The sequence below is a fragment of the Triturus cristatus genome, chromosome 7 (assembly GCF_964204655.1).
Source record: "Triturus cristatus chromosome 7, aTriCri1.1, whole genome shotgun sequence".
NCBI lineage: Eukaryota > Metazoa > Chordata > Amphibia > Caudata > Salamandridae > Triturus > Triturus cristatus.
This window is the reverse complement of record NC_140590.1, coordinates 1,431,886,064-1,431,958,152: the sequence shown is the minus strand read 5'-3', so window position 1 is coordinate 1,431,958,152 and position 72,089 is coordinate 1,431,886,064. Positions and strand designations below refer to the sequence as shown.

Below are 72,089 nucleotides of genomic sequence, written 5' to 3'. Positions count from 1 at the left end.
AAAGCCACTGTGGCCATGAAACGGCATGCCTGGCAAGTTACTAACTCATACAGAGTTAAAAAAAATAAAAACCTCAGTCCCACTTCGACCAAGGACACCCATTTCATCTGAAGTTAGCATTCATGCGCCTGGGTTTTGGTGACCAGGCCACTCGGGATCAGATCCCTGGTTGGTCCAGGATAGACAAAGGGGATGACTTAGAGCCAGAAAAGAGTCCATGGTTCACATTTTAACTGTTACGTACCGAAAGGAATAAACTATTAAGAGGGTCTTTTAACCAAGCCGGAGTTAGAACTTGTAGACAAGCACTCATTCGGGGCCTCAACCCCCGAAAATACCCGGTTGACTTGTTATATGTGCACAGCTGTTTCTAGTGAAGGTAAAGGCCTAGTCGGTGAGTGTAAAACAACTACAGGTGCAAGCAACACAGGATATGAAGTGGCTACCCCACTGGAGACACTTTTCTTATGGATCTGTCATGTAACATCTTTGTTCTTAAAGCATTTATCAGCATGTAAATATCCTATCTCACTGCAATCTTTTTCAAATGCATTTCGGGGAGATGGTTTTAATTGACTATGCACTTTATTAATAAAATCTGAAGATCACATGGTGTAACTGTACTACTCCATTGAACAAAACATTGGGGGCCTCATTTATGAAAAGTGACGCATCGCTGCGTGAAAACAGGGATGCATCACTTTTCATTCCGCCCTCCTTGCGACATGCTGGATGCGTCATATTTACAGTATGACACATCATGTCGCAAGGAGTTACAGATCCGTCAGTATTTCTGACGTATCTGTAGGCACAAAAATGACGCATTGCTGTAGTGTGTCACAAAAGTGACGCACCTTCAGCAATGGATCATTTCACATGGGCAAGTCCCAGTTCAAATGTGCCTGCATCAGTTTTACGCCTGCTGTAAAGCAGGCATAAGATATTGATGCATTTGAGTCCTAGAAGTGGCGAAGTGAAATCTCATAAATTTCACAGCGTCACTTCTACGAGGCTTACTTGCTTCGAAATGCCCACCCTGCATACGTTATAACCTGGCGCAGGTATAATGTGGGGCAGGGGTTTACAAAGTGACGCATCAACCTAGATACGTCACTTTGTAAATATAACGCAACATGGCGCATTTTTTACGCCGCTGGTGCGTCACAAACGCACCGGCGGCGGAAATGTGACGCAAGGGCTCATAAATAAGCCTGTATAGGTAATAAATACATTTAATTCAAGCAAGTACCTCCCATTGGTGTTACAATCACACCCCTTCTTAACAGCATAAGCAAAACATTGCACTCTTTCCATAATAAATGCTCTTCTAGACCTAAAGGGAACAATTCAAAACACTGGCTAATTTGTGAGTGAAAAAGTGATGTGTAAGTTATCAGCACTTAAACCAACAGGTAAGTGAAAAAAATGTGGACACCTGAAATCGTAGCCTCTCTGTTATAAGGTCTGTACATGACTTTTTTTCGTTACATATTGTAAGGAAATCTTTGCTGTGCATATACTCGGGATTAATGTAAAAGGTTTTAAAAACTGGCCCAAGCAGAGCTGGTCTACCGGCCGAATAGGTGACTTGGAACCCCAGAAACTTGGATTTTTTTCACTGCTTTGTTACTTCACCGCTGAATCCTGTGATTATTAATACTTTATTTTATTTAGCAATACCTTTATATTAATTGTGCAATTGTAATCAAAATGTGCAGTGTTTTGTAATGAATGCATTTCCCGCTAACCGGTCAGGATCAGACTGGGACATAAAGCAGCCCTGGTACCAAAATAAAAGTGGCCCTCATCATTGAAATAAAAGTGGCCCATATTTGCAGATCTGGGCAGTTTTGACCTTATAAAGGCATGCTATATAAGTGTATTACAAGGTATGGAAACCTGCATGGATTTTAGCTTGCTACAGGCAATGCTTATTTTAATATCCGGGAGGGCAAACGTAAAAACGGTACCAGCAGGCCATAAAACAGGCTCACACACAGCTAAAAACATGGCCCACACCCTGATATTCCTGACCAGCCCATCAAGCACTGCCTGATTGCCCTATAGGCAAGGCCACTGGAAATATGAGGCAGGGGAGGGCCAAATTATGCGACAGAGTTGAGGAAGTTATGCGGCAAGAAACTGCAAATTGTGCGGCATAATGTGGCATATTTTGTAGTAGTATCACTTCATTACTTCACCATTTTTACACTTGATAACACTGTCAGGGCATTGGTTGCACCTCATTAGTAGTACTTTAACACCCAAATATAGAAATAAGCAACAGAAAGATGACCAGCCCAGCTCTGCAAAGGGCCAGTCCTTGCGCGGCAACACCTGTTGCTGCATCTTTAGTAAAATTCGAACAGTTTGAGGTAGAAGCACATTTCTTTTGTTAAAAGCTGCAGATTATGCAGCAGATGATGGCTTGCTTATGTGGCAAATTCGGCAAATCTATAATTATGCAAAAATCGGCACAGACACATCATCGCATAATTACAGTGGCACCGCCTATAGGCCAGTCTGATCTTCTAACAAGTCTCAACTGGATCTCCCATCCCAGACGCTCAAATGGTACATCAAATACCTAAAATACATTAAAATGAATTTTGGAGAATCAAGATGAGAACGTAAACAGGCACAGACAGGATTGCTGAGCCACGAGGGAATCACTTCAAAGTAGATGGGGTGGTCTGGCTTAAAAATAGGGCGTGTCTGGATCATGAATGTCTGCTCTGCAGAGCAGTGGCAAAATGCAAAATGATGCCCCCCGGGAATGTGATGAGGGGCCCCTGAGACTCTCATATCCTTCATTGACCTTGGCCTGAATCAGGCCCCCTGAATGGCTGAGGAGCCCCAGAAGGGGTGGGATCACTGTGTGCCACTGGGACTGCAGGGCTTGTGTTACGCCCCTGCTGCAGAGTAGCAAGAGTTTCTTGGGGTCAATGCAGCCTTGGCCAACCCAATCGCAGATAGGAGAGCGCAAGCAAAACACAATTAAATAAAAAACCACTTACCTTGCGCTCGCAGTGTCACTGAGTTGTCGATGGGGCAAGGTACGTGGTTTTATTTATTTTTTATTTAAATTTTACCTATCCCATCGTCTGTCGACTTTCCCCGGCCCACCACTCTTACCTGTGCGGGCCACGCCTGTTGAGCACACAATACTTATGGCTTCCAATCCAGATCACGTAAATATACACTCACCCAACCATACACATATGACAGGTAGTTTCTTGCCTGTGTGCCCTGGAGTGGACTTTGGGACAACAATGGTGGTACACAGCAATGTCCAAACACACCAATACAAAAAGTGCTTTTAATGGTCCCACATACTACTAACATCCCCAAAACATCAATACGAGAGTTAGAAGAGAACCCACAAATTTACGTTTAGTGTGGTATTACGCTGTATCCAACCCTGCTTAAGTTCACTGCCTCAATGTTTTAAAATGCTTCATTTGCCACATATTTTCCAGAAAGGTTCTCAGTGATGAGAAGCTGCAAGCGGTGACCTTAAATAATTTTAAAATCTGAACCATTTTTCGCTAATATTAGGAGCCTAGTGTGCTTTAAAATACTCAATTTCTCAGAATATTTCAAAAATAAATCATTCCCAGACACGCCCTATAAAAATTGCTGTTAGATTCCAACCTGTTTCAGCACATGCTACTCGACTATTTTCAATAAATTGTTTCCCAATGTACCTTGTGGAATAACCACTAAACCATTCGTAAAGGTCTCTTTAAACTGTGCTCATTTTTGTCAAATGGCATGAGCCTCCAACCTACACCCACAGCAAAGTTGGCCCCGGGCTCCTATTTCTCAGGACAAATGAACAACACCATCTTTGATAAAATGATTTAGCTTGAAGTGTCATATGCTTCGTGCATGATGTCGCAGCGGGTGGTGCTGGAATATTCCATTGGATTGCAAGCTGAGTGAGTAGTCCACTGACATGACATTCCGCATAACATCACTCTACTCTCCCAGTTGAAACATGACAGAGCTGCCTACAATGAAGGAGTACAAGGCATATAGATCCAATCCCGTTTGAGTAAACAATCTGTAAATATTTACATGATGGCATCTGAGGACACTATATAGGTATTCCTCCGTATTATCTTGGTGTCATATGACCTTATATACCTCAGGTCAGACGCTGTTTACTTAACACCAAGGAGGCACTTAGAACTAGTAATACAAATAGCTCTACCCTTGTGGCATCTCAGGACTTTGAATCTGTACATTCTTATTGCACAGTGTATATAAACAATTTCGGTATTATACTTATTATGTATCATTTTGTGATTTAAAAAACCTCTCTTAGCGGTGACGGAAGATATCCTAGTGGGATTAGGGCAGGGCTAGAGTGGTTGGGTCTGCGATCTGGGGGGGGGGGGGCACTGGGGGTGTGGGTGTGCTTCGAGTGAGATGGTCCTCTACTAGAGCGAGTAGGCCGTCATTCTTATTCCTCACAGTGGGCCTTGGGCGTGGGCGGGTGAGAGCGGTTCTCAGTGGGAAGAGCGCAGCTTGAGGGGGGTGTTCTAGGCAGAGATCCGAGATTATACTTCAGATCAAAGAATGTGTTTGTTCTGTTTTTTTTTTTTTTTCTTAAAAATGAAAATGTCCTCTGCGGTCTTATTACTGTGTAACTTGATGCTGCAGTGGCCTCTGGGGTACAGAGCCCTGTGTATATTGTGCAAATGACAAATAAAAATCTGTTGTTAAAAAAAAAAAACCTCTCTTGATTTTTTTAAGCCCATTAAGCAACTGACAATTCAAATTATTTATATTTCAGGCACAAATCTTTGAAAAAGTCAGACAGGGCTCAGCGCCAATCCTGACTTGAAACTAATGATTCAATAGGGGATTGGGAATTTGGATTTCGATTTTGTAGGTGACCCAGTATCCTTGATACCCTCGAGGAATTGATAGTCATTCACAATCCCAGTGGAACTCTCCTATTGGTACATTAAGTGGTCTTGCTTGACTTCGACAGAGTAGAGCGGTGGTCCTTAAACTGTGGTCTGGGGACTCCTGGTGGTTTGCGAAGCTTTCTCAGAGGGTCTGCGAGTGCTTAGAAAATTCAATATTATTACTATATTAGTACAGTATATATATAAATAAAGACGTATAATATACAATCAATAATTTTAAAACATTCTGTATATGTGAAATTGGAAGTTAAAAATTAAGTTAGTATCCTCAGATTGTGGAAGCAGCGCAAAGGCATCAAACAGAATATGTGATGGATGATGAGTGGCATCAATTGAATTTAGAAAAGCTCCAACCTTTCCATTAAAAATCAAATTTAGATTTTTTTATATTTGTGAATTGAATAAAATATTAACAATTTGTGTATTTGTTTGATTAATAATTAATTTTGCATTTCTTGAGTATTGTATGGTGGTTCAAATCATGAAAAATTCTCCCTGGCATCCAAAAATGATTCAGTGGGGGTCCCCCAGGTTCCAGTAATAATTAAGTGGGTTCCACTGAACTCAAAAGATTAGGAACCGCTGCACTAGAGCACCAAAAATTGGTGGTATGTCAGAAAATTGACTACAAAAATATTGTATTACAATAATTGCACTGTGGCCGTAAGCAGATGTTGTAAGTGTAACTTAATTTTCTTAACTCCATATCTACATACCTGGAAATATAAATGTATATATATTTATACACATCAGCCTAATGCCCCCAAAAAAGATTAAAGAAAGAAAAGGGGCCAGGGTAGGAATACCCAGACCCTTAGCCACGGTGCTAGGGTCCCCCTGGGCCCCCATCAGGGCGAAAAAGCATTCTTTTTCAAAGATTTTGCCATGAAATTGCTTCAGAATCACAATTCTGCAGCAATAATTCCTTAAAAACAAGCGTAGTCTCCTGTGCTTGTTTTCCTTTTAGCCCCTTGGATGACCAGGTCCCGGGGACAATTTGGCATATTAAAATAAGGAGGGGAGTGCATGGGGCCACCCTCCTACGACTCATTTGAGCCCTGGGAGCCACCACCTCTCCGGGTCATTATTTAATTATTTAAATATAAGATGAGGGCCGCATGGAAACCCCTTCCATTGGGCTCGTTGAGCCCCAGGGACCACCACATCTGCTGGGCTTAACAAAGCTAGTTGAGGGAGGCCGCACATACCCCCCTCCTGGGTCTTTTAAATATTCCATGGACCACCATCTTCTTGAAGCAGCATAAATAAATGATGCAAGGGGGCAGCCACCAACTACCCAGGGCCAATTACACATTTAAAACTGCAAAGGGGTCTGCACACCTCCCAGATCATATACTGCCCCGGCGACTGCCACCTCCACGTGTCCGTCCTGTACAAAGCCAGATATAGCCCTGGGGACCATCACCCCCAGGGCCGTCTCCCCGTGTCCTGAGGGTGCTCACCCCAGGACATAGCAGTTTGCTCTCATCTTCTGAAAGCTGTGACAGCTCTGGCCAAACAAAAGCAGAGAGTAACTCAGCTCCCAGCAAGCGGAAGCTGTCAAACATCTCCCACTTGCCGGGAGCTGAGTTTTCATTTGTATTGCTGCCTCCTATCATGCCAGCAGGAAAACCGATGACAGAATTGCTCCCACAGGTAGGGAGCAGCATTTCTGGCTGCTCCTACTGTGTGGGAGCAATGCTGGTTCCCACTGAAGGCAGGGAGCCAGCAGGGACCATGAGAGATTGATGCTCCCCCGCTGTCCCCAACTGTGGTCACTGGGTGCCCCGGATGGGCTCCAGGGCACTTAGGAGCCTGAGGCCGAGACCCGGGTTATTGGGTCCCCAGATCGATACTGGCCCAGTGATGTCACTAACCATGTCATGAGTGATGTAATATGTGACATCATAAGCAGTGCATTGTAGGGATGTAAGTGACAGTTAGCTCAAGTAAATATAACTGCTGAATTTGTATTGTTGTGTACAAGTAAAATCTGAGCCTAACTATACCGTCCATGTAACCTTTGGTTTTTGTAGGGAATATATGTCTCCACCAGCTATATTTATTCCAAGTAACTATAACTTGCATCCCCACCAGGCACAATGTTGCCATAAATGATGTAATTTCAGATGTCATCAGTGATGTTATCAATCATGTCATAAGTTATGTAACAGCAGTGCATGGAGAGGACATGAGTCACAGTCACTTGAAATAACTACATCTAGAAATTTCAGTGTGTTTTTTAGTTTACAATGTTACATTCAAACTCAAATGTTCACTTGACTATAAGGTCACTGTAACCATTGATTTTTTAAGTGAATTACTAGGGTTTTTATTAACGTAAATTCAGAGCCATTGGAATTATGCGGCAGGGTTGACTAAATTATACAGCAAGAAAAGGTAAATTATGCAGAGTAATGCGGCACAGTTTGTGATGGCATTACTTCATTATTTTGTCATCTCAAGACTTGTTAACCCTGTTTAGGCATAGGTTTCAGCTCATTGGTGCCAGTTTAACCCCCAAATATAGCAATAATCAACATAAAAGTGACCAGTCAGCCATTGCAAAGGGCCTTCTGCTGCGCAGCAACACATGTTGCAGCGCTTTTAGTAACTTTTAAACCGATTGAGCTCAAAACTATTTTTTTGTGTAAAATCTACAGATTGTGCAGTAGATGATGTATTTTGAGCAAAATGCAGCAAATCCCTAGTTATGCAAAAAACCTCACAACTGCATAATCACAGAGATCCAGTGGCCCCGAGTATAATAATATTTAAGTACCATTCATTACATTTTCATCTCCCGCCTAAGTGGGGTTGGCTGCAGGGCCTGGCAAATAGGCGGCAACCCCCACCGCCTATGCCCTTTAGCAATGCACATTGTGGATTAGCTGCAGTGCCAACCACCTGTATCTGGTCAACCCACCACAGAGACTCATGTCCGCCCTTTGTATTAAAATGGTTTTGCGATCCTGCAGGACCCTTGTGGCAGCCAGCACAGCCCCTGTCTCAGGAGCAGAGGAGTCCTGCTGGCTCTCTTGCAAGTCCAGCGAGATTGTGTCAACCCCACAATTTACCCCCCACATAGTCCAACGTAGAGCTAACTATAACTTGTGCCCCAGCAATGCACTGCTGATGACGTCACATATTACATCACTCATGACATGGTCAGTGACATCACTGATGACATTTCAAATGACATCACTGATGATATTACTGATGACATCATCCATGTGATAATCTGATGCACCTCCTCACAGCCTAATAAAACCTCTTATACATCCACTCTAAAATACAGACTACCAATATTGAAAGCATAGACAGACCAATAGCAGTTAGTACATACCCACTCAGTGATTCATAGGTCTACACACCAACATCCACTCATTCACCCATACAGTAACTCGTACATGCAGTCACTCATCAATACAGCACTATCATATGCACTCATACACCTATACATACACTCACACACTGCCACTCATCCATAGACTTACTCACACACCTACTCAATCATGCAAAGAATCAATCACACCCATTTACTCACCTATACAGTTACACACAGACCACCTCACTTATTTATACAAATACTAACACATACTTACTCTCTTATACAATCACTGATACAAGCACACACTCATCCATACAGCCACTCTCACAATCTCTCACTCTCACGTATAGTCATTTATATACTCCAACACTCACATATACTGCCAATCACATATGTAGTTACTCACATATATATCACGGAGACATCCATTCACTCACCAGCACATCCATACACACACTCACCCACCCATATAGCCCTTCACAGATGCACTCTTGATCCCATACACCCAGTGAATCACCCTCTCACACATCTATGCACAGAGTCGCCCACCCACTCACAAAGACACTCAGGCACCCATTCAGATACTCAGACAACTAATCAATAACCCAAATAGACAGTCATGTAGCTACTCACCAACCCATGCAGCCTCTTATACACCAACTGACAGACTGATACAGACATTTACGCAGCTTACTCAATAACCCATGCATTCACTAAGATACGCTTAATCAGTCATGTATACAATCAGTCACACACCTATTAAATCATCCATTCAGACAGTTATACACCCACTCTTTCTTCAAAACACGTTAATAACCTATATAGACACTCGTGTAGCTACTCACCAACCCATGCAGCCACTTATACACAAAGTGAGAGACTGATACAGATATTTACATATTTAAACATTACTCACTAACCCATGTATTCACTAAGATACACTTAATCAGTCAGTTATACAATCGATTTTACAAAACAAATCATCCATTTAGACACTTTTATATCCATTTATTCTTCCATCGACTTTGAGATATACATATATAAAACATATTTAATTTTCAGAAAAACACACGTTCACTGGATGATGTCATCAGTAATGTCATTTGAGATGTCATCAGTGATGTCATACGTGATGTCAAAGACCATGTCATGAGTGATGTAATGTGTGACGTCATCAGCAGTGCATTGCGTGCGCGCTAGTTATAGTTAGCTGAACTAACTATAACTGGGGAATTTCACGGGTTTTGTACGAGTCCAACTAACTATAACGCCCCTGAAACCTATGGTTTTTTCAGTGAATATATATATATATATATATATATATCAATAGTGCAGTTATAATTACGTCATGAGTTTTTATCGACTTTGACACCAGTTGACAAAATTTCACAAAACACACTAAAAGAAAAAATCTCATTCACCGGGACATGCAGCTAGATTGTGGGCAGGGAACACTGGATTGCTCCACTGTCGTGTGCAAGCAGATATAAAAACTGCTCTTGCCAGGTGAGAGCTGGATTGGTGATGGCTGGTGGAGTCAGAGGGGCCTGAGGGCCTTCAGGTCCCTCCCTGGGAAATCCAACACTAATACCACCAGTGGGTGTCCCAGGTGAGAAAGCGGTACCTAAAAACAAATTAACTAAAGTGTTGCGAGGAAGCAATAAATTATAATAAATGAGCTGCCAGAGCAGCCAGAGCAGCTAATTTATTATTCACAGCTCCCGGCAAGGAATTCCCCAGAATGTTCTTCCTGGTCTAATTTGCATACGTTTCCTGCTTTGTGATGCCCCAACTTGGGCAGGGGCATCACCAACTTATCCCAAAAGTGTTGTGGGAGGCTACAGGGAAAGCAGCACCCCCCAGAAATCATTTATTAAAAATAAAACTATGTTTCTTGGGGTGTATACAACTTGGCCACAGGAAACGTTTATGATGTTTTTAAGCATTCTCAGATATAGAACTTTTGTTCTTCATATGAGAGTTGGAATGACCTTTTGTGATTGATCTTAAGGCTGCATTATGTGCCTGGGCACTGTAAGAAAGGCTCTGAAGTGTTTCATGTTGTTTTGAATACAGAAGTTTTATTTAAAGGTTCATTGACAAACATTGCAATGGCTATGGTTTTGGATTTTATTGGTTGATGTTTTATCATAACATGATTGTTGGTGTATTATTGGATTTGGTCCCATTGACAAAACCAATAGGCTTGCTTTTAAATATTGATGTGGTCACCCCTTGACAAAGCCAATAGAACTTTCTTTTATATCTGATGTGGTCACCCCTTGACAAAATCAGTATACCTGCCTTCCTTAAAATTACACCCCTTTATATTGTGATGAGCGTTCTCATTGGCTGTGCATGCACCGGTGGTTGGCCACCCCAGGTGGATTCGGGTGCAGGGCTTGTCTGCTACAGACCCGTGATATTGTAGTTAGTTGGGACCAAAATTAGGTATGGTGGTATGATCAAAATGAACAGATTTACACCAAATCACAAAAAGCATGCTCTGTGGGCCAAGATCTAACTCTCTGACAATTTGGTGTAATTATGTTCAGATATTTTGGCTGCAGCACTGTCTAAAATTCCTGTTAAAAATTCAACTCACAAAATAGTAAAGTTTGATTTTATTAGCCAAACAAGGGGAATTGCCTTAGGGTACATAGAAATCAAAAATTGGATTATACTAACTTCATTGTTAGTATAAAAACATATTTAGAGGACAAGAGAAAATGATGGCTGTGGTAGCCCCATTTCATCTCAATCACTGAGTAATTCATTGCACAGGTAAAGTGGGTTGAAAAGTTTTAAACTTCCCCTAAGAGTAGGAAATATTATTATGCACATTGGCCCTCAAGAGGCTATAAAAGTTGCTCCAAGAATTACATTTAAGATGCTTACCTTTATAGTCCATGGTCATTTCTCATTCCATTTAAAGATAATAACTTAATGCTAACAACCTAAAACCTACTCTGGGTGATTCCAGCTGCTTACTTCTTCGCTTACACTTGAACTTTGTGTATTTTGCTGTAACCCTCCATTCTCAATATTTCTTACATAAGAATTGTAAGAGTAATATGTGAGACCAGAAGGCCAAATTGATGTCACATTTCTGTTGGCTACTTGTGCCAACGATAATTTATAAAGGGTATATACTGCAATTATTTAATTTATATTACAAAGTTATTTCTTGTTCTCCATCTTTTTAACACTTCTCATTTCTGTCATTAAAGTTTCATCACTGTTTGTCCTCACTCTCTATCCCCCAGGTCATATTCTGGCCCTTTTTTCATATTTGCATTTTCACCTCTCCATGTACTTTGTATCATGTTCCTTCATTGTGTTCTCAATCAAATCTCGGGTCAGTATTCTTTATTTTTGTTTCTATTTTGTATTCTTTCTGGTTCTTTTTGTAGTCATTTGAATATTTTCTCTCTTCGCTAATTTCTGTCATTTGTATGCACTTCCAGGGAATTTTCAGTCAAGCAAATGTTTAAATCACATTTTTTGGGAAATATTTTATTCAAAGTTTTTTTATTTGTGGCAACTTACAATTCTACTAGAACATTCATGAAACAATTCCTTAAACTTTGAGGGGCAGATTTACAAAGACTGGCGCATCCGTGCATATTAGCAGGGATGCGCCAGTAAAGATGCGACACGCAGGAATACCCTTGCGCCACCACGGATGCGTTGCATTTACAATGCAGCGCACCATGGCGCAAGGATAGTCAGATGCCTTTCGCATCTTTTGTCGTAAGGGCAGCGCATTGCTGGAGTCATGTCGCAAGTGCGACGCAACTCCAGCACTGCTCAGGAGCGCCCTATATCTAACATGCTGCGTCACTCCTTATGCCTGCTTCAAGCAGGCGTAAGGTTTTGACGCAGCATGGATGTAAAAGTGACTCTGTGAAATCTTATAGATTTCATTGCATCACTTTTACGGGGCTTCTTTGCAACGGAACGCCCACCCAGCATTCATTATACCTGACGCAGGTATAATGTAGTGCAGGGCTTTACAACGTGGTGCATCTCACTAGATGCGTCACGTTGTAAATCTGTCACATGGTGGCGCATTGTTTACAACGCCACTGCATCACAAAAGTGACGCAACGGTGTCGTAAACATGTTGCAAGGGGCTTGCAAATCTGCCCCTGAGTGTCGGATGCCTCTATTTAAGATCAGGAGGGTTCGCTGTAGCTCAAACTTCAGCGGTATATTCCTTAAACACCCTCTCAAGAACACTATATGAAATTATGAATTTCTCACACCAATACAGATGATTGTTTCAGATGGCTCTTCCATATATATATTTAGTTATAAAAAGTTCACTTAAATTGTTTTTGGGCTTGCTTAATATTTAATTACGGAGTCTTCCGGGCTTTTGAAATAAATCACTGCAACGTCAGATATATCTATGTAGATATTCGGAAAACAAATAATTAAATACCAAGATCAAAAAGAAAACATACTACTCTGAGGATGCTATGATCACACACTGTCCACTTTAATTACACTTAAACTATATAATGATATGCAATCATTATGATGATATGTACATTCGCATGAGTAATTTGCAAATTACTTTTAGCAGCTAAACATCGCACATGTTAACAGGGACAGACATTTGCAGTGTGGCTTGTGTGACTCTGGGGCTTGGAAGGCATTAGAGCAGCCAGGTGTGAGTACATGGTGAACACTAATGACAAAGTACATCTGCTGTGTCCTTCATGTAAGAGTCAACTCATTTTAGAGTGCCTCTTTCTACATTCTATGCATTCTCACATCTCATGTCAAAATTACTGCCTCTAAAAGTAGTTTAAATCTTCCTGCTTTTGGTATCACCCACATTTTATGGGTAAAAGTCTTCTGTTCACTTTTGGGAGGGGCACGATTCTCACTTGATGCATGCCACTGTTGTCTAGGCATCATTCTGCAAGAGTTAAAAAATGTTGCCATATTTCTGCAAACTTTTGATTACCAACAAAAATGTTCAACTCAGTTGACAGATACATTTCCTTCAGAAGAATAAAATTAAAGAAGTTATTGTGCAAATCAATGACAAAACAATCATGTAAAATTAGTGCAAGGGCAGGTAAGCAAGGTAGTTTGCGTTACTACACTTCATCATTGAATGAGATGTGATCCTTGAGCATTAGAACCCAACACACACTCCGGTTGTAGCATAAGATCCCATAAGGAAATGGGATGTTGTGTTCATTCCTGCACCACGTGGCAGGCACCTCAGAGTAGGTGCCACACAGTGCATGGATCAACAAGGGGGAACCATAGGTGCCCCCTTGGGCCTCAACGGGAGGCCGCAAACAGAAGGGAGCCCTGCTAGGGGCCCCCAAACTTGCTTTCAGACAGGCTTTCCATGTCAGAAAGTCTGGCATGGAAAGCCTGCCGGAAACCGAGCATCGTAATCCAGACGGCATAAAACGTCATCCATATGGATTATGTGCTAGTTCCGACTGGCCGACGGCCTCCTTGAGCCTGTCGGAATTCAGCAGTAATGAACATCCGGTTTCACTTCCGACCACCTAAATTGTAATAAGGAGGTCAGAAGTGAAACCGACGATGTCGGTCGGAAAGCCTCCAACCTAGATCGTGATCGGTCCCAAAATGTTTTAGAACTAATGTGACTATTCTGCCTCATGTTGCAGTAAAGGAGATCCTGAGATGCTCAATAATGTGCTTCTTATGTACTGCTCTGAATCTGAGAGCACCTTTGATAGAATGTGTTAGAACTTGACTTGATATTACAAAAACATTCACCTGCACTCCTAAACTCGCTCTAAAAACCACATAAATACCAAAAATGGAAAGCAAACACACTTGTTTGCCAGAAATACACTGTGAAACCATAATAGCACATTTCATAACAACCAGGATATACCCATGGTTGCATCAATAGAAAGGCAGTGTTTGTATAGAAACAAGAATTACATGTTTAACGTTAAGGCTGTGCTGGACTTTTCAGCCTTCTTTAACATGATTCACATGAAGTTCGTTTGGCAACCAAAACCAATGATATGAGAAACGAGTCTTAATAGGGTCCCATCCCTTCAACCAGACATACACTGTTTGTTAAAAATGACATTTCCATATCCATAATAATAACAATAATAAAAACAACAAGAACAGTGTTTCATACCATTAATGAATAGTAAAGATTGCATAAACTGCAGGTCTACAACTACATAGACTGCTTGTTAAATTGAATATATATTTATTCATTGATGCCATCACTCGAAAATAAATAAAAACTGAAGTGAAAACCCGTGGAGTGCCGGTTTCATCTCCAGTGTCAATGGATGCCGTTTGGAATATATTTAATCATATGCAAGGTGTGGTAATCGATCAGTATAACACAAAATGTTCGCACTCCAGGATGTGTTTATAGCTGAAATTTCATTTCGCACTGCGTTTCGACCAGCAAGGTCTTCGTCACAGGCCAAATTACAAATTAGTGCACTATCACCCTTAAAAACAATTGTGAAACCGTAAACATGAAAGAGATACTGTTAAAACAACGTCAGGTCAATTGCAATAATAGTTAGTAATACAAGTCAAATTACGTGTAAACAAAAAGGTGTCCAGGGGTTTCACATTTGATCTTTTTTTCAGATTATCTGACAATAATTTACGTGTCATGAGTCAAGAGGTGAGCGTAACTAACCAAACTTCCGGATGGACTCTCGGAAGACAATCATAGAAGCAAATTTCAATGCTTTACATTTTATACATTGTTCAAATTTTCACCAAATTTAAAAGCTTTACATTTGATACATTGTTCAAATTATCACCCCAGTCAGAATCAACCATCCTGCCAATCATTATGTAAGTGTTTTATATAGTGTCACAATTTGCCAAGACCACTTGAAAATGCTCAAAAGGAAATGCAAGCAGGGTAGAAACAACTGAAATATTTTCTTTTTGAATTATAAAGGTGGTCACATTATTACCACAGATAACACTAGGTGCTTCAAAATGGAAATCGCACCTATTGCATTTATTTAACCCCTTCGCCGCGGCAGGAATTCCGCCGTGGCGCTGGGGGGGTTTGGGGGCAGTTGCGGTGCCGCTGTGCTCGTGACGGAACCACTCCGTCACGAGTCACGGGTGAGCTATGCTCATGACGGAGTGGTTCCGTCACGTCTCCGCCCACTGCGCTAATCGCCCGCACAGGCGGGGAATTAGCGCCGCGTGGGCGGAGCGGCCGCAGCATGACGGAACCACTCCGTCATGAGCACAGCGCACCCGTGGCTCATGACGGAGTGGTTCCGTCATGAGCACGGAAAGGGTTAAAAGTAATGTATCCACTCTTCAAAGTCTGGTTTTATTAGTCCTGCCTACAACATGTTTCACATCTTTTAGATTCTTTCTCAAGGCTATATAAGTTCAAACATAAAACAGGTATTCATATAAAATTTTCTGAAAATTAACTATGCAATTCTAATTTAAGATAGATTTCTAAATTCGAGGTGTGTACACTTTATTAAAAATACTCAAACTTTTATTTTAAGTCTCTGTTATTCGTACATATATTAACCAGCTTTAATATTTACTCTTGGGGCAATAGAAAGTGACTTAAATGTATTTTGTTACAATTCATTTAATTTCAAAAGCGCACAGCCACCTTGCAAAAGCGTCCCAGTGCTAACGGAAAAGATCACCCACAACGACATAATGGAAAACCATGATTTAGGAAATGTTATGTAGCAAAATCAAACAGAAGCATGTTTAAGCCTTTTATAAATGTCGTTTCTGAAAGGCTGCAAATTGGACAACATTCCACAACCTGGCACCCAGATACGTAAAGGATCTGCCTCCTCTTCTGCTCTTAAATATACAGGGAGTTTGAAACAATTTGAGATTGTCCGACTACAATGGAAGACACCTTGAAGCGGCAGAGACATCCCCTTTGGTTAAATATCCTGAAGGCAAGGGTGAGGGCCTTAAACTGGATTCTTCCATTGACCAGAAGCCAGTTTAGATGACTTGATACCGAGACTCAGGAAGGGATTTTTAAAATCAGTGGGGCAGCAGAGTTCTGAATACTTTGGAGATGCTGGATGAGAAAGGCCGGGAGACCTAGGTACAAACTGTCATATTAATCCAATTTTGAAGTGACCAAAGCAAGAATAGTTGTTTTCGGTGCTTCACCGGAATGAGGTGAAGCATTTTTGCTCAAAGACCTCAGAGTCAAAAAACAGGAGGCAGACAATGCTTTAATCTGAGTCTCAAAGGTGAGCTTGAAATCGAATTTAACCTGAGGCTTCTTACCACCAGGGAGGGGCGGGGGGGGGGGGCAACACTGACGGCCACCAGAGGCTGGAATCAGGCATAGACTTAACACCAAAGAGAAGAATCTCATTTTTGTCTGAGTTAAACTTTAAAAAGCTAGCATTCATCCAGTCCACAACAGATTTAAGACAAGACTTAAAAGAGCTCAAAGAAGAAGGAACTTTTTCATGAAAGGCCAAAAGGAGTTGAGTATCAGTGGTATGGGATAAAACTCTCACTCCCCAGTACTCAACAATTTTAGCCAAGGGTGACAGGTAAATATTAAAAAGGGTAGGACTAAGAGTCAAACCGTGAGGGACTTCTGGAGTTTTGCTGCAGAGGTGAAAGGAGGAAGGAAAACAGCCTGAGTATGGTTACTAATGAAAGATTTGAAGCACAGCAGTGTGAGGTCTTTAATGGTCTTTAATGGTATTTATTTCCAGGCTCTCAAGCAAAATAGCATGAGAGACCATATCAAACACCGCTGAAAGATCCAAAAGCATTACCATGACCAGGGTGTTTAAATTAAGGTTTACTTTGATGTATTCAGAGACCTCAAGAAGGGAGGTCTCTGTACTATATCCAGAGCGAAATCCTCATTGTGAGTCATAGAATAGGTTGTTTTCCTCCAAAATGTGTGGGAGCTGCCTATTCATATTTTTCCCCAAGAGATGTGCAACAGTGGGGAGAAAAGAATTAGGCTTAAATTTTCTGAGAGTCTTAAGATCGGCTGAGGGCTTCTGAGGTAGGGGAAGTAAAAGGACCTGTTTTTAAGTAGACTGTTCAAAGTGGTATTTACCACTGAGATAGCCAGTTTGAGAATGGGAAGGGTTGAGCGGAGAACCTGACTTGTACTTGAAAAGTTCTATGGTAGATTCCTCAAGGGATATAGAGAAAAAACTGGATAGTAAAGGTAGAGGAAGAAACACTACAGGAAGTGCAAGTAGACATCGGAAATTGGATATAAATTGCTTTATTTTGGTATGAAAAAATCCGATAGGCCTTCGTAAAGCTCCATAAATGGGATGAGAGTATTTTTTTGTAGCCAATGGGGAGAGAAAGGTGCTGACCGCCTTGAACAACTTCCGAGGTGAATTATCGAAATCAGAAATAGACATGGCAACGAATGTTTTTTGAGCCATCCAAATTGCTGCATGGTATTTCTTAAGAGTGGACCGATAAATTACTTTTTCATCCTTATTATATTTGGTCCTCCATTGCCGTTCTAACTTTTTGCATTGAGATTCATCTGATTTTAGACCATCCGAGAAATAATGTGCCGAAGGCTTAAGTCTCTTGGATGAGTAAGATTTCATAGGTGCAATGGTGTTGATACCCATCAATCAATCAAACACTATTTTTATTGTGCTGCACTGTCACTCCTAGGGGTATCTGGTAGCTGGTCCATCACAACCCAGTCATTAAAAAGCACAGTGTCTTGTTCTAAAACTCCAGTCTCATCCATAGTGATGGGCTGGAGGGTCTAATTTATAATTCCAAAAGGAATTAGGACATGTACAGACAAATTAAGATTAATCACCGGTTGTACCATGACCAGCAGAGGACTGGCCAGGATAAGATCATGAGTGTGACCAGCTCTGTGAGTAGGCACCTTAACGAGCTGCACAAGGTTAAAACCCTCGAAGGTGCTCACGAATTGCTGCACAGATTAAATGTCGGAGTCGTCTACATTGAGATTAAAATCTCCTAAACCACAAAATTGGCATGCAGAGGAAAAGTTGACCCAGAGTGTCAGGCAGAAATTGAAGAGAAACGGCTGTACCATGGGGGTGGGCAATAGATAGGTGCACCAGATACAGCGAAGGTGGGAGCTAGACTTATAGTAAACAACATGCCCTCAGTATTGTCAATGTTGTAAGTGTAGGAACAGTGCAGGGGAGAGCAGAGCAATGTATGATCGCGACTCTACTCCCATTTTTATTATGTCTATCAAAATGTTTGATAGAGGAATTTTGGTGGGTTGCTAAAGCAATGATGGTGGCAGAGCTGGCTTTGAGTCAGGGTTTTGTAAGTAACAATACACTCCAGTTCTGATCAATCAATACATTGAAAATGTACAGTGCACGTTTAGGTAAATAACAACAGGTTAAACAGGCCTGAAGGGAAAGATACTGCAGTGGAAGGTCATCATGCCCTAGCTAAACCATCTTGAGTTGGAGGTCCATAGACCTTGTTAGAGCGTTCAGGAGGCTAAAAAAAAAGCTGCACCTAGGGCAGTCAAAGCCTGATCCAAGGTAAACAGAGTTGGGAACTCCAACATGCACACATGGAGCGGAGTGTAATGCAAACAGCTCAGTCCTACTGTACTTAGTAAAGGGAACTGAAAGTGAGAGCTTACCAGCAGAATGGCTGGCGCTGACTGTGATCCGGACGGGGATGGGCACAGAGGGGCTTGCATTAGGTGCCCATTCAGTGCACCAGTGGCACTTCCACTGCATCAGATGACTAAAATAGCATGAAACCACTAAACGACTAGAGCTCAACCGACCAGAAAATGTCAGCTTTATGTCAGTTCAATGGAGATCAGGAAGTAAAAAATGTTAAAGTGCCAAATGCAATATACACAAATTGGGGGCTGGTAATTTAAGGAATTCAGGTAGCCACAGTCCCTATTCAGACAATTTCCCCCCAAAAGTGCGAGAAAGCAAACGCTCTTAAACATGAGCGATCAGTAAAAACCTCAACAGTGCCCCATTACCAAAAAGGAGTAGGTGGTAAATGGAGGAAAACCCGAAGAAAGTAACATTGAGGCCAAAGTAAACTCACAATAATAGCCTATAAACACAGTAAAGGATAAGAACACAATATTGAGCTAGAAGCAGTTACGAAAAATTCTAGCATATTGCGGGCGAACTGACCGCTGCGCGTCCGCTGCATCGGGTTATTAAAATAGTGTGAAGTCACTGAACAACTAGAGCGCAACCGAACAAACATGGCATGCCAAGTGCAATATACACAATCTGAGGGCCAATTGTTGAGGAATAACATAATAAAGGCTCTGACAGTAATATAGACATCAAGTTTTGTTAATGGGTCTTGTTTTTGTGGGTAAAGAAAACAATTAAATCATAGGTTATTGTATATTGCCTATTATCTTCAGGCAAATTTCAAGAAGGAATTTTACAGTTTATTTGGTTCATCTATAACTGTAACTATGAAGACTGTGGCAGTTAAATAAAATGTTCCCTCTATATATCTCACATCCTAGACATTTGTGGAAGATCGCTTTCATCACAGAGAATGATGACCCATTCTAGGGATCTCCTAGTTCTCCATCCCACTGAGGCATGGGTTTTGTGTATATTCCTGAATGTCCTGTGGCCTGTTTCCACCTGAGACAACTTTGAAATGATGCAAAGCCAGCACATTCATTTTTTTTTGTTTCTAGAGTCAGAATGTCTTTACTAATGTTCAGTATGATTAAGCTCTGTTTATCTTGGATCATTTGGCTGAGGTTATAGTTCTCTGGCCTGTGAATGATTGATTTTAATTGCACTTAGGCATCCCAAGACATGATGTTTAATGTCTTTTGTTTCAGTGCCTCCCCTTCTGCTTTTTTAGCCTTTGTTGTGCTCCAAGGAGATTGATTTTCCCAAGTGATTTCTCATGGTAGTATGTATAGCCTGAGATTGTCTCAGTACACATGGGCCTGGAATCCTTTTGAGTATCACCATTTATCAATGAGAAGATTTTATGTTATGACATTTCCAAACGTATAATTTCAATGTTATTTTGTCCTTATCAAGTTGCCATGGCTTTACCTCTTGTTTAGGCCACAATCATTCATCATGAGCATAATGTTTATCACCTGCAACAATGGAGTAGGTTGAATTATTCTGGCCATTTAAGAGTTTATATCAAGTTTGTTTGGGTCAAACCATGACCTCGAGGATTCCTAATTCATCCAAAAGTACCCGAACCCTCCAGGAAGAGACCAGTGACTTCCTTAGGGGACTTTACCCAATCCCTTCATTTTCAAATTCTCTCCTCTTGTTAATCCTCCTCTCCCTCCATACACTGCTGTTTGCTTGTATAATGATAGTAACACTTTGAGGAACCAAAGTATGAGGCTCAGGTTACCGTGACCAGCATGGTGGCCCATATCAGCCCCTCATCCTCGGTCCAAAAGCCATGGGGCATCCTGGACCACCTCCATCACTAAAAAAGATCCAGAGAGCATGGTGACAGCAAAGTCGGGATAATGCTGTTGGTGGTCGTGGCTGCCACTTGCACAGCCTGCATCGGTTAAGCAGCTCAGATAGATATAGAAGGAATGCTTTTCTACATTCAGGTAATTGGGCCTGTTGGTATGATCTTGGAGCAAGCAAATTCATCCCCCAGTTGACTTGAGCTGATATGTGGTATGATATAAAAGCATTAGGGATGTCAAAGGCAGAGTGAAGTGAATCTTTGATAAACTTCCCTAATTCCTTTCTGCCCTGTACCACCTGATCTTTGTTTCTTTTGTGTAGCTACACCACCATACATTTCTAGCTTTCACTACCAGACTCTCATGCTGCCAAATTCCCTGATGCCTCCTCCGACCATGTAGGATCCAGACTTGGCAGCAATTCCCCGGGGGACACTCTGGAGAGACACCAAAAGGCAAAAAGGCAGTATTAAGCAGTGAGATCTTTCAGGCAGCTACTCGCCACACCTATGGGCCATCTACCTTGCAGAGACATAGCCTCTGAATGTGAGTGGAAGAACTCAGCATCTAATGGTATGAGATGGTATGGTTCCATGTCAGACAGCTCCTGCCAAGCCAAATCACTGGTGTACATGTGTCCATTGAGCATGCGCATACGTGGTGATGCTTCTGCCAGAGTCTGAATATCCTCGGCCTAAGTTTGCCTCAAGACGTATTCCACTTAGTTGTAACTCCAATAATTCCTCGTTCTTTGTGTATACTGTCTGCCATGCACTTGTAATCACATCAAATAATGTATGCAGCCCAAAGTGCCCTCTTCTCATCTAGCCACCTGACCAAGTAGCAAATCCTCTTCTCATAGACGTCCGTCTTCGCTTAAGTACACAATCCCAGGTCATCTCAACTGCCAAAATGCAGCCTCCAATCGGAAGCACTCTGCTGCTTCTTGAAGGTAGGCCCACCCTCCACGTATACACAAAATAAAAATATAGAAATAATTTTAAAAAACACAGAAACATTTGAAACCATGTATGATAAAACTCCAATCTAATTTGACTTCTAAATATCCAGCTCTTTGCGAACACTGATCCTCACACATGTGTCTGCCCCATCTATTTTAGAATTCAGATATCTATTATGCTTTCCCCAGTGATCCACTTTCATTGATTAAATCTTCAGGACCTTCCCCTTCAATTATATGTTGTGCTATCTACTTCTACGATCATTCTTCCGCTGAAACATACCTGACTACGTTGATGCAAGTCATCCTTGGAGGACTGAGAAGGTATTTAATTGGTTCTACCTATTGGCCACAACAAAATCAAAACAAAGAAAAATAACCTGACAAACTTAGACTCACGAAACTCCAAATTGTTGCATTTCCAAACTTAGGGAAAGCCTTTTCAGTGCAAGATTTGAAGAACTTTGACAAAAAAACAGAAGATGAAGTAAAGGAAAGTGAAAGGTCTAGCATAAAAGTCAGCTTCAATAGAGATGAGAGGTGAAAAAGGTAATTTAGTATATGTCAGTTACTGGCACTAAGTTATTTGTAATGGGAGAGGTACTGAAGTATAGATAGGGTAGAGATACTCTAATATGGACATTTGCACATTTGCTAAGGGCTAGGCGGGGCAAGATATACTAGAGAATATACAGGGGAAGATGTACTATTATTAGGCAGCAGTATAGTTACTAAAGGCCTTATTACGAGTACAGTGGTCCACAGGACCGCCATACTCTCGTTGACGGTCCGATCACCGCCACCACTGCGGGTCCGCATGCAGTATTCAAAGTATTGGAGTCAGGCCACCACAAGACAGCCGCATCTGCCATGGTTCCAGGATCCCTCTGTTTAATGGGCAGAAATATGCTGGCGGTGCCACTGCGGCACAGCCATGTATATTATGAGTTGTCTGTCTACCGCCCCTTTCATGGTGGTGAGCCCGCCATGGTGAAGAGGCAACTAAGGGGGTTTTAACAGGGCTCCCTGCCGCTCCTAGGCCTGAGGGTGCATAAGGGAGGGGCCCATGTTGTGCCCCCCTGGAATTACACCCCAGTTCCTGCATGGTGTGACATGCATGTCACACCATGTAGATACGTGCTGCAGGCACTGTCACAATGGCATCTGCAGTTAAGGCTCACCTATGAGCCTTATTCAACCACCGCCATGAGACCATCACAGCACTGCCCGCCATGGATTACATTTATAATCCGGCAGGCTCTCGATGAGTTTGTCGGTCCTCCTGTTGGCGCAGCAGTGGCAGGTAGATAGGAGGTCCACCAAATTTGTAATATGGCCCTAAGTTATATGAAGTGGAATAGGTGCTAAGATTTATGAGAAGTATATGTGCAGGGTAAAGGCAGGGATAAAGGCACAAGAGCTGCCATTCAATAGGCAGGGGTAAGGGTGCTATGGTTTAGGTGGGAATACCGGCACTAGGGTAAGGCTATGTTTCCTAGTGTATAGGCAGTCGTAGAGATACTAGAGTACAGTGAGGAGAAGAGGTACTAGGGGATAAGCAGGGGGTAGACGTAAAGGCCAAGATAGGTGGAATTGGGTATTGACTTACAAGAGAGCTACTAGAGTATAGGCCAGTGTAATAGTATGAATTAAAGTTGGAATTTTGGTAGGGATACAGGTACTAGGGCATAAGCAGGTATAGAGATTCTAGAATACAGGCGGGGCAGATGTACTATTGTATAGACAGGAGTAAGGAAGTATGGTATTTCCAGGGTAGATGAATCAGGATATAGGTAGGGATAGAATTATACTAGGGTAGAGGCAGGGGGTAGAAGTGCTAGGGTACAGATAGGATGAATGTGCTCTATGCATGTGTAGGTGTATACATTGTGATAGAGGTGAAAAGTTATGAGCTGTAAAAGAGGTACTAGTGTATAGGTAACGTCATGGTGTTAGGATAGAGGACTCTGATAAAAAAAAACACATAGTTGATGGAGCTAGGGAAGAAGGAAGGACGTAACCGTGACAGGGAGCTGGCGTTTCCCTCACTAAATAATAAAAAAGAAAGGAGTTAAAAGGGATGTGTGGTGATTTCCGTGTGGCCCAGAAACATAGGATGAAATGTTTTTTTTTACATAAAGGGTGCTCACAAGAATGGATTAGACACTTTAGGAATCCCATTCACCTAGAAGCAATCAAGGTAACATGTTGGTGGAGAGAGAGCTCCTTAAATACGTTTTTCTCCAGAATCACATACAATCCTTTTACTGCTTCCCCCTTTCACTTTCCCCTTTGAATTTTACACAGTTTGCTGTTTAGAGGTCAGAGTTGAAAAAAAATATTAATTGATGCCTAGGAGTCTTAATCACTCAGCATCATGAAGGTCCCTCCAACCTGTTTTGAAGTCTCAATTTCTGAAACTAATGCACGGGGTATAGATTGAACCTGATACATATTTAATGCCTTCCTTTTACCATCCTATCATTACTGCACAGCGCCACCTGCAATTGTATGACAGCAGCAGATGGAGGAATGCTTGAGGCATTGCTGCACCTGATGTCTGGCATGCCATGAATAACCCGCCTATGGTGCTATTTACATAACATTCAGGTAACGCTCTGAATACAGGATGCCTACTTAAATATATGTCTATCCACTTCTCATCCTGAGGAATGCACAGCTTGTGAAGAAAGAGTTTCCCTTTAACTGGTAAACACTTCACGCCCCATGTTCTTCCTTTAATCCCAAGCTCAATTATACCCACCTAATTATTTGTGGTTAACCACAAAAATGTATAATCTAGTGTGCTGTGCCAACCAACGCCGTATTCATGCGGCGAGAGGGATCTCATTAAAATCTAATGGTGTTTTTATTGAAAATGCACGAGGCTTCTTCTACATGGTTAATGAACATTTATTGAGTGACGAGTAAACTCTGTAATTACCTGTCAAGCCCATAGTATCGGTTCATGAAAAAAGATTTTCCCGATTCCTGGGAGCTTAAAGCTGAAATTTACCACCTCCTCCACACAGGGGTAAACAGTGTTACATGTTTGCGCGGGCGGGTGGAAGTTTGAGTTAGAGCATTATTTATTCCCCCTGTGATGTTGGAGGGTGGTGGGCAGGGACCTGGATGTGCTACGGCTTGCAGCTAATACCCTTCTTAACCTGTGGTTTTACCAGCTGAGGATGAGCACCTGGTAAAACCGTATAAATTGTTTCAGATCTGGTAATTTGGGGTCTGGAAACACTGTCGGCATAATTACAAGGAAATGACGGAGCGCGGAGCTGTGGCAAATTTTGCAGAGCCACGCTCCACCAATTCCAAAATGCAGGGATGCGCCGTATTTACAACACTACAGAGCACCCCAGTGTTTTCCCTAGCGGAGGTGCTAAAAATAGCTACCTAGCGCCAACACAGACACCCTTGAGCCATAGTGCAAGTGTGCCTGAGTTGCAGGGAATGATTGCTTATGTGAAGGAAATGACATCTTCCTGCACATAAACAATCATTAAAAGCGTTTTGCTCTTTCTACGTGTGCTGCAGAATGAAGTACACATAGAAAAATCAAAAACAAGGAAAAGTATTTCTCCATTGTAACGCCTGCTATTGCATGGTGTTAGCTTTTGGCGCTGCCTCAGATTTACAGATCCTTGTAAATCTTGGGCAGCGTCAAAAAGCAATGGATGTTGCAGTAGAACGCCAGAAGCAAAACCCATTGCACGCCCCTTTCAAGCAGATACTTGCGTGAAAAGGTAGCAGATTTCACTGCTGTTCCCTACCTATTACCACTTTGGCAAAGTGGTAATAGGTATAGAAATGCATTTATATTTTTCTATACATTTTTACAGCACTTTACAGAGAACCGTGTGTATATAAAAAAATTTTAAGTAGTTTTTAATTTTTGAACACTTTTTTAAGTAGACATAGAAACTTATAACTAATTTTCTCTATCTATTACCGCTTGAAAAGAAAGTGGTAATAGGTAGGGAAAATATATATATATATCCTAATACATATCTATATCTAAGGGTGTAACTCAGAACTCCGCCAAACTGTACTTAAAACAATATGGCTGTCATTACCTTTTAAAAAGGCAGTCGTTAGCCAATCACATAATGCCTTGCCTTGCCATCGCTATGTACTGCGGTAGTTTAGTGAAATACCGCACATTTTCACAAAACTACAGAGACAACAGATATTTCTAAGTTAAAATGCCTTGCCTTATAACTTATAAAATATTTACCTTACATGCCTGTAGTACACAAAAGGATCATCTGCACCATAATGTATAAAACTGCCAAGTTTTTTGTAAATCATGAGCACAAAGTCTAAGGAAAATGCATCGGGCCAAAACACATTTGGAACACCCCTTTTTTATTTGCACACCCTTGTCAAATCTCAGATAAACTTTCCGTCATCCACTAATGTAGAAAGAGGAATAGGTCTGGAAAGTTTTGTGGAGATTACTCAAAAGGATGAAAGTTATTAGCAAGCAAAATTACGAGGAATATATTTATATTTTTTTTGTGATCAATGCTCTGCTGAGCCGAAACGTTACGACGGCAAACCCCACGAAATAAATATGCACTGCAACGAAGGTCCGTGTCTGCTTGTGATTTTGGAACGTTGACGCCCATCGTCTTCCTTGTGCACCAGCGGTAATTGGATATATATATATATATATATATATATATATATATATATATATATACATATATGGAGAGAGAGATTAAACCAAAATGCAATTATGTAATTTAATAATATCAAACAAATATTTTAGAATGTAACAATAAACTTAAATTTAAACAAATACATCAATATTTAAAAAATTTCAATGTTTTTAAATAATTCTACACATAAGGTCTAAAAATGTAATACACAATAAATAAAAATATTGTTACTGTGGATGAGATGTTTTTCTACTTTAAGAAAAAAATTATTTAGAAATTAAATATATTTTAAATAACTGATTATTCACAACATATTTTATGTAATGAATGAATGTGCTTCAGCATTTTATTTTATCAGTGCTAGGTTTATAATGAATATGTTAATGTATTTTATATATATATAGATCATATTACAAATTTTGAATTCTTTTTAAAAGAAGATTAAACTTTAATACTTTTTGCTAGACTTTCCCATAGGGAGATCTCCACCACGGAGATGGCTATCATCAATTACGTGTGAAAAGTTACCAGTAGTGGAGAAATGTAAGACTTCACTTACATGTAAATCGACATTTGTAAAGGGTGACTAGCAAAAAAGTGTAGATTTACATCTAGGTGCAGTAGTAGATTTGCACATGAGTACATTTACACATGTAAATGTATCTTTCTTAATAAGCCCCTTTATGTATTAATTTGACTAATCTGTATATTCAAGGTTTAATGAATTAAGGCAGAATCTCTGCTCATATACATTAAAATATTAACTCAAAGAAATAGGGCCAATAATGAAAATGAGTAAGCAGATCAGGTCAGCAAAATGTAATCATAAGTACTGGGTGTATCTGAGGACTGAAAAAGTCATCAATTATTTGCACATATGTGTACGCAGAGCTATTTTTATCTAAGAGATTAAATTGCACATGAAGAAACTCCATCTTTGCAAATTTCACACTGGAAGAAAAACTTCTATTCAATGCTACACATATTTACCTCAGTCATTATCATGAAGTATTTGCTGTGTTTTTTAATTTCACCCAAGATTATTAGGCATCTAATGCTTGCATTTTCTTTTTACATAAACTGTATTCATTTAGGACAAGTCACTAACATTTCAACCAGTACTAATAAATTGCATCTATTAATCCGGTATAACCTACTTTCTCAACTATGAACATTTCTGGAAAAGCACAACGTTAATTTCATAAGGTCTTGAACAACGGGTGTTTGGCTTTCCCAAGAAGAACTTTATCCAGCTTATTTTAATGATATCAGAAATTTCAATCTGGTTTCCAGAAACTGGTTTGTCGACAATCTAGGAAAATGTCTTCTTGTATTTTTTAATGAGATTAGCGCATCATCTTCGAAGGCTGAGAAGAACAAAGTATAATTATCCGAAGACGGTATAACACACGTAAAAGGGTACTTCTTTACACCCGACTCAAAATCAAGTCCCCATTTGTAACAGTTAAGGATATAGATCTGGTTATGAGAACTAATTGCACACACACACTCTCACTATTAAAAAGAGGGGAGATTTCTACAAACGCCTGTGTTGTCCTGATAATAAGTGCACCTCACTTGACAGCTGATCAGGAGATATGAAATCTTGGGCCATATGTAGGAGGAAGTGGCGGAGCATGTCGTTAGCCTCCTGGGCTCAACGACATGCTCCGCCATTTCGGAAACGCAAGGCTGCACCATATTTACAAGGATGTGGTGCAGCCTTGCGTTTCCCTCTGTGATGGGGCTAAGTTTCACAACTTAGCGCCAACGCAGGCACCCTTGCACCAAAGTGCAAGGGTGTCTGTGTGCAGGGGAGGATTGGTTATGTGTAGGAAGGTGCCCCTTCCTGAACTTAACCAATCCTAAAACGCCATTTTGTAACTTTCTTGTGTGTTGCTTAGTGGCATTTTTAAAAGGTTTGTTTATGTACAGGAAGGGAAACCTTCCTGTACATAAACAAACCTTGGCATTTTAATTTTTCCATGTGTGCTGCACAAGGCAGCACACATACAAAAAGCAAAAACGTGGAGAAATAAATGCATTTCTCCTCGTTTCGCCACCTTAAAACCAGGGTTTTCCTGGTCTTAAATTTGGTGCTGTCTCCTATGTACGCCACCCTTGTACATAGGGGCAGCGTCAATTACAATGGGTGTTGCAGTGGAACAACACCCAATGCACGCCCCTTTCACGCTAAACATAGCGTGAAAGGGTGCCTTGTACATAAGGCAAGGCCCCTATCACCATGCCAACGTCACAAAAAGTGACGTTCCTGTGGCGATCGGGGCTTGTACATATTCCCCCTTGTGTTCTAGGACACAGAGGAGTGAGAGAGAGTTCATTGCCTTTCAGGCTTTTCAGTACCTGTTGGAATCTGTGGTGGTTCTAGTTTTTTTGGCTATTGGATTGACATCCTAGCATTGTCTTCCCAAGACTTACTATGAGTACTTACCATCCTGTCCTGGCATGGACAGGATCTTGACTAAGAGAGGGCTATGAAGCTGGTCACCATGCTTAGCTTAATGACAGTGACAGTTCCACCTGCCATACAGGAAAGGTAAGTATCACCTAAACACCTTCACTCCCACGTCATTTAAAGTCAGCAGGGTTGTAAACTAATTAAAGGCTGTAGATATAATAGCAAGGAGGCATTCTGTGGATGTTGGCTGTGCATGTGCTGAAGCTGGTATGTTCTTATGAGATATGATAAGGCCAAACCTGATAATTACCTATTTCATATATGTCCAACAAAATAGTAATTGAGTGCATATATTTTCTAGGTGTATGTGTAAAGTAAATATATACAAATATTTCTCTCTTCTGAATTGATTTTCAAATAGAAACTGTAAATTTAATTATTTGGCAGAGAATTATTATTCGAAATACTGTCATACTTTTAAAATGGTGCTCAAATATGATTTTCTATCTTAAATCTAGATACATATCTATATATATTCACTTGAAAAACCATAGGTTTCACACATGTTATAGTTAGCTGGACATTTCACTCGTAAAAAAGCAATGAAATTCCCCCTTTATAGTTAGTGCAGGCAACTATAACTCACGCGACCGCAATCCTCTGCTGATGACGTCAGATATTACATCACTGATTAAATATGTGTCTTTCTGAAAAATTAATATTTGTAATATATGTATAGCTAAAGATTAATGGAAGAAGACATGGGTAAATAGGTGTCTAAATACAGTGATGTAATATCTGACATCATCAGCAGAGGATTGTGGTCGCGTGAATTATAGTTGCCTGCACTAACTATAACGGGGGAATTTCATTGGTTTTTTACGAGGGAAATGTATATATATATATATATATATATATATATATATATATATATAAAATCTACTGGTGGTCGCCAGTAGATAGTTATAGTTACAACCTAGTTTCCATAGGAAATCTCAAAATTCTATTTTGAATAACTTTGGAGCCGGTTGACGAATCCTCGCGAAATTTTCAAAACTAATGGGGCGCTCCGTTCAGCGCCTACCCTGAAAGTCTCGGGGTGATTCGTCAAGCGGGGGCCGAGAAAAAGGGGGGGTCCCAAAACGCGTTTTCCCCATGCATTTTTCCATAGGACCTTTAGTCGCAGCTACAGCCCGAACGGCTGAACAGAATTACGTGAAATTTGGCAGAGAGGTAGCCATAAGGTCACATCGCCTTGAACATGACCTTTGACACCATGAGAAGGTCAATGGCAGAGTTGGGTGTCTCCAATCACAAAGAGCTGATGTGGCCTTTGTGTATTACTGATCACATTATATACAGGTTAGCTTAATGAACAGTATTTATATATATATATGCTAGCATACTTAGAACAATAGGATTATAAGACAAACTATTTAATGACCACTCGAGTGGCACACAAATGGTGATGGGTATTATATTGTGCCACAAACTTTGAAATATGTGGCATACTTTGGAATCTGTATGAGCATTTTCTTAGTGGTGGCACAGAGTAGCAGATACATAGAAACGGCTACCTACTTTGCATCGCTTCTGCCAGCATCTGGCACAGATTTTGATCCCAGGCACATACATGATTTTCTGCTGTTGAGAAATGTTACTTCTGTGCTCAAAAGACATCCCTAAGGTTTTCCTGTCCTACAGGCCCTACCAGTAAATCGTGTTGCCTTTTAGGCAGTAACGTTGAAAACGTGCTGAAATGTGCGCTGTATGTAACATTTTAAAAAAAGATATCCTTTCTGAGGGATCACACCCCTCTCATGTGGGGCAATTCAGGGCTGCCAGAGCTGGTTGTGGCTTGCAACCCGACCCTGCTCTCGTTTCCTGGAGTAAAGCTACTGTACGGCTTAGAGGTTTGTCTTCAGCGAGTTAATACAAATCTTACAACTTTTCAGTGTTTGATTTCCTTCGGGGCGACCATCTTACACTCACACTGAGCGCTGACAAAATCAGTAAAATAAGATAGACATTAAAAAGGGGCCTTTCTAGCTGTGACGTCCAGTACAATTCATATATTTTTTTTAATAACTGCAAAGCCGTTTTTCCACATTAACCTTGCATTTTCAAGACAAGAAAATGAAACCATGCACACAAAAAATCAGATGTGTTCTTTTTTTATATCACATGTGCTTATATAAACATAAAACCAAAAGAAAAATGCAAACAAATTATCTTTGGTGTTGTTTTAAAAATAAAACCCAAGTAATTGTATAAACCCCTCATATGCCAAGTCTCTCGGTGAAAGGCACAAAACTATTACTGTCTATGATGAATGTTGCAATAAATGTGTCCTAGGACCTATTGACAGGGAAACTGGCCTCACACACACCAGAAAGGTTGTATAAAACACCCATCATGTGCCTGCACTGGGCCTCTCACTGACATTAATTTCCCTCCCAAGCTCAAGTGTCTGCTGCCATAGCGTGCACAGTCTGTTGCTCTGTCCTCAGACGTCTGGGTGGATCCCTCACAGAGCTCTTTCAGTGTTTTCTCATGAGCTGTCCCATATGATGAGTTGTAATTTAGCATATTATTCACTATTTTGCCAGGAATGCCCATTATGTGCCTGCATGGGTTTATTTTGGCCGATCCCATCTACAATTTTGGGGAGTTATTTTTTCTTCTTTACTTGTTTTGTTTTACACGATGCCTCTTCTCAGCGTTTGCAATAGACGTGCACTTCGTCCATTATGAAGTGTATGTTATGAACAAGTCAACCAATTCACAACCCCAACAATTGTCAGCCTTTTTTGTTAAATATTCACTCCAAATACGTCAGACTACAAAAACATATATTATGTAGCTACTTAGTCAACATAAAATGGAATACAATGTACCTCTATTCCTAAGATACTTTATTTTATTACAACCAACCATTTGAGCTTCTTGTCCCAGCTCTATGTGCTCCTGTGTGGTTGACGGTAATGTCCAGGTACAGGCTCTATCTGTGGCGGAGGCGACAGAGATAATCAGTCTTGGAAGACAGGCTAATGGTTCCTGTTGTGTTCTAGAGTAAGTGGTATGTGGGGATGTTCCTTATCCCCAGTCAGAAAAAATAATGATGGAAGGAAATGATTGAATAAATCAGCACCTCTGGAACTTAGCTCGGTGCATTCCATTTCAATGTATTAATGCCATTCCATAGACAGAACAAACATATGCAACTAAGTCTTGACACACCATTAAAGGGACAGTACAACTCAAACTGCTGGATCTGCCGATTATGTGCCAAGGGTGCCCGGGTGATATATTGGGGCTGTGCAAATTTGTGGTGCACCTACAGACTTTTAAATGGGTAATTAAAGCGATACAATGGTTTATGCTGCTTTGCGCCACATTGGTGCCCAAGCAGACCCTTCGTAATTAACAACGCAAGTCTACTCTGAACTGCAACATAGGCAACCCTAATAAGTTTCACCCTTGCTCAGCCTCATTTGTTGGGTACCCTGTGGGTCACTGCGGCACAGCAAGGTAGAAACCTACACCTTCACGTGGCTTTTGAATTTAGGGAGCAACTTCACAGCATAAAAGTGATGGTGGACTTAGCAGTGTACGCATGACTGTTACCCTCTGGCATATGCAGCAGGGCCAGTGCAGGTAAGCGCGGTGGGGTGGGGTGGGGGGGAGTCGACAGAATGTGGTGCCAGTGTGTAGCAATGCAGTCTAGTGACAAATAGTATTTTGATACCAGGGTGTAGTTACACCCTAGTACCAAGTCTGGTGGCAATAGGTAAACATATTTGGTACTGAATGTCATGGCAGAGTAAGATCTAGGTATGCTAGGTGGTACTGATAAGAGCCAGTTAAAGCTTACAACACACATTGGAGATTAGTTTGTGGTCTCCGTTGCCTTTCTTTGTCTCACAACTCTGGTATGGACGAAAATAGATAGATCTTCAAAGGATTTTGCACAACCTGGACAATTATTGGGAATTATGGGCATTGGCTCTTCGTGGAACCAAGTACACGGAGAAGCAGGTGGGGCCACTTACTCTCCTCCTATTGATGAAAGAGGATTCAAGATCGCAGTGATATGATTTAATCACCGAGACACATTACACCGTGCATACTATTTGCAGGGCCTAGAAAACACAGAACTGTGAAGAGAAAAGCCTTACATACATAGTTCCTCATATTCTGATTGCCAATATTAGTAGTAGTATATTAGTAGCTGTTGTAGTGGTAGTATGGCAATTATAGTGGCAGTCTAGTGGTAGTAGTAGTATAGCAGTAGTAATCGTTATAGTAGCAGTATACCGGTAGCAATAATTGTAGTAGCAGTTATTGTACTAGTGGTATTGTATTAGTAGTATAGTTGTAGAAATTGTAGTAGCTATAGTACATGTGCTACATAGCAATGGTTGTATAGTAGTGGTGAGAATTGTAACAGTAATATGGCAATAGGTGTAGTACTGGAAATTGTAATGGTTGTACAGTAGTACTAATTGTAACAGTAATAATATAGTAGTAGTGGTTGTAGTAGTAATATAGTAGTCTGTAATGTGATAGTATAGTAATAATAGCAAGTGTTATTGGTGTTAGTATAGAAGCAGTATTAGTAGTAGTATAGTAGTAATAATTGTAGAAGCAGTAGTAACATGTGGGATGAATAGCAGTGAGGATGAAATCCTTTTTTATCTACCTTTTTCTGGAATTTAAATTCAGTGTAGACTCTTCTGATGCTAAAGTAAATTTCATTTATATAATGATATCAATGAATCAGAGATGCATTTATAAAAGTACCTTAACATTTCAAAGGTTGAAAGGAATGATGCCTGTTCATTTTTTATATAGCAATTCAAAAATAGTTTTACTAATACTATTATTAATAATATTGATGTTAAAATAGATTAAGGCTTCATCCATCAAAGAGCAACTTGTGGCATGCTATTCTGCCAGAACACTATTTTTTAGTAAACCAAACTTCAGAATAAGACTGTTGACCAGTGCCGGAGGCAAATCCTGACAGAAATGTCTTTGAGCTGCTGGACGTGTCTGTCACTCGTATGTGAAATGGAGCATCCCTGTGTATGTCAGTATGGCCTGTAAGAGAGCCTGTGGTTTAAGATTGGTACCCAAACCCAATGCTGACTCTATGTTCAGCCCAATAGTAAGTCCTTATCAATGGCTGGCAAATGGAAAATCTGATGATAGCTCCTAGAGAACAATACTTTATACTTTAATTTATTTTTAAAGGGGGCTTTGGAACAGAAATGTTGTACAGGACAACTGTAATGGTCTCCTTTGACAATAGGTAGCATATAAGCACATTTTGAAAATAAAAGAATAGCAGATGGTTGATAATATCAACTGAAGACTGATGCAAGGGAGACAACAGAATCGTGCGTTACCTGGAAATTTAGTCCTGGGTGGGGTCAATGAACTCCCTTGCCACGTGGGCAGAGAGGGGATCTGGGTAGTCATCCATTCTTCGAAGTGGGGTATTTGGGACATGTTGAAAGGGGCTAGGTGGAATCATAGGACCAGTGGTTAAAAATCATGAAATATTGAAAAGTTCCAGCAAAAAGCCAAAAATCAAGATTTTTATTGGAGATATGAACATTTTAATTGTAGAGGAAGCACTACATTTTTACAGCTGGGAAATTATTTTGCCTATGATGTGTGGGTGACAAGGCTGTGATGCTGCCTTGCTAGTATTTGGAAAAAGAGCAGATGTAACAGTGATGTGAGCAATCCACCTTGGACAGTCACTTCTCAAGAATGGGAGGAGGAAGCATCCGAGAAGGACTCCTCCCTCACCGTAGGTCCGGCCTAAGGCATATAAGAGAACACTCAATTACTGCCACCATTAATGTACTCTGGATACAAACTGCTCTGACCATCTGGGAAGAAGACCCGGCGACCAATTAAGCTTGCACAGCAGGACCGCGAGGCACCATATCCATGGCTAACGGTGAGTACTGAGCTGGGAGGCAAAGTTACTAAAGTGACAACAGCTAGTGCTAAGAGAGCAGAGTAGAGTATATGTATGGCCAAGAACAGAGATGCATTTGATACAATTCATAATAAAGTACCCCGCTATCCGCATGGTGAGATCCACGCCACACAAATACTAGAATTTTTTTTTTAAACTGTTGCTTATGGAAAAGGTTTCAATGCGTGTATGTGGTTATTGTTTCTAAAGGCAGGTGCCACACACCTTACAAAATCCCTTATTGTGTCCCCTCTGTTTGATTTTAAAACCACTTTTTAATAGATATGACATAAATTGTCGCAATGACGCACTTGCACTTTTGTTAAATATGGAACTTTTTGATATTGCATGTGCACTGGCAAAATTCTTGAAAACATGTCTGGATGAAATGTGCTCAGGTGGCAGGGGAATTGAGATTTGATTTTAAATAATGGTTGATTAGGTATTTGTTTGATTTATATTTAAATATAAGGTTTAATTCGCTTTTTAAATGAATGTATGTTTTAAAGACAGTGTCTAAACGTTAATAAAGTATGTATGTGTCCGCTCAAGGCATGGATCTAAAATTCCGCCTTCCTGTCTTGTGGTGCAACGGCATGATTGTACAAATAATTAGAGCTAATTATTTCTTCAAAGCATACCTCACGCGAAGCAAATCACGTGCCGGTGTCAAGCAGTCACTTCATAAAAAGTATGTAAAACTGGACCTGTGTGAGCCAATGCCACCCCAGACGGATTACGCGTCGTCTCTTTCGGAGTTTAAGCAGCTGCAAGGGAGTGAATTGCCGAAGAAGACGCGCTGGCACTATCTCGTGGAGTTGTCTCTTCAGCGACAGCACCGAAGTCCTTCTCGCGAGCGCCACCCTCTCTCGTCCTGTCCCTACCAGTTTCAGAGCCTGCAGTCTCAGCTCTCGTGCCACTCTATAGCTTCCGGGCTCATTACCTACATTCTTAGTCCCAGTACCATACTGTCTCTTCCAGTCTCAGGGTCTGCAGTCTCACCTCTCGAGACACCCTGTGAGCTCCAGTCAGCACCATCCTGTCTCCTAAAATCTCAGCGCCTGCAGTCTCACCTCTCGAGACACCCTCTCAGTTCCAGTATCAGCATTTTACATTGTATGTCCCGGCACCATCCTGTCTCTTCCAGTCTCAGCGCCTGCAGTCTCACCTCTCGATACTGTACACCTTGTCAGCTCCAGTCGGCACGATCTCGTCTCTATCAGTCTCAGCGCCTGCAGTCTCACATCTCGAGACACCTTGTCAGCTCTAGTCGGCACGATCTCGACTCTTACAGTCTCAGCGCTTGCAGGCTTACCTCTCGAGACACCCTGCCAGTTCCAGTCTCACTCTCACAAGTTACATTGTCGGCCACGGCAAAATCCTATCTCTTCCAGTCTCAGCGCCTGCAGACTCACCTCTCGAGACACCCTGTCAGCTCCAGTCAGCACCATCTCGTCGCTAGCGTCTGCAGTCTCAGCTCTCGTGACACCCTGTCAGTTGCAGTCTCAGCACTTACATTGTCAGTCCCGGCATCTCATCTGCATTCTCACCTCTCGAGACACCTTCTCTCTTTCTCGGCACTATACCGACCGACTCGTACAGTCTCAGCGCCCTCAGTCTCACCTCCCGAGACTCCCTGTCTCTCCGCTTACATGTCAGCCCGGCTCCATCCTGTCTCAGTCCCGGCACCTGTGCTCTCAATCCTCGTGCTACTGCTACCCTGTCTCTTCACACCTCAACACCTGTGTCCTCCTTAATCCTGGCATGGGCGCCATCCTGCCTACTGCAGCCACCACACCTTGTTATTGTCCCTGGCACTCTCCTTTACTCGGCACGCCTCCTCTCTCTCATCTTTGGTGTGGTCCTTTCAGACTCGCGATATTTTTTATTGATTCTAACCAGAACACCCTTTCTCCTATCAATTTCGTGTATTCCGGAGTTTTTAAAGCACCGTTTCTCATCTTTCGACACATTCAAGGCGCTTGCATTAACTCTGGAGAACAGGAACCCATCTCTGCTTACCTCAGGACGTTCACTCTCAGCATTAGGACCCTGTCTCTTTCACCCCTTAGCAAACACGCTCGATTTCTGGGATCTAGGTCCAGATGTATCAAAGGTCTTTACCCATTCCGTGTCCATGGGAAAATGTGTTCATACATATGGCCCTAGTCTCTTAGAAGCTCCGCTCCCGGACTGCTCGCTCTAGCGTGATCTACCTTCGAGTTTAAGAAAACAGTTCACCCTCCAGCTGTCGGACACGGTCTTAACTCAGTCCTGGCGCTCTGAACTGTGGGAAATTCCCTTTTTCGGGTCACTGCTTGGGTGCACTTTTACGTCTAAAATACTGCTCTTTTTCAGGCTCTTTAAGCGCTTGTATTCTAACCGCTAGGTAGGTGTTGCTTCCAGTGTCGGTGCGTGTGTGACTGCGCATTTGTGTCATTTGCAATCTTCAGTCCTTTAAATGGGCAGGAACCGTCAGGTACGGAGTATCTGCGTGTCTTTCATTTTAAAGGGAGAGTGCCCACACTTCTCAGGGGCAGTACATTTAATGGGGCAGTTCGAAACTTCCTAGAAGGATACAGTTACTCTGGATAGTAGGGGACCACAACAGCCCATCTGTATTTCCATTTAAAGCACTGGCAGTATTTGATTATTCTCCAAACATGCCTTCGCCCTTGCTATTATTGCACACCCCTCCCCCATACACCTTCCCGGTTTCATCTCTCAAGCACTATGGAGCAGATTTACAAGCCCCTTGTGCCAATTTTACGCCGCTGTTGCGTCACTTCTGTGATGCAGCGGCGTCGTAAACAATGCGCCACGATGCAACATATTTACAACGTCACGCATCTAGGGACATGCGTGATGTTGTAAAGCCCTGCGCTACATTATACCTGCATCAGGTATAATGTATGCAGGGTGGGCGTTCCGTCGCAAGAAAGCCCCGTAAAAGTGACGAAGTGAAATCTACAAGATTTCACGGAGTCACTTTTACGACGCCACTGCGTCAAAACCTTGCGCCTGCTTGAAGCAGGCATAAGGAGTGACGCAGCATGTTAGGAATAGGCATATTTGCGACACGACTCCAGCAATACGCTGCCCTTACGCCGACAAGATGCATCACGCATCTGTCTATCCTTGCGCCACGGTCCGCGCATCCGTGGCTGCGCAAGGCTACTTTTCCGTCACGCAAATTTACTGGCGCATCCCTGCTAATATGCAGGGATGCGCCAGTTCTTGTAAATCCGCCCATATGTCTTCACTATTGAGTGTGATACATGATCTTTGCACTCTGGGATACAGACTCGATCTGACCTCTCAATGGTGGGATCAAAGCAGTTGCCCTCTAATACAGACCCCGCATTGGTTAACATAGAAGCCAATGGAGAGCTGTTTCTTTGACTCTCATCCAGTTCGCGATCCAATAGCTATCTGCTCCTTCCTGTTATCGACATGCACACCCTGTAAAGCCTATGCTAGACACCCAGGGGCAGATTTCAAGCCCCTTGCGCTGCCGGTGCATCACTGTTGCGTGACGGACCGTGACGCAGCCTGCTGAGTGATATTTACAAGCACAGGTAAGGTCACCCTGCGTGACTTAACCTGTGCTTGTAAATATCACCCCTGTTCACGCAACACTTTGAGTGTTAGGGGCGTGACATGGGTGTTACTGTGGGTGTTCCCACGCAACACCCATGTCCACTGATGCATTTCCAAATTTATGACAAATCGTAAATCTGGAAATGCGTCAGAATGCTACGCCACCCTAGGGGTGGCGTAGCAAGGTGCAACGAGGAGAAATGTTTTCATTTCTCCTCGTTTTTCTCCCCTTTCAATGCGTGCTGCATTCTACAGCACACATTGGAAGAGGAAATCACCTCAATTGATTGTTTTTGTGCAGGAAGGTGCCCCTTCCTGCACAAAAACAATCTCCCCATGACGCAGGCATCCTTGAACCATGGTGCAAGGGTGCCTGCGCCAGCGCAGGGCAGCAGTTTGTGCGCCAGCGCAGGGGGAAGCACAGAGATGCGACATACTGTTGTAAATTTGTTGCATCCCTGTGCTTCGAAAATAACGCAGCGTGGTGCAGCAAAATGACTTGCGGCACCGCGCTGCGTTAGTCTCTTGTAGATCTGCCCCCCAGGTTCCAATATACTTGTTAACAATCGATTCTTCTAAACAGGAAGAAGGCAAGTCTATTTACTTCCGGTTCACAGAAAATCACGTGTGCCTTATTAAATACATGAAAAAAATGATTGATGGGATCCTCACCTGTGCACCTGTGACATCTCAGGGAGGGACCCTACGAGAAACTTACTCAGGGCGAGGAGAGCAAATAGAACTGTTAAATATTTGATCTGTTTAAGGAGGGACAACTGGGATTATGGCTGTCTAGTGTCGCGTGCTGCACTTATTTTTCGCGGGTTGTGTTTCCTCTAAGCCACCCTTCTATTTGAAGGAGAATATAATATGATTCTAAGAACAATATCAGACACACACTTGTGATAATATTAATACAGATTAGAGCTGCATTTCACTGATACAGTTTAGAAATGTGCATCATCACCTCTGGTCTTATAGTTTTCTTGATTTATTTTATAGACTTGACTAAGATGCTGGGCTGCTCCTGGAACATTTTGGCTTGTAAAATTAGGGGCATCGATAGATTTTCTTTTATATCATACAAAACAACAGAGATGTGTCTTCGATGACCTCCGACTCAAGATGGAATGACAGGGTGCTTTTTCTTTATTTTTTTATTTGGTGTTTTATACCATGTGAATCAGACCCATGTGTGTATCTTTAAAACTTTTAAGTTAAATATGAATACATTTACACAAAGGGATACAACGTGACAAAAGTCAGTGAGAAGGAACGTTCTGAAGTGGTATCAAAAGTGGAGGTCAGATCCATAAATTGTAAGCAATTACCAGTAGAGCATTGTTGAGCATGAAGGAAGAGATGCCTCAAGAAGGTAGAACCTGGCCCATTAAAGAAAAAGAGGGTCATTCAATCAAGTCTGAGAAAGCTTAATCTGGGTGAATGTAGCTTGATGCCCTTGTGTCCAGAACAAGCTGTTTCCATTAGTTGCATTACCCTGTACTGTTGGTGAAGTGAGTGGAGTAGAAGCTGTGAGTGGCTATTTGACTACCCAAACTGGATCTGCCGATATGTCACTGTGGGACAAATACTGGCACATTCAAGACCTGGGTGATTTGCTACCCCCTCCTCTTCCCCCACTTTTCTTTATTTTTCCTTAAAAGGGGTGTCCCCCGTGCCCATGATTTTTTTTCTTTATGGACAGGCAGTGCTTAGTTTGGAAAAAATTAAGTGCTGGATCCCGAGGTAGTGTTCACTGGTACCCCTTCACCACGCACAACCCACGTCACTTTTTAACAGCAGGTTTAAGCTCAAGTTTCATCATTTTTTTAAAGCTATATTCAATAGTCTAATGGTTCATTAATGGAGGTTACTTAAAAATACACACACAGCGCCACCATGTGGTGGATTCTTTTTTTTTTTTTTTTTTTTTTTATTGATGCAAGTAGATGTTACATAATACATTAGACAAAAACAAATATTATCAACAATTTAAACAAATGCTAAGTCTTCAAGAGGCACCAAAGCCCGGTAAGAACATATCAGAACATGGGACGAGGAGGCATTATTTACATACATTCGAAAATACAATACAATATACATCAAACTCTTGGTCTTCCAGCAATCCAGTCAGAGATTGGAGACCATATCTTTTTACCAATGTCCTGTTTTTTCCTCCCTTTCTGAGCATATAAAGAGATTTCAATGTTATATATAGCCAATAATCTAGATAACCATAGCTGGAAAGAAGGGGCATTTACATCTTTCCACCCTGAGGTGATTAATATCCGAAGTACTGCTACAGTTAAAAAGACCAAAGCTTCCTCTGATTTCCCAAGTTTTAAACTATTATCTAGACCCAATATCATCAACGAGGAAGACCATTCAACCCTTCGACCAAGCACCTCCGCCCAAAATTTCGCTATCTCTCCCTGGATAGCTAATAACGAGCTACAGTTATAAAACATATGCGTCAAGTCTGCTTGAGCCAAATTGCATCTGGGGCACCTGTCATCACTTTGAACCCCCCACCTAAAAAGCTTTGCTGGAGTGAAATATAAATCAAACAGGGTTTTGTAATGCTGGGCCCTCAAATTCGTAGAACGAAAGATTTTTTTATTTAAATAGAGTGCCTTATCGAGATCCACATCGGGGTTATCCAAAATCCGTACAAGAGTATTCTCCATTTTCTCAATATCGCTCTGTAAGGCATCCAGCAACGACAAGTAAATATTTTTAATTTTTATTTTTATACCCCCTGTTACCAACATATCAATCAGAGGAACTTTTAACCCTGTTGGCAATCTGATTCTTAAAGCTTTAATGACACTGGCCAGCTGAACATAGGAGAGCCAGTGACTTGAAGGGATGGCAGCTCTACTCTGAAGTGCTTCAAAGCCGATCAGCCCATCTGCCCCCACTATATCGCCTAATGTGCTAATTCCATGCTCCTGCCAGATCCGGATATTCCTCTCAAGACCTCTGCCCCGAAATAAGCTTGAATTACTAAGGTGCAAATACGCATGAATTTTGGGAATTTTACAAAAGCACGATATAGCTCTCCAGAGTCCCCATACTCCTTCCAGTATCTTAAAACGTGGCCTTTTATAATACCTCCGTTCAACCTCACACATCAGGAGACCATATGCCTTACTTCCAACTAGTAGCTCAAATATAGATTGTGGGGTCTGTAGATCATCTTGCCCAGAATCATTAGGTTGAGTAGGTTGAAAAAGAATAAACATTTCTGCCAGCAGACAGGACCAATGATACAATCTTAAGTTAGGTAAGGTAAGCCCCCCCCTGTCCCATGGGAGTGACAAAAGGTTGGTGGAGCGTCTAAGTTTCCCGTATTGCCAAACAAATCTAATGAATATTGACTCTAGCCACTTAATAGTTTTTTCTTCTACTAACAAAGGTATCGCTCGAAAGAGATATAAAATTTTTGGTAACATTGTCATCTTAAGAACATTGACCCTGCCTATCAATTAGAGATGTAAAACATCAATTCTTTTGAGATCCACTTCTATCATTTTCCCAAGTGGGATAAAATTCTCAGCTGTGATCTTATTAACCGCGGCATTAATTCTAACTCCCAGATAAATTGCTGAATCCACATATCTAGAGTCGGCTTTAACTATATTTGCTGAACAGATAATTTGGGTTTTAGACTCGTTTAGCAGATACCCCGACCTCATGCCAAATATATAAGCCATCTGCACCAAAACCCCAAGTGTCTGTTGTGGGTTTGTTGTAATCACAGCCAGATCATCGGCATATGCCATGATTTTGTTTTCAAATCCATTATGCATCACTGGTTCTATCCGGGTGCTGGCTAAGATCTTACGAATGAGAGGGTCAATATACAGAGCAAAGAGGATAGGGGAACAAGGACATCCTTGGCGCGTACCTCTCGTTATATAAATTTTCTCAGAACACTCACCCATGACCACAACCCGGGCAACTGGATTGCTATACATTGCCCGCAGAGCTGTAATACAATTCTTACCAAAGCCTCTACCGATTAAAATCCGCCATAAATAATTCCAACAGACACGGTCAAAGGCTTTCTCTGCATCGAGCAGGATCATGGCCATCTCTCCTCCCAATGCAGACTGAATATCAAATAAGGCTATTGCCCTCCTAATATGATCTGTGGTACCTCGCCCAGGTACAAATCCATGCTGCCAAGGGGAGACGAGATCACCAATGACCCTACCCAGTCTTTTAGCCCAAATTTTAGAATATAACTTCGTATCTGAGTTAATTAGCGAAATTGGGCGATAGGAACCCGGTTTATCCTTTGGTTTCCCTTTCTTATGGAACACCACTATGTTTGTTTCTTTCCATGATTCCGGGGCCACTCCCGTACCCATTACCCCGTTGAAAAGATCACTGAGAAGCGGGGTAATCTCTGCCTCAAAACATCGATAGACTTCTAAAGGTATTCCATCAGGGCCTGCTGCCTTGCCAACAGCTGACTCTTGCAGGGCTTCCGCTATATCCCTCCCAGAAATCCCCCTCTCTATCTCTTCTATTGCGGCATCCCCTAAACGAGGGCCATTATCAGCAATCTCCTCTGTCCCAGGTTCATTTGATATTGTTTCTGTGCATAATTTTTGATAAAAATTCTTAAAAACCTGGAGAATATCTGGAGGGTCTGAATATTCTATACCAAAAAAAAGTGGTGGATTCTAATAAATAAGTGTCTGTGTTTACAAATAAGTGCCGGTGCCCAGCACCAGAAAACACCAGCACAAATTTAGCACTGTGGACGGGGAGCTTCCCCATCCCACTGCTTTTCTCTTGCCACCCTGCCGTAGCATTTTGCCTCTCCTGCATATGCAGTGTTGTTGAATTATTTGGTGCGCCAAGAACACAGCACGAAAGGTGCATACCCCTAACTGGCACATCTCTCTACTGTTCTGTACAGTAACCATTTACCTTTATTTTGTACATTAACACAGTCATTGTGAGAAATTGGGTTGTTGGTTGAATGAGGGGGACCCCTGTTCAAGCAACAGCCCCAATCCCTGTCAGGGAAAACCACAAACGTCACTAAATTAACCTGTGCTTAACCCTCTTATAGCTTGGCACAAAAGCAGTCAGGCTTAAGTTAGATGCAATGTGTTCAGTATTTATGAAACACACAAACAGTAATGAAGTAAAAACACAAAACAAGAAATATCACCCACCAATTTAGAAAAAGACAGTACATTTTAATAAATTATTTGACCTCAAAATGACACAAATCAAATTGCTATAATAAAAGTTATGAATGTTTAAAGTTTATGGTAAAAACGAACACCGAAAATATCAAAGCACCAACATTTGATATCTAACCGTGCGACACCGAGTTAAAGTTGAAAAATATGGCAGACCACCATGGAGCGCAGGTCAGATACTAAAAGTGGACGAGGCCCATTCGGCGCTTACCTTTGGGCTTAAAAGAAATTCTGCAGGTAAGAGTGGATGGGGCGGTGGGGCTGGGTGGGGGTGTGGGACGGATTTTGACAGACAACGACGAGTGAAAATTAAATAATTAATTCATTTTCTCTCGTAGTCTGTCGAAATACCCCTGTCCCCCACCCCCGGTCCCCCCACCCCACCGCTCTTATCTGCATGGGCCGCTCTGGCTTCTCTGTATCCCCACCAGGTTTGAAAGGGATTGATTCTTCTTTCCATTGTGGAATGGAGTTACTCCGCCTTTTGCAGGATCTATTTCTGACCACGACATGATACAGTGAGGACACTCCACATCTTTGAGATATGTAAAATGATCTGCTACAGACGAGGTAAAGAAAAGCTTCACCACCTTAGAATATCAATTAGAATTTTTCCAAGAACGCATTTCATTTCCATGAATGGATATGGGTCTGTATTCGGAATTTGTATTCCTTATGCTCACAGGAATAATATTTTTACAGACACAGCCTATTTTAGTAGGCGAACAATTACTCCCAAACTGTTTTTCTTTCTGGCCTCCACTCCTACTGTTGGAAGGGATCACACCTTTTCAGGAAAAAGTGATGGCATTGTTTTTGTGTGCTGAGTTTAGAATAACATCCTGTAGCACAAGCACACAGCATGAAAATGCCCAATGCTTCTTGGACTGATGAGAATGACATGAGTGATGTCCCGGGTATTGCCAGAGTGTGAAAGACTAGACCGCTCACATCCATCTATTTACAAAGTAATTGTACTTAGCTACTCCTTGGTCCGTGACTAGTAAAATTGCATATGGCATCCCCAAATACACCACCAGCCCCTGCTCAGAATTATTTTCACAGGGTCACGTAATAAAGGAGATTTAAAAGAAAAAATCTCGTGCCACTCAAAGTGCAATAAATTGTAAAGTAGTAGAACCAGGAAAAGGCAGAGGTTACGCTCTATGAATGCAGCTGTGAGAGCAGACTTGATGGGTGTGTTGGTCTTTTTCTATTGTCACACTACTTTCAACTTTGTGTATCAATTTGCAAACTAGTAAGAAAAGAATTTGAACAATAGATGCGATCTTGAATTGTATGATAACCTCTCTATGATTTATCCCAGCATCTGATTAACTTCAGAACCAGTAACAAGTCCCAAAAAATATTAATTACTGGTTTTAAAAATGAAAGTATTAACCAGGTTTGAAAGCAAATGATATTTACATACCCAACTGCATTGCAAATATTATGGTGACCATCCTGTAAACTTGTCAGATATGCTGATGGTCAGTTATAGAAAGAAGGAGGTAAAGAATATACCATCTTTCCCATAAATGTATAGTAACCACATCTTCTCTTTTCGTTTTCAGCACTGGAATTCAAATCTGTCGACTTTCAAATCGGCACAAATGGCAAGGCCCACTCCACCTATGAAAATAACACCAAGCACCTGATCGTGAGAAGGGGACAAGCATTTACCATCTCCCTTCAGTTCAATAGAGGGCTCCAGGATGATGCGGATCAGCTCACCTTCATCATAGAGACTGGTAATTACTAAAAAAGGAATGTTGGCAATCTTTTCACTGGAATGCTGGGAACTCCTTTGAAGACAGAGGAGTGACAGAGGGCAAATAATGGCTGATATAGACCTTCTGCTCCAACATTCCAATATGTGTCTTTCTGTTTATTCTTGTTTAATTTGGCATGGTGTGCCCTCAGTGGGTGGAATGTTCTAATAGCATTGCGGCTCTTCTGTCTTAGCTTTACCAGTAATTAATTCCTTCTGCTTCATTGTCAGTGAGGCTCAGAATGAATATTTAATATTAGGAACAGCGTTCAGTAGCAGGCTATAATGATTTATTAGAACATTGAAATCTTGAGCGCTCCATTGAAGACAATGGAGTGCTCCGGGCTACTACTGGCCCGTAGAAGCCCAGAGAGCAACATTCCAAAGATTTTTCATTTCACAGCCGTTGCTGTGAACAGAAGCCTCTCGGAGCCTGAGGGGATTTAAACCCTCTCGGGCTCCGAGAGGCTTTTGTTGTTACAAATTAGAACATTCTGCCCTCTATGTTCTAATAGCCTTAGAGCCCTCCGTAGTGGGCTCTACCAGCCATTAAAGGTCCGCTCCCCACTACGTCGTCGGGCTCTAAGGCTTTATTAGAGTGCACGTGGAACTCAGGCACATCCACATTAGACACAGATAATCTCCTATACAGGCCCACAAATCAAAAAAGTACCTCTTCATCCTCTTCTACTCTGCTCTCCATAAAGCACACTTCACAGGTAGTTATAAACATCTAGAACTACAAGAATTTAGAGTCTTCCTGCAGAGTCGCACATCATTCATAACTTCATAATGTTGAAAATTTTGCAGGCTTTACACCACCTCAACAGCTGCAAGATTTCCTGCAAAACCTTTTCTTTTACATAGGCATTGTCTTTAAATACAGGTATTGCTTTTTTCCTATAGCAAATACCCATTTTTCTGTGTTTTATTTTAACTTAATGCAGTGTATGAAACTGGAAAAGCATAAAAAACCTTAATGGCCTAGGCAAAGGAGGGCAACTTTGCCCAAGGTAGGATTAATAACATATTCAGACACAGCAGAGATCATGCTTGTAGCCAGAATTTCTCACTTTTCTAACTGCAGTCTAAAATGTTCTAAGAGCTAAGGAAACCAGTGCTTAATTTGTGGAGCTTGGACCATGCGTGTGGCAAAGGAATCAGGATCTTTTTTTCATGATCAGACTTTGACCCAGAGGAAGAGAAAGAAAAGCAGAAAGAAGAGAAAAGGGAGGAGGAAAACAGTGGCAAAAGTAGAAAGCAATAATGAAAAAGAGTTTGCAAGAGTGCCTAGGGTGGTGAAAAAAAGAGGCACAGGGGGAAATCAAGACTAGGTTCTCTTGGTGTCTGGCAACAATGGCTTTCAGAAATATCCGCAGCAAGTTCTTCTTCAGAAAAACCTTTGGGTCCTGAACACATTAATTTTACTTACAAATTAAATACTGCAGCAAAACTTCTTGGGGCTCCAAGGATTCTTATGCCTTGACACAAGATGATGTAGAACCTCTCTGCAAACCTGTCTGAAGAACATTGTATTTCTAAATCCCCAGCTTTGTGGACAAGCAAGCATATTGGACACAAAAAAGATTGTGCCCTGCAGCAACACCAGACTTGCCAACATAAATAATGGCCTCATGTGTCACACAATATCGCCTCCCTTCACAGGGTCACTCAGTGAAGGTTCAATATCACATGGTGAAAGGGAAGGTGATCTGGAAATCCCTGTATTCGGTTGGTTTCCAGCTCCTCTTTGGAGTTTCTGAACAGTTGCTGTCCATTATGAGTTTTGAACACACCCCAAGATATGGGTGCCACCCTTAGCAAGATTTTGTGTTTTATGGGGGAGGGGGGATGGAGAAGTTGGAGTGTGAGGGAGCAAAGATGGGGTTTAGACAGTTCTCTGCAGAAAGACCTGCCCCTGCGAAGGCCAAGCCCCCTCCTCTAAGACACTGAATATTGTTTTGAAGTTGTTAGGTCTGAAACTCTCATGACAGAAATATCCACGTGGCTGAGCTAAAGAACCTCCTACAAGCAATGTCACTGCCGTACAAGGACCTTTTCACTCCCTCGCACTTACCAGAGTATTAAATAGACTTTAGACTTTTGCACTAACTTGCAAAAAGTTATTAAATCTGTAGTAATTAGCTGACAGAACTTTTCACACTACTTTGTTCACTTCTGATGCTCTATAAAATAAGACTCTAGGTAGCTCTGAATATACAGATCTAAACCTAGAATTATGTACCTTTCCAGCTTTAATCGGGTAATCGATCAGAAGATGTTCAGGGTGCGAGTGGTGGGATAGTGGTGCTGTTAGCAACAAGCATATGCACTTGCACTGCTGCACTCAGTGGTGTGTAGGCACAAATGCAGACGGCTGTTGTGCTGTAGAACATAGAACAGCTGCTGCCTGGGAATTCAGAATTGCAGGAGATGGTGGTACTCAGATTGGCTGCCATTAAGGTGAGGCATTTTCAGATCTGGTGTATCCTTCTGAAGCACAAATGCAAATAGGCACTAGTGGAACAAACATCCTTCAAAGAATGATTCATTCCTCAGTGACTAATCTAAGAAGAGGCCTCATGAGGCTGTCAAGGGGGAGGGCCTAGGTCAACCAGACCAATAACAGTTTAGATCACACTGTGAGTCTCACTGGTATGCTTTGTATATTTAATAGAGGGAACCTGAGCATCTCTACACTGACAGTTGCACTTGAAAGAACACAATTTAGAGCTCCACCCATGTTCATTTAATGAGCCTCTAAGTACAAGGTCCATTGCCTTTATGTGGTTGTTATTCACATCACATGTATCAAACAGGCACATCAGCTGGAAAACATGCATTTTTATAGTAAAATACAACTTCACCTAGAAGTATAAGCGTCCCACGGAGACCCAAAACACAAATCACACAGATTGTGCAAGATCTTTCGAACGAGCTAAGAATCATCAACATCAGTTGATATGGTACCATAATATTGTCAGCATATTGTCTGGCATATGTAGTTTGACCTAAATATCATTTGCAAACATATTTCCCCATTGGAGTTAATAATGTAAATATACACCCAATGGGACGATATTTTTGGGAACTAGGGGGCATATTTACTAATAAAGTGGCGAAGCGTGTCATGAAGCCTATAAGGCTAACAACACACTCCGTCACTTTAGAAACGCGCTGCACCATATTTACACAAATATGGTGCAGCCCTGTGTTTCTCCCAGCACTGGCACTAAATTTAGCTGCCTAGCTCCAACAGAGACTCCCTTGCACCATAGTTCAAGGGGGGCTGCGTTGCAGGGGAAGATTGTTTATGTGCAGGAAGGTCCCCCTTCTTGCACATGCACAATCTTTAAATGGTATTTTGTAACTTCTATGTGTGCTGCCCAATGCAGCACACACCGAAGTTGGAAAACAGCATTTTTTCTAAATAATTTTGTTTATATGCAGGAAGGGACGCCTTCCTGCAGATAAACAATCATTGGCGTTTTGCTGTTCCCTGTGTGCTGCACAGCACACACGAAAACAGCAAAAAGAAGGAGACAATAAACATTTCTCTCCGTTTCGCCAAGGTAAGATCAGGTTTTCCCTGGTCTTTATTTTGGCGCTGCTTCCTATTTACATCACCTGTGTAAATAGAGGGCAGCATTAGAATCAATGGGTGTTGCGGTGGAACGCCCGTCACAACACCCATTGCCCGCCTCTTACACGCTAAGTATAGTGTGAAAGGGGACCTTCTTTACAAGGCAGAGTTACGCCACGTGAAATGGCATAACGCTGCCTTGTAAATAAGCCCCTATCGCCAACTCAACGTCACTAAAAGTGACGGTTTATTTGGTGATGATGTTGATATGTATTTGTAAAGCGCAACAGCTACCCTAGAAGGATGTCCTAGCACTAATTGAGTTCAGTAAACGTATTCGACTAGCCAGGTTTGGGACTTAATATTATTCATGCAGATGATATTCTAACGTACAACCACAACAGTTAGCGCTTGGCAGTCAAAGAAACGATTCATAATAAGTAGCAGAGCAGCTACTGTGTAGTAGTTTTATTTTTCAATTCACATTTTATTAACTTTTCAAAGTTGCAAATATTCAAACTCTGTTCATTTGCATGAGATCCTTAACATCAATCACATAACAAAAATAAACAAGACATCACAAACAAACTGCTAAACAAATGTGAATATAACACAAGACAATGTTACAAAAAGAAATCATGCAAAATCGAATACATGACTGAGCAGGAGATCTGCCATTACCTGTTCACCAATTCAACACAGCTGCACTAGGTTCATCCCCATCTAGTCAAATTTTCATTCAGTGTTTGTCTCTTTAAAGCTTTAAACTCCATTGATTGGTGTCAACTCATATATTAAATTCACAATTCAGTGGTAAGTTTCTGAAAACATTTACCGTTTCTTAAGATCAGCATTCTTAAGAAAATTAGACTTCAAAGGAAAACTATTTTCGCACAATGTAACGAGCTTTTCAGATTCTCACATTCCTGTGATGGTTAAGGAATATCATTTCTAACTCCAGTAAAGTCAAACTAACCCTGTCAAAGGCCTTCTCTTAAAAGACAGATGTCAAATAACCTGTAAATCATATGCTACGTAATCCATCATCAACCTTTTGCAACTAAAAAGAAATGCACCTATTTTGCAACCATATCAGATTCAAGGAAGCCTCAGTCCTGAGTTTGTACTACAAATTTCTCCTTCTTTAGGTTGTTTCAGTTTCATATATATAAATGCTAAGTACAATAGAATACGCATGTACATAAACAATTGATAATTGGGAAGATAAACAGTTAAAATACATCAATAATGTATACAATTCCAATCTTATGCTAAGAGTAAAATATTCTTCTTCAAACTAACCCAGTTTTTCTCCCAAAGGATCTGGAAAAAAGACAAAGGCCCCACTCTCAAAACAGACACCAGCCAACAACTGGGGTGCAACTGTGAAAAGCAACAAAGGCAATTCCCTGGAAGTCTCTTTGTTCACACCAGCCACTGCCATCATCGGATGGTACACTTTGTCACTTGAGATCACCAGCAATAATAAGGATTCTTCTGAGGAGCTTGGGGACTTCATCTTGCTCTTCAATCCTTGGTGTTCAGGTAGAACATAATTCATCATGGTTTTGAGTAAAATGTGGGCATAGATAAAATGAATAACATAACATATTCTGCTGCAGTCACAAAGAACTAGGGTCTATGTCATAAGAGTAGAAAAAATTGAAAATTAGTTTGAAGCGCATTTATGTGGAAGATTGGTTCTCCGACTATGAATGTGGAAGGGTGGTTCAGGATGTATGAATGAGGAGAATGGTTATCCTTTCATGAATCTGGATGACTGGTTCTGTCTCCAATAAAGTGGAAGAATGGTTCTGTGTCCACCAGTGGAGTGAAGTTGTTCCATGACCATGAACATTAAAGATTGGCTCTCAATATAGGAATGTGGAATAATGTTTCTGAATGAAGAAGTTTGGTTCTTCAAGACGAATGAGGGAGAATGGTTATGTTTTCCTGAATCTGACTAAATGGTTCTGTGTCCATGATTCTGGAAGAATGGTTGTCTGTCGATAGATGAGGGAGAACACCAACTTTTTATGAATCTGGATGAATATATCTAAGTTCATGAAAGTGGAAGAATGGTTCTGTATTTGCAAATTAAGACAAATGATTTTGGTCCATCAATGTGGGGGAATGGTACCATGTTCGAGAATCAAAGATTTTTTTTTTGCATCCATGAATTTAGAAGAATGGTTCTGTGTCTAGGAACATGAAAAGATTGTTTAATGCCCATGTCTGAGAAAAAACAATGACACTCCAGAACACCAAGATCAGGGTTCCCACTCCAGTATGTGGGTGATTGAATTTAGACTCCAAAGTAGATGACTCGCACTGCATTACGCTAGCGATTGGGTTTAGACATCAGCACCCTCAGTGGCAGGATCACATCCTAACATTTAAATATAGCAAGTCAACATATTTATGAAGAAAAAATAACACAGTGTCCATGGATGCAATGTATTGATGAGCAGCTACTCACTTCTGGGTTTGAATTTCCCTCAGATGATGATGTCTTTCTGAACAATGAAGCTCAGCGGTCTGAATATGTCCTGAACGAAAATGGTACCTTGTTCACTGGGCACTCAGAGTATATCACTGGTCGCACGTGGATCTTCGGACAGGTAAGGTGCCATTTACAGAATGTTATGATTGACTTCTTTTCAACCACTCATTTGCCTGGCATTCCAATTGTACTGTCAGAATTTGAAAGTATAAATTATGGGTTTCTGTGATGGTAATAGAAAAAGTCACCGATAATCATATCACATGGATATATGTAAGGTGTGCCAACAATGCTGGATCTATGACAGATTTTGAAGGGTTAGTTCTGACAATGCAAATGAGTGCAATTGAGTTTCTCTGACTGTGAATGTATCCGTTGTTGCCATCCTGAAATTCTGGCATGGATGCAGTCATTCTGAACCTGCGTCTCACACCTCTGATATGTGAAAACAGTGCACTACCCTAGCTTCTAATACGTAACTTGCAGAAAGGGTTTGTTTGTTGCAAAAGTGATTGGAGGTGAGTTTTGAAAGAAGCATTTCAAAATTTCTAGCTGCATACATGAATGTAAGGTTACCCTATAATAAGCTAAGAAAGAGGCCCAGGAGTATGCACTAACTAGTCCAGCTTCCAGGTCTCAACCTGATGTACAGTGCATCAGTTTCATGGTGGAAATGGAAAGCTCTAAGTTCAGCTTGATTTCCTGGTTAGAAAGGCTTGGGACTGGAATTATTTAATTCAGTGATAAAATATTTGATTTTGCAGCAACGCTCCTCATTGTGGTCCATTGACACAGCATCTGGTCTGTGGGATCGTTTTCATGACTATACACATTTCTTTGACTATCTGATTTGAAATGTGGCCCAGGGAGCTGTGAGACACAATGATTCAGTGATACAGGATGCCACAGAATTGGAAGCCTGTTCTTTGATGGTTGTATATCAAAATATAGAGAGAATATTCAAAAACTGCATATTGTAATGTGTTTAGTAATACTACAATAAAACTATGAGAGTACTACAAAATGTTATTCAGAAACCTACATGTGTAAATCTCTACCTCCATCCCTCCTATCTTTTCCACCTAGACATCCTCACCCATTTAAGTTTATCCATAGTAGTTAATGTCCAAGGGACCGGAGTCCTTGCTGAAAAATTAGACACACTTACTACAAAATAGGTAGAGTTTAGGGGATAGTAAGGCAGGGTTAAGGAGGGGTTTAAGGAGGGGCAGACACCCACCCACAACAGGGTAATCCCTTTCCTAATCAAGAACTGTACTTCTAAATCTACTAAGGCTAAAAAAAAATAAGTTAGCATCTTCATTATTTTCCATGGGAGGGTAATGCAGTCTCAGTGGTTGGCCATGTGTAGTGGACTTAAAAACTGTTTCTTTTTGGCAGTAGTAACTTACCATGTACATTTGGTTATAGCCCCTTTTCAAGTGACTGCCCCAGTAAATCTACATTGTTTAGTAATTTGTTTTGCAGATTTTGTGATTAACTGAGTTACTTAGATGTGCAAGAGTAAATTACACATGCAAATTACTCACAAGTGCAAGGTACTTTTGTGAATATCTTGCTGACATTTATATATTAACCTACATACAAATTTAATCTAATATATCAGCTACCACTACATCATTAAGGTATTCATAGGTAAGTATGGATTTACTATTCTTAACTATACATCTACATATCTAAGTACCTTGTATATAAATGAATATATAGAGACAAATTAGGAATTCTAGATCAAGATTTTAATGTAATCCTCTGTCAAGACGTCCTGAATAAGGACTTTATTTTAACAGTTCCCAAGAGTGCTTTCCATTGACATTATAGTGCACATACATTTATTATAAAGCTGCAAGGTTCATCCTCAATAGAAAGTACAAGAGGAAACAAAATCCACAGCTGACACATGTATCAATAAGGATCTAGTTTTGTTTTTAGAAGAGTTTCCGAATATGTGATTCCTCAATAAGATTAAAGTAGTCCGTAACAATGGCACCATCATGCTACACATTTGATTCATTTTTTAGATTCATTTTCACCACTTTTTCGTGGACATTGATTACTTATGGACATTTTGACTATTTCAGATTCAAATAGCTCCAACCCTCCATGAGTTAATATAAAACTAAAATATATTTCTTCCATCTTCCCTACCATTCTCTTTGACCTTAATATTACTCTCTTCTTTCTTCTGCATTCATCTGCTTTATTGTAGTTTCAATTATCTTTCAATTATTGTTTCATCTTTGCGTGCTATAGTTTTAAAACTCCTTTAGTGCAGAGAGTGTAACATTCACAATGTTTGCAATACCTATGTAGCGCTTTGCACATGAATGTGCTGTCCTCAAATCCATTCCAGGGGTAGGAATACATCAGGTGATCCACAATAGGGATTTCCTTTTCTGTCATCCAAGTGTGTCCCCTGAAGCCCAATGTTCATTTTTGTTTCTACTTTTGCTGACAATTAGTGCACCGTGCACTTTGAAGTCATCAAAAGTGAAACTAAAAGCAGCCAGAGCTAAAAATTCGAGTTGGTTTAAGTTTCATTGGTTGATGGGGCATTGTTCAGTTCAACCATGCGTCTTAGTAGAGGTAATATTGGAAAGGAGAAACCCAAATATATGTTTGGAAACCTAGGGATTTCAGATTTCTCTTGAATCAGTTACAATACCTTCACCATGTCAAACATCTGAGACCCCACTAACCACCAGCTACTCCCGCCCTCCAGTGCCCAGCACCAGAGGAAAACCCCCACATATGCACTAGACCAAACTTTAATGGCATTTCAAAAGTGCAAACCATGTTTGAGAAAGGGACTTGTTTAACTGCACCAAAACATCCATTAGAACCTGAACTTTCGTGCCCAGGTTTGATAGAGCATGAAGCTTGACTATACTAGTCTCAACCACAGGTATTATTCACTCAAGGTCTTCAAGAGTTATTTTATTTTATCAAACTGTTACATTTTTCATATGAAGAGCGAGCTTTGTAAATAAGTCTTATATGGGTATTCTTTTTTTTTTTTGCAATGTCCTGGTCACTTAGGGGATGATGGAACAAAAAGGTGTCTCTAGAATCAGAGGGGAGAGACAAAAAGAGAAAGAAAGTGTACCAATTCATACTGATGTGAAAATGTTGTGATTTGGATGGACATTGCAAGAGCTAGCCATGTGCTTTCATAATCTGTCCTTGAGTGCTGCTCCTTATACCTTTAGAAATATAACCTGTATTTTAATCCTCTGTCTCATTTCCTCCCTCTTCCACTCTAGTTTGAGGATGGTATTTTGGAAATCTGCCTGCAGCTTCTTGACAAAAGTTTGAATTACCGCAACAACCCATCTGCAGACATAGCCAATAGAAACAGCCCGGTGTATATAAGCAGAGTCGTCAGTGCCATGGTAAGAGAATGCATTGTTGATTATTATGTCATATCTAACTACACGTGGAATAGATATAAAATCTATCTTTCTCATCATATTGGAATGGATAGCATATTAAGATAAAGGGTATGCCATCAACAAGAGTCCAAGATATTAAAACTAAGCTGTAGCTGTTAAACTGTCGAAGGACTTTTGAATTAACTGGGTTGTGCTGCTACTGCATTTCATCGATGCTCTACTTGTGGTCTTAATCTTGGTTGCCAGGTATGGCAGAGTGGAAAAACTTGTGTGGATGTCACAACAAAGTGATTCAGTCAGCTACTATAAGCTATTATGGTTCTCTGGTTGTAAGGGCAGTCCTGTAGTACTCGCAAAGATCTTCGATAAAGAATACTGCAGCCTAGAGTTGAATTTAATGCGTTGAGGATGATGGCAGAAATATGATGTATTTGAACTTTGGACATCAATTCTGAGTGTTTTAAATGATGATCCTAAGAGTATTTTGAAAATAAACCTCTGGTAGGTAGCTGCTTGATGACAATATTTTTAAATTACCATGCCACAAATTGAGCCTATCAACTCACATGGGCAAGAAAATTACATAATCCATATGCTTCCTTTTTATTATTATATAATATTGTTTTTAGATTGTGTTTCTCTGAGATGGAAAATCATGGCTTAAATCCCGGAAGCATTTAGAATGTGCAGCAAGGGATGGGTCAGAATCATATACTATATGTTAAGTCTAGTTTACCCTTCGTACCTTAAGTAAATGAAAGGTTGCCTCTTTGATGTTCATGTGTGTCAGCCGACAATGCCCCATATGGTGAATGAAAGCTATTTAAGATATAAGATCTCCTGTGCTGACATAACCTTTTTTACAGGGTTAAATATATCCATTATTTGCCATATAGCACTGCAGGCATGGTTCTGAGGTGCGTAATATGTTTTTGATGACTCTTTACAGGTGCATATTGATAGATTAGTACAGTACGCCAGGGACATGATCTCCACAGTCATTATCAAAGGCCTTTTTTTTTTTAAATGCAGAGGGTTGTTTATGGCTTTTTGGTTGGATCTAAATCTCTAAATACTTTCACCGCAGGTATATTGTGGTCTTTATTTTGAATGTTCTTTTCTTATGGGCATCAGCACAGATGGTAGGAGGGCAGGCATTAACCTACATGGAGTTTTAGGTCTGGTATGTAATGCTTCACATAACCATACAACATTCCCTTAGAGCCAGACCTTTTGACATTGCAAGTGCTTGTTTATAATGCAATTAAACATTCTGCAGAAGATGAAGGGAGACAGGAATGCACTGTGTCTTTGGATCAGGAGGGCTGGATCCAAACCACATTTTCAGGACAACTACCAATTATATAATTTCCATCTAGGTTACTTCTAGGTATCTACTCAGGTGACTATACTGAAAATGGTCTAGATGATCTGGCACTCAAAAACTAATCCAGGATAATCACATGCTAGGCAAAAAAAATCTACGAGTATAAAAACGGTGTCATCAGGAGTATGGAGCTCTAATTAAATTCTACAATATTACATGGTAAAGACCAGTAGCGTTTGTTTTCAATTTCCTATCACCTTTTCCCTATACCTAATCTATTGATATTTTACTCTCCAGATAAATATTAATGATGACAATGGGGTGGTGGAAGGCAACTGGAGCGGAGAGTACAAAGACGGAAAAAACCCTTCTGATTGGAACAGCAGTGTGGCCATACTGCGACAGTGGGCCTCGGCTGGATTCAGAGGAGTGAAATACGGACAGTGCTGGGTATTCGCATCCGTCTTGTGTACAGGTACTAGAGCAGCTAACTTTGTTTTTTGAGTCGTTGAGATGTTCCATTATATGCATGCACATCTGAGAAATGATACAGGCTTTGTTTTGCAACTATGGATCCAAGTGAACATTTTAAAGCTAGACCCATGGTGGGATACCAAAGATTCCACTTTTAAAAATAAATAAAAAACGAACCAGACTAAATGACTAGCCTGCAACATGGAGACTGCGCGTGGAGACAAACTCAGTTTCATTTATGGGTCACTATCCACCCCTTTGACTGTATGGCCAAGTCCCATTTAGCCCATCTTCCACTTCTGTGGCTTTTTCCTGAAGCAGTAGAAAAGCTTGAGGGCAATCTAGCATAGAAACCGTGTCAAGGGGTAGGTGGATGTAAGGGATAGAACAAAGGCAGTCCTGGCATATGTGGTTATCACAGAGGGTACCCCAATCTAAGGAAAGAGGACCATTGGCAGTGAACTTCTCAGTCGTGAAGTGTTCGAGAATCAAAAAACTTCTTTCGAGATGCAGTCATGCCAACTTAAATCAAAATCAGTGTTTGAGGAGAGAGTAGGCCATGGGAGGTAGCAGATCTTCATGGTGATAACTGCCTGAGAGGCACCTTTGCCCCCTGCCACAGTAATCTCCCTCACCCTCCATAAAAATCAAAAACTTGCCCAGCCTGCTGCTGAAGTCCTTGGATGTTTTCACAACCTTTAATTGACGTCAGCTGCTTAAAGCTTGCGAAAACAAAATGAAAGCTCCCTTAGTGCAGGGGTTTCCAGCTCACTTTCCCTACCATCGTGTGATATCGGCACTTCACCTGGAGGCCATGTAAAGAAAGTATATAGCGTGTGATACACAATGAAACTGTGTGAGGGGACATGCCTGCTGCTGGAACACAATCTATACTGAGAATGTCACTCACTAGTTCTTGCACAACTAGATATAATGAAAGATAGAGTCAAGGAGATGACAGGGGTTTAGAAGCTAATGATCAGTTGACTATGTTATAGGCATGTCCAGGACTAAATATAAAGTTAATGCTCAATTACTACTTGTAGTGCAAATAATTACTATATGCTTCAAACTCTCCATAGCATCCAAATCTACACACTAAGAACTGGAATCAAAATATTCATCCTCTTTCCATAAGACTAGATTAAAAATATTAGATGTTAATCAAGCTCGAGTACAAGCAAGCAATATGGCAGAAAAAAATGATATCCAAAAGCAAATTTATTATAAGTACTAAACAAAAAGCAAACGGCAAACCAAGGTCAAGCACTTCCAGTCCATATGTAGTTGTGGTTTATAAGATGGTGCAGACTCTTCCAACACCCACCGTCCAAGGGTGTTATGTCAAGATCAACAAATAGAAAGATTGGAAGGTGCACTCGTATCGGAGTCAAAAAAATGAAGTAAATCTCTTATTCCATACAAAAGTCCTTTTATTCAACAAGTTGTCCAAAACTGACACACAGCCAACGCGTTTCGTTCCCAATTCTTTGCCAGTGGGAACTTCATCAGGGCTCCTAAATAGTTAATCCACAAATGGCCTCAAGATTGTAGAGCAAATATCGCGCTCTCTCCGGATGAACAGTCCCAATAGACTGATTAGTGTGAGCTTCACTAATCACTTATATTTAGTGACAGGAAAGTGTCTGAGATGTATCGAATGCGTATTCCCTACAGCATAGTAACCGGCAGTAAACTTGGCTGTGTGCCAGTTTTGGACAACTTGTTGAATAAAAGGTCTTTTGTATGGAATAAGAGATTTACTTCATTTTTTTGACTCCGATACGAGTGCACCTTCCAATCTTTCTATTTATTATAAGTATCACCCTTAAATCAACAGTAGAACAGAAAGTGTTTCATGTACAATTTACAATGTTGTTATACTGACATATTTCTTGATTGTTTGATCAAATGCAATTACTCAAAATCAGCATCTACTCATACTCTAAGTTCATATATGGTGCATGAGTAAGCAGCACTCGTTTCCAAAATGTATATCCTGTCCTAACCATGGGCATATCAAGAATTTTTGGGATCAAATGAATGGCTCAACCACTGATGTGACATTCTATTTTTCTTTTGCAGTAATGAGGTGTCTTGGAATTCCTACACGAGTGGTGACCAATTTTGAATCTGCCCATGACACAGATGGAAATCTGGATGTGGACATTTTCTACGACAAAAATGGGAAAGAACTTAAGAAGGAAACCCGTGATAGCATATGGTGAGGATGATGTTCCATGTAACATTCCAGTAATGCAATGGATTCCCTTTGTAAAGCAGTATCAAAGTGAATAAATACTAGCAAAGTGCACAGACAGCAAGCGATGCTCAGAAATCTGAGCGATCGTTATAGTATCAGTGATAAAATCTCATGCCACTGCATGGAGGCTAAAGGAAGGGGGGTGCCGTGTACCCTCAAGACATCCCTGTGCAGGCATGTGTAGTCACTCACTGCACCCGCCTGCAGCGGGATTTCTGTCCCCTTTTGGAAGTGTAGGTTGAGTGCGGCCTGCACTGTGAAAGACGGAATAGAGGCTTCAAACAGCTGCTGTTCGTTTCACTAATGAAAGGAAGGCAGCAGCAAGTTGAGTGTTCCCTGTGGGCAGTGCATTATCTATGCTAGGGTGCACTGTCTCTTATTGCACCTGGAGCAACTTGTTAAAGGTGCTATCAGACACAGGATCAATGTGCCCTATCTTTAATACAACTCCGATAACCATTCTATTGCTGTATTCCCATTAAACCTTTGCTTTTGAGGTGAAACTGTTGTTCAGCCTGCAAAAATGTGTCCTGAAATGACAAAAAAGTGAAATAATACTTCCACAGAGTGTGGTACATCACACCACAAAATTGTCTTTTCCTTGCTGTATTGTTTAGTCTACTCAGTCAATTGTTTCTTAAATTGCTACATAATTTCAGTAGTTTTGGTCATGAGTTGATGAGGAAATGTTTCAGTTATGGCCTCCTGCAGTTGTTGGGCTGTTCTGAACATTTATGCCACGGTTGATGTTGGTTTCCAGTGCAGCCCTACACAGAATGCGTTTCTGGCAAGGCTTTGAGTAGCGTTGATAATCCTTTTCTTGAGACCGATACTATATAGTTTTCAGGAAATTGCCAATTAATCCAACCATGATATTGGGATCTCTCAGTGTTTCCCCGGCACGGGTCTGGGGTGCCGGAGCGAGGGATTAAGGGAGTGTAAAGAAAGAAAAATACCAATATCTCCTTGCCGTTCTGTCCTACGTTGTCTTATCTCCGTCGGCCGAACAGGAAGCAGCCAGGGTCCCCAGAGCCAATCACAACTTGGCAATGCAGCGTTGTGATTGGTCTGAGTGCTGTATTTCGGCGCTCAGGTGGAGACTGGGGGCCTGGGCATGTTCTCCACCTAGGCTGTAATGCAGCCTGGGTGGAGAACATGCTAAGTGCACATGACTATTTGGCCGGACCGAGACGGCCGGCCAAATCGTCATACGCACTTCAGTGTGCCCACCACTCCTCCCAAGCCCTGTTCTGTGAGCAGAGCACACCCGCCCTTCCCCATGCTGCTGCAGCTGGGGAGGGGAGGAAAATTGACACGGAAAGCCATCTGACCCAAACACTTAATACTGTGCACAGGCTGAGATGGTTTTCTCTGCCTTGTTAAGCAGCAGTAGTTTATTGAGATACCCTCCTTACTCCCTAGTCTAGGTTGGAGTGTCCTGGTTCAAAGATTGTCTGGTCTATACTGTGGGGAGAGGGGTGCAGTTCCTGTTAGCTATGTAATTAGCACTGGGTGAAGGTTGCAAACAAACCTGAAGACCTGCAGAAGTATTTACAGTAGCCAAGTCTGGGTGTGGCCACAAGGACAAGTGAGATCTGGTGAGAAAGGTTCAGCAAGGGAAGGATTTCATAAAGACTGGCAAAATCTATACTTTTCTGTGCCTTAGAATTAGTGGCAGTACTTTGGTTGAAGAAGGTGACAGCGTCTTCTTGATAAACTAGGAGTCAGGACCTGTCAAGCTCTCTTGTAAAGGACCCAGTGAAGTGAATGAACCTGAAAAGAGAATGAATGATTTCTTATTTTCCCATTACTTTCCCTTGATTTCTTAGTGTGTTGTATGAAAGAACCCTATTTTGTAATAGAATTCAACATCAGGTCAACTACAGCTATGAGAATATTGCATTTTGTGTACCAAATTTTGCAGGAATTTTCATGTATGGAATGAATGCTGGATGACCAGAAATGATCTTCCATCAGGTTATGACGGATGGCAGGTGGTGGATTCAACTCCTCAAGAGCCTAGTGATGGTAATAAATATATTTTTTTTAAACAAATATTTCATGAAACTTGCTTTTCTCTGATATGCCTTAAAGCATCTGATTCTATGGATCCGCTCTGGCAAGCTAATTTGTTCTTAACTCCCCAGCAGGAATTTTTTGCTGTGGTCCAACCGCTGTCCGTGCAATAAAGGAAGGCAAAGTGGACATTAAGTACGATGGCCGTTTTGTGTATGCAGAAGTGAGTGCAAATGTAATTTCTTGGGTCATCGAGCCAAAAACGTCAAAGAAGGAAAGAGCAGACAGCAACTCCAGAGCGGTTGGTCAAAACATAAGTACTAAAAGTGTGGGCTCAAGTGCACGTGAAGATATCACCAGCAGCTACAAATCCTCTTAAGGTACATAACCTCACCTCTTGTGCATGGCTGACATTTATAAACATCTCAAGAGTGCTTATATTACTGACATTTGAAAATAGTTCAGTATAGATAACAAACAGCATATATAATACATAAAGCATGTCCACTCTCATCCTCCAAACAGAAACAGATATTTCTAATAGTGCAATGAAGAGGTCATAATCTCCAATCAAACTACAAACAGTCAGAATATTTGGTTGTCTTTATACCACTGTTAAGAAGCTACATGTGTTTTCAGCATTTTCATTACTGGGGTGAAGGGATTATGCATCCTCCCCAGACTGCAAACGTTTGTCCATTTGGCCAACCCACTGTTGTTACACCTTGTTTCAGTGGCTTGTGAGATCCAATGTGAAGATACATCCAGTGAAATGACACCCCTCTCTTGCACTGGAGTCTATTGGATGTGGAGATGTGGGGGTGTGTGTGTATGTGTGTGAGTGCAAGTGAGTGCCCGTGAGTGCGTGCATGTGCTCTCATGCATATGCATGCTTTGGAATAGAATGAGTAAAAGGATACCACACCGGACGATGGTAGATAATTCTCCTATGGGTGATGTAGTTAAAGAAGAAAAACTATCCAACCCCAAAGTGTCACATCTTAATTCTCGTGTGATGACATGTGTGGGCCCTGTGTTTTCACAGGAAGAAGGCAAAACATGTTCTGGGGTGTAATCTCGCCACAAAAAATAAACTAACTCACAGACAGCATATTGTAAATCTGAAGTATGATCCTTGTGTCAGAATAGAGACTCTGAAAGAAAATATTAAATTTTCGGCTTCCATCTTCCCTTCACGAGAGTGCGTTGTGTTTTTTCAACTGTGCAACTTTCTTGCACTCAGTCCCTCAGCTGGTGGTCATTCTCTGTGGCCTGAGGAGGTACCTTGTATCGCACCCCCTCCTGTTTCCATTATAGTAGATACTTTTCTTCATGGAAGTTCCATTTAGTAACAGTCTAGACTGGAATTATACATTGATTGTAATACTTTCACTTGAACTTGGATTCGAAATGAGTTACTATTGGTGTTTCTTTAAAAAAAGGTTGGTAAACTGTAACAGAATAATTTCCAATACTTCAGCTAAATCAATTATTGTTTTCACTTATATATATAGTTTATTGTTTCAAGGTTTCCACCTTTTTATCCTTGCCTTTATGGACATTACTTAGGGTGCTGACAAGAGTGACCTTAAAAGTTTTTTAGTTTCAAATGCCTCCTTTAAATTCAGAGCTTCTTCAGTCTGATTCCCCTGGGGAAGAGGATGGTTGAGAGGGCAAATATAGACAATAGTCTGTCGGTGATGGACATGTAATAGTCCGTGATGTCATTCAGTCTGTGGTGACTACCTCACTTCGCATCATTGCAAGATGCCGTCATGAATTCTAGGACAGCTTCATTTAGCAGATGTATTGATGATGTGCCATCCTGTCCTAGACAACATGCATAGACCATTAATGTTCCCTCAAGAAGTAAGGCAAAAACCTTTTCAAGGAAAAGAAGTTCTGAGACACCTCACTCTATTGATTATTATGACATCCCATCTTGTTTAAAAGACCAGAGCACACGCTTAGTTTGGGCAAAAAAAAAGAAGTTTACATTTGTGGGGATCATTTTTTAAGAAGGCAAGTAGCAAAAGTATTTTTCAACCATTGCCTCAGATTTCTTTCGCCATCTTCACTTTCTGATATCAAGGAGACACCGAGGATGATGATGGCATTTTGGAAAATCCTCACTCTGTAGGGGACACAGTGCCTCCACTACCAGGGAACACATGTGACATTTCGTATGAATTAGACAATGGATGAGGAAACCTATGTACAAAGTTAATAAATATAAGCTGCGGGTAGAATGCCCAAGACTGATAGTCCCACACAAATTGGCTATTCTTCCTTAAGTTGACCCTGCTAGGGTTTTCTTTTGATTAAAAAATGCAAAGATTTAAAAAAGGAAAAAAAACAAAAGAGCCTGTCAGGATAAACGTATGAACTTTTTGGGTCCTTTTGCCAAAATATGGAGAACACCAATGAAGCTGCTCTAGCATCTAGCTCTCCCTAAGGAATGGAGTCAGCATGCAGTCTGTCTCCTCATAAATTGAAATACAGCATTAGAGAGAAGGAAATCCCTTTCAATGAGAATTCACCCAAAACTTGTACTAATGGCTGCCAAGGAATTGGGTCCTGATGCTGAGGTTCATTTGTTTGGTGACCATATTATAAAGGACATATCCACATGTGCCCAAACATTTACCTCTCTGGACAAAGCTCAACAAAACCTCAGAAAAGTTATTTCCCCTTGTGTTTTTTTGCCAAGGCCAGGTCAAAGCACAGTTCATTATACTGGCGCCCTAAATCAGAGATCCTTCCATTCAGCCTTTTATGCAGCAAGAAGAGAGCATATGCTGGCTTTAGTGACAGAGGTGAATACACTCTTTCTTCCCACAAGGTAAATCATTTCTGGGGAAGATCTAAGCATGACATAGGCCGTTATCTCTCCAATTCTGGTAAGTCAATCATCTTTAATACTTATTACCCCATAAAAAATTGGATGGGGGACACACCCTCTATCTGCAGGACTGGAGTTTATTAAGAACAGATCCATGGAGTTTACAAAACATTCTTGGCTACAAAATAGAATTTTTTTCTACTCCAGTTCATCTGATTCCCATGAAATTCCCAATCTCAGAAACACAGCTGATTTCTCAGAAAGTGAAGGAATTGTTTCATAAGGGGCAACACAAAAGCTTCCGCATCACTCTGATCCAGCAATTTATTCTTGGTATCAAAAGTGGACAAAGAATTTCATCTGCTTATAAATTTAAAATTGCTGAATAGGTTTGTTCTCTACAGGCATTGTTCAAGGGACTCACTTCAGAAAGGGAATTGGTTGTCATAAGTGGATCTAAAAGATGTATATCTTTTGTTTCTAGTTCATCTAATCTACACACAATTTTTACAGTTTCAGTTGTAAGGGCAAACATTCAAGATCAAGACACTCCCTTTCAGGCTGCCCTGAACTCTATGGTGTTTCACCAAGCTGCTCAAGCCAGTGGCTGCACTGTTAAGATCTCACAAAGTCAGACTAGTGGTGCACTTAGATGACATATTATTAAAGGCCAAATCCAGGATTCTATTGAACAAGCAGATATTTTGGACAAACTCCCCTTATTCAACAACTAAGGTTTGTTATAAACCAGAAGTCAAAACATCAAAGTATTTAATTTCTCAGCTTTACCATAGGCTTGGGGAAAGCTTCTCTTTTTCTCCCTCATACAAAGATCAATTTAATAAAGCTTGAGATATGATCGATACTCAAAACGGACAGATGGTCTTTCAGAATGTTAGCGAGAAATATGGGTCTTTAATATGCAATAGGCAATTTTCCTAGTACCTCTGCATTATCTGGCTTTGCAATGCCTGAAAACTTTGCGTTTATGAAAAGGCCTCTCTCACTCAGTCATAATTTTCCTTCCTCCAAAAGCGAGCTAGGAGTTGGACTTATGGCTCTCTCAGGGGGACGCATGGAGTGTAAGATCTGTTTTTTGACCAGGCCCCAAATATTATCTTAGAATCAGTCATTAGCACAGTTAGATGGCACACAAGATGTGGAGAGGACATGACAGGTGGAAAGTGATCTCAGAAGAAATTCAGCATCATATAAATTACTAAAAGCTGTTTGCAGGCTTCTTTGCAATAAAAAGTTTGACTCTCAACAAGATCTTGTTTATAAGAACTTTGTTCTTATAAATAGGGACAATGTGTCAGCTGTCTGGTATATAACAACAGGTTTGGGGAGGTCGATCCAAAGGTTTATCAGATCATTTTTGCCTAGACAGAGGGATTATACTTCAGGTGGAATATATCCCAAGTAGGCAACCTCACCAGCCTACTGGGGATCATTCCTTCACAAATAACTACAATTGGCAGTTAGAAGTTGAGAAAATGCTCATGTGTTAGGCTTCCCTTCGTGTGGACCTGATTGCCTCCATGTTGAAGCTTCCCCGGTTCTTCAGTTGGAAACTGGATCCAAAAGCAGAAGGCAGTAGAGGAATTTTTTCAACAGTGAGGATCTCTTCATGGTTATGCCTTCCCTCTGTTTGCCATGATCCTCAGGTTATTAGTTCATGTCCACAGGGATTGGGTAATCTAAGCGCAAATCACACTGTTTCAGCCAGCACAACCTGGAAACCTCAACAATTGTAACTCTATGTAGATTTTCCCGGAATTCTTCCTTTATTTCCTCCCTACTCTCGGTATAGTCAGCTTCAGTGTATAGTATGGAAGATTTCAGGTTGACCTGGTTATCCAAGGACTTTCTAATGGTGCATTTTCCCTTATCACGGATTCCTGGGCTCCTTCCACTCAAACCAGATACAAGCATGCCTGGGCATACTGGGTTAGCTGGTTTATGGTACAGGAGACTTATGCTCGACCTGCATCTTCGGTAGATGGAGTACATTTTTCTGTTTCAGTGTGTATTTCATGTGAGGTCTATAGAATTATCAATGCTTTCAGAACAGCCATTACAGAAGGGCTTGTCTTAGTCAAAGGTGAACCATCGGAAAATATGTTCTAGTGTGCAAAGCATTAAGATCAATCCATTTCAAACATACCAAACCCAAGTATTCATCTTTATGGGGTGTGACGGTAGCACTGAATTAATTTTATGTTGGACTCATAATGAGTTTATTTCTTTGAAACAATTATCTGCTGAGTTAACAATGTTTTTTGATTTCATTCAGAAGAGTATCATATGCGAGAGCATTTGGTGTGGATATTTAGTTCTTTATTCTGCAAGGAGTTGTATTATTTCTAGCAGTAGATATACAAAGCCTCTTATTTATTTCTTTTTTTATCCAGGATGTAAAAAGCTGTGTGTTGCTGTTTATGCTTTTATGAGTCCCAAACTTCTGCTTTCCATCCTCCTGCTTCACAATTTTTGATTTTGTTTAACAAGCCGTACAATCCAGTATCTTTTTCTACTGTAGTGAAATATGTCAGATGGATTATGGCTGAAGCTGGTATTGACGTAACCTTTTTTGGAGCTAAGTTAGCATGGGATGTCATGGGGCCTAAAACCTACATTGCTTCAGGACTCCTAGAGGACATTTTAAAAGAAGCAGATTGGTCTCAAAAATCTACTTTGAAAATGTTTTACTACAAACCTATACAGCATGTTTCTTGCAATGTCATTACAAAGCTTTAAAGTTGTTACAATTAAGCCTTTTGTCTTGTAATAGAATCAAAATCTTCTGCACTAATATGACATGTGCTTTGGATTCTATTAAAGACAAGAAGGAAAGAATTATCCCACCCTGCCTCACCCTGTATTTACACTCTTTGTGTTTCTTTTCAGCTTAATCTGGAGTTCATTTCATTTCTCGGATGGGATCTTTCATCCTTGGCAGCCATGCCCTTTTCCATATGGATTCTTCTTTTCCTTATCAGTTTACGATATTCAACTACTTCAAGGATGCGCTCAAGCCTTTGATTACGAGAGGTTTACTACAATTGAAATGTGCTTTAGAGCAATGAAGAGAGAATGTACTTCTCTGCAGAGTTTGTTTTACTATGTCATGCTCTATAATTGGTGGCTTTACAGTGAGGTCATATAGACTATGGAATGATAACCTCTGTGTTATGTGCACTAGTATTGCGTCATCCATGTTGGATTGTTCTTTGCTGCTAAAGATTTCAGTAAAAAATATATATATCATAGTTCTTGCCTCTGTGTCTTTAATAGAATTCAAATCCCCTCTGTGTCTTTAATAGAATTCATAACCCCTGTCAGGAACAGGAAAGATTTGACATTATGAATATTCAAAAGGTGCATGAGGAAATTCACATACCATGCAGTTTCAACTTTTATACCTGTTTTCTCTGAATGCCATTAGTACATTAAAAATTATGTATAAGATTTTCAACAACTCTGTTTTTGTGGTAGGCTTTATTTGAACGCTTTGCACCAATCATCACTTTACAAAACTACTGGCATCAAAATCTACCCAAAGCGTTGGTTGGAGGTCTAGCATTTTTGTTTCTGCTACATAAAAACTGCAAAGTTCTCTCATTTGTAGTAGGAATTCCCATAAAATCCAAAGAATAATCGGCGTGTCTTGTTAATCCTTTTATTCTTTGTGTTATTTAGGACTTGGAATCAAAAAGTGCCATTAATCAATTATTTTAAAGTAGGGTCATATCAGTCTCATTCAGGGAGGAGATTCAAGAGCCACGATGGAAATTAACAGTGTTCTAAACACTCATGTTAATATGCTGGAAAAGAGTCACAAGAATGGATGCAGGAGGTAGTTAGTAAAGGTGTATTAATAGAGAACCTAAAAGAGGGGATATCACAGTACTGACCCATAAAATATTGACTTCCACATATATCATTATATCGACTCCCAAAATATTGTTGAGGTTAGTGTAGAGTTACTATTATTATATCTACCATAATAGCATTTCGGATTCAATATTATGGTCATAATATATATCTGAGGGTCTATATCTTAACTACAATAATGTGGTACAGCACCCTTAAAGGCCAATGGACAATGAATCTCCAGATACTCCTTGTATAATTCTCTCTAGTCTATTACCTTTGTGTAACTACAGGAGCATATCCATCTTACTGCGTTCAATTAGCATGTGGAGGATTTTCCCAGTAATGTTACACATTCTGTACTCTGTTATACAATTGAGAAAGATCAAGACATCAGTTCACTCTGTGCTCATCAGAAGAAAACAGAGAATTGATGAAAAATCATCTATGGAGAAATGATTTGATGCCAAGAAGACCTAAAAGAAAACCTTGATTTCTCCAACAAGGCTACTCAATAAGGTGAAACTTATTTTAATAGACCCCAAAGAGAAAATAAAATCTAGCTGAAAATAAAACTTTAAGAAATGCCGGATGTTGGCAGAGATATTACGGTAATGCTAGTGGCTTTAAACCAGGGACCAGACACAAGAAAAATTAAGATGAATTTATGCATAGAATCCATAAGGCAAAATGGGACCCCAGCCAAAATGATAATGCAGAAGAGTTTCGACTTAGCACTTGCAGCTAGAGCAGTGAATATCAATTAAGTTGCTTAAATACAAGTCGCGCCTGAGGGCTATGTTATTAAACATCATATACACATAGTTTTATCAAGACACATGTCAAATTGAGGGTTAAGAAAAGCCTCTGTCCTTAACATAAAATACAATGCTGTGCAACATAACACAAGTCTTCCATTTGGATTAAGTTACAAATTAGCAACTCTATTTTAGCCTTGCTAGAAAGAAGCAGTGGCCTGGGTTCCACGTTCGAGCTATCCATTGCAAGGCAACAGTGGTCACAGCCAGCAGAATGGCTAATATCTGCCATGCTAGAGTCGGGCGGGGGTACTTACTGACCAATTGTAGGAAGGCTTGGGTGGAAGGAAGCACAACTATGGTGCCAACAATCGCTAACCAGGGCCGAGTGAGTCTACAGGGATTCTGGATCACAGGAAAGTAGAAATGTCTTTCACCACATCCATACCTTGAGAAACCATAGTAATCCTAAGAACTACTTTCCCATGTGTATGCAGTCATTGCTATCGAGGTTCAAACATATCTCAAAAGCTCACAATAGAAATCATCTGGGAGACCTCATACAGAGTCCTGCGCTGGAAATGACCAAAACCTCACTTTATTCCAGACAACAGCTTCATGGGGGGAAAAAATGATCAGTGCAGTTTTCCAACAGGGTTGTAATCCTTAGTCGACCATAAATACATGTTTATGCCCCAACTGAGATTACTGTAACCCCCGGTAATGAGGTTCTAAGGGGCTTATTTACAAGAAACTGATGCATTTGTCTGATGCATCAGTTTCCCTGCACCAGCCTGCAAAACCCTTGTGTCACCATGGATGCATTGTATTTACAATATGGCACACCATGGCACAAGGATTGACAGATGCGCCAGAAATTCTGACGGATCTGTTGGCGCAAAATTCACGCATTGCTGGAGTTGTGTCGCAAGCACAACGTAACTCCAGCAATGCATGGGGAAGCCTATTCCTAATACACTACGTCACTCCTTACGCCTTCTCCAAGTAGGTGTAGGGATTTGACGCAGTGGCGTCCTAGAAGTGGCGCAGTGAAATCTTATAGATTTCACTGCATCACTTCTACGAGGCTTCCCCGCGTGGGAACTCCCACCCTGCATACATTATACCTGACGCAGGTATAATGTGACGCAGGGCTTTACAATGTGATGCATCTCCCTAGATGCGTCACATTGAAATAGGCCGCAATGTGGTGCATTGTTTACGCCGCCGCTGCGTCACAAAAAGAGGCGCAATGGCGAAGCAAAAAGTGTCGCGTGGGGCTTGTAAATCTGCCCCTAAATGTTTTAAATCTCCTCTCCATACAGGGAATGTCGAAAACATTGTTTTTTGTTGCTGCAGCCATGATGATGCACGTTGTGATGTATGTTCCCAAAGGGACCTTTCTTTCAAATGTGTTTTGCTTCTCTAAGTGAAACTGTAATCACTGAACAGCATATTCCCTTCCCAGGTGACCCCTTAGTTGACAATCTGTATTGTCAATACTGTAGGTGGGAGAAACAAGAGCAGGGTCTTTACATCACCACAAAAGGATACTGTAAGGTGCAACTTAAGAAGCATATAGAAGGAACGTTGGAATGACCATCTTTGCATGGTATTAACCCCAATATTTGCCTTCTTTTGCTGAACTTGTTTTTGCTGGCCATAGAACTCTGCACACTCTACTTCTGATAATAGTAATAAACTGTCCCCTCACGTCCCCAATATATTAGAATTGGCCTATCCCTAATTGGCAGATTTAGTATACTTGTAAGCCCTTAGTTCATGATATTTGCAAGGTCTAAACCATCCTTATAAGTCATTACTAAGGGAGGCCCTAAATGAAGATATTGGTGAGATGTATGATAAGAATTACAAGTCTCTTTTAAATAAAATCAAAGGATTATCCAATAAGTGGATATCACTGCCTCCTACATCCCTGGGCAGGGTAGTTTAAATTAAAATGGCAGTTCTTCCCATATTTAATTTCCGATTCACAGCAGCTCTCTGTATTTTATATTCTCGTTTTATTAAGGTTGGCAACTCCATGACTTTATCCTTTTTGTGGTTTAAACTGGTCCAAGATAGCACCAGACACTGTATATGGGAGCTCGGAGGAAGGATGGCTGGCTCTCCTGGCGAACCACATTTACAACGCGGTCGTTACACCGCGATACATTTACATTGCGGTCAATACAACGCAAGTCGTTAAAACGACTTGCACTGGATGGCACTATACACTAAGGAATAGTGTATAGCGCCATACTAGATTATAGCGCCATATTAGATTAGATTAATAGAGTTACTATTCCAACACCTTTGGAGTTGGAAAAGTAAATCATACTATTCCTAAGTCCAGCGCCCTCCAGCGCAAGTCGTTGTAACGACTTGTGTTGTAATAACTGCGATGTAACGTACCGCTATGTAAATCATCGTGTTGTAACGTCACATATTCGCCCTCCCAAGTTTGAGAACTTACGATTTTTCCTATTTGCAAAATATATGCTTTTAGATTCACAAAACCTGTTCTTTGCGAAACCATCTGCAAAATTACTTAAATGATATAATGAATACAGAGAACTAAATACAAGATCGACTACAATTAACTAAATCTCCTAAACAGTGAGATACAAGACACTTCAATTGTTATTTTTAAAAGAAAAGCACAATTATTTAGCCGGTACAATTTCCCTAACATAAACTCAGAATCTACTTAGGGCATGTTAAATGCGAAAGTGGGACTGCTCTGGACCCAGTGATTGTTGAAAGCTGGAAAGACAATGGTTTTGTAAAACTAGCCAATTTCTTGCTCAGTGAAATATTGAAAACTTGGAAAGAATTTGAACCACAAATTGTTAGCAATAAAGTCTGGCTGCAATGTTCATAGTGCTATTCATGATGATTTACAACATGAATCCTAAGAGCCTAGTAGAGAAGAAGGGGCTAGTGGAGAAATTAATTTGCACTGCACAAAATAAGAAAGTGGTATTTTGGTATAGGTATTTGCTATCACTGGATAAAATAGACATATACACCCGGATCGCTACCAAATGGATAAGTGAGGAGGGGATAATGCTGACTAAAGATATCTGGCAAAGAACAAATTCATTGAATTTTGAATTATTGAGGAGTGTGAATTTTCGTAAGATCCAATGTATTTTTAAATGGTTGCTTTATAGGACTCCATGATTTTCAAATAAAGTAAGCGTGGATCATCCAACTCAATGATTTAGGTGCGGTATTTTCAACAGCTAAGACTGGCCCATATCATCTAGCACTGTAGCAAATTAGGTGATTTTGGGGGCATATTTTTCGATTCCTGGAAATTCAATTGCAGAATGAGATTACCTCCCAAAATAAACAAAGGTCACGTTTCATAGACAATATACTGCACTCTTCCGTGTCTCTTTGTTTTAGATACTTAAATGATTTCATGATTCAACTTAGTGCCTATGAACAATATTCAAATCACTTTAAAATGTCCAACAACATTTTTACAATTCCTCAGAGGGTCTAAGCATAGAAACAATTGCTACCAATATTTCTTAATTCAGTTAACACATAATATACTAGTCCCTGTCAGTAATGTATGCCACATAAAGCCCTGTGTATACATATAATTAAAATGAGAAAAGATGTTCTCATCCAGAGCACCCTCAGAAAGATCA

General features: G+C 40.8%; 1 protein-coding gene across 2 annotated transcripts; it reads left to right on the top strand.

Moving 5' to 3' along the window:
• The first annotated feature begins 34,652 nt into the window (after positions 1 to 34,652).
• Positions 34,653 to 67,062, top strand: LOC146812155 (protein-glutamine gamma-glutamyltransferase 5-like). 2 transcript variants are annotated; one of them, XM_085619166.1, is made up of 10 exons: positions 34,653 to 34,755; positions 45,176 to 45,352; positions 50,276 to 50,500; positions 51,458 to 51,576; positions 54,740 to 54,868; positions 56,493 to 56,670; positions 58,755 to 58,893; positions 60,857 to 60,960; positions 61,080 to 61,328; positions 66,701 to 67,062. In XM_085619166.1, the coding sequence occupies exons 1-9, from the start codon at positions 34,746 to 34,748 to the stop codon at positions 61,325 to 61,327; spliced, it is 1,329 nt and encodes a 442-aa protein (XP_085475292.1). In that variant the 5' UTR covers positions 34,653 to 34,745; the 3' UTR covers position 61,328; positions 66,701 to 67,062. The 2 variants fall into 2 exon arrangements, with proteins under 2 accessions (XP_085475292.1, XP_085475293.1); XM_085619167.1 differs by having other exon boundaries at positions 34,661 to 34,755; positions 61,083 to 61,328; positions 66,701 to 66,837.
• Positions 67,063 to 72,089: the final 5,027 nt, after the last annotated feature.

What these genes read in the sequence shown, in the direction of transcription:
- LOC146812155 (XM_085619166.1), top strand. An exon ending in CTTCAATCCTTGGTGTTCAG is followed by an intron (nt 50,501 to 51,457) that starts GTAGAACATAAT and finishes AATTTCCCTCAG; the next exon opens with ATGATGATGTCTTTCTGAAC. An exon ending in GAAACCCGTGATAGCATATG is followed by an intron (nt 58,894 to 60,856) that starts GTGAGGATGATG and finishes CAAATTTTGCAG; the next exon opens with GAATTTTCATGTATGGAATG.